The sequence below is a fragment of the Suncus etruscus genome, chromosome 16, assembly GCF_024139225.1.
Source record: "Suncus etruscus isolate mSunEtr1 chromosome 16, mSunEtr1.pri.cur, whole genome shotgun sequence".
In the NCBI taxonomy this organism is placed as follows: domain Eukaryota; kingdom Metazoa; phylum Chordata; class Mammalia; order Eulipotyphla; family Soricidae; genus Suncus; species Suncus etruscus.
Genome location: NC_064863.1, coordinates 84,606,638 through 84,678,726, shown reverse-complemented (window position 1 = coordinate 84,678,726; position 72,089 = coordinate 84,606,638). Strand labels below are relative to the sequence as shown.

Here is a 72,089-nt window from a genome sequence, read left to right as displayed (position 1 = left end):
TTTGTCAAATATGAGTTGACCGCATATTTGTCGGAATATATCTGGATATTCTGTTATAACCCACTGGTCTGAGACTCTGTCTTTGTTCCAGTACCATGCTGTTTTGATGACTACAGTTTTATAATAAAGCTTCAAGTTAGGTAAAGAAATGCCACCTGGTTTCTTGCTTTTCAGTGTTAATTTGGCTAACCTAAGTCATTTTGGTTTCAGATGAACTTTATAATTGATTGTTATAATTCTTTAAAAATGATACCTGAATTTGGATAGGAATTGCATTGAATCTATATAGTAATTTAGGTAAGATAGTCCTTTTTGATTATGGTTAATCTTCCTATCCAGAGCAGGGGATGTTCTTCCATTTCCTTAGATCTTCTTCAATTTATTTCTGAAGTGTTTTGAAGTTTTCATGGTATAGGTCTTTCATTTCTCTGTCAGGTTGATTCCTAGCTTTCTCTCCTTTCCCTATCTTCATCTCCCTCTTTCTCTCCTTCTCTCTCCCTCCCTATCCTTCTCTTCCTCTCTCTTTCTTTCACCCTCTCTTCCTCCCTCCCTCTCTCCTCCTCTCTCTCCCACTCCCTGTCATTCCTTTCTCTCTCCCTCTTTCTCCCTCCCTGTCCCTTTCCTCCTCTCTCTCCTTCCCCTCTCTCCTTCCTCTCTCTTTCCCTCTCCCTTTTCTCCCTCCCTGTCCCTCTCCTCCTCCTCTCTCTCCTTCCCTCTCTCCTCCCTCTCTCTCCCTCTCCCTGTCACTCACTTCTCTTTCTCCCTCTCCCTACCTCTCCCTCCTTCTCCCTCTCCTCCTCCTCTCTCTTCTTTCCTCTCTCTTCTCCCTCTCTCTCCCTCTTACTTCTTTCAAAAAAAGAAAAAAAGAGAGAAAAAGGTTGATTCCTAGGTACTTGATATTTTGAATATTTATTTTTTTTATTTAAACACCTTGATTACATACATGATTGTTTTTGGGTTTCAGTCATGTAAAGAACACCACCCATCACCAGTGCAACATTCCCATCACCAATGTCCAAGTCTCCCTCCTACCCACCCAACCCCCGCCTGTACTCTAAACAGGCTCTCCATTTCCCTCATACATTCTCATTATAAGGAAAATTCAAAATGTAGTTATTTCTCTAACTAATCTCATCACTCTTTGTGGTGAGCTTCCTATGGTGAGCTGGAACATCCAGCTCTTTTCACTTTTGTGTCTGGAAATTATTATTGCAAGAATGTCTTTCATTTCTCTTAAAACCCATAGATGAGTGAGACCATTCTGCGTTTTTCTCTCTCTCTCTGACTTATTTCACTCAGCATAATAGATTCCATATACATCCATGTATAGGAAAATTTCATGACTTCATCTCTCCTGACAGCTGCATAATATTCCATTGTGTATATGTACCACAGTTTCTTTAGCCATTCATCTGTTGAAGGGCATCTTGGTTGTTTCCAGAGTCTTGCTATGGTAAATAGTGCTGCAATGAATATAGGTGTAAGGAAGGGGTTTTTGTACTGTATTTTTGTGTTCCTAGGGTATATTCCTAGGAGTGGTATAGCTGGATCATATGGGAGCTCGATTTCCAGTTTTTGAAGGAATCTCCATATCGCTTTCCATAAGGGTTGAACTAGACGGCATTCCCACCAGCAGTGGATAAGAGTTCCTTTCTCTCCACATCCCCGCCAACACTGTTTGTTCTCATTCTTTGTGATGTGTGCCATTCTCTGTGGTGTGAGGTGGTATCTCATCGTTGTTTTGATTTGCATCTCTCTGATGATTAGTGATGTGGAGCATTTTTTCATGTGTCTTTTGGCCATTTGTATTTCTTCTTTGTCAAAGTGTCTGTTCATTTCTTCTCCCCATTTTTTGATGGGATTAGATGTTTTTTTCTTGTAAAGTTCTGTCAGTGCCTTGTATATTTTGGAGATTAGCCCCTTATCTGATGGGTATTGGGTGAATAGTTTCTCCCACTCAGTGGGTGGCTCTTGTATCCTGGGCACTATTTCCTTTGAGGTGCAGAAACTTCTCAGCTTAATATATTCCCATCTGTTAATCTCTGCTTTCACTTGCTTGGAGAGTGCAGTTTCCTCCTTGAAGATGCCTGTAATGTCCTGGAGTGTCTTGCCTATGTGCTGTTCTATATATCTTATGGTTTTGGGGCTGATATCGAGGTCTTTAATCCATTTGGACTTTACCTTCGTGCATGATGATAGCTGGGGGTCTACGGTCAATTTTTTGCAAGTGGCTATCCAATTGTGCCAACACCACTTGTTGAAGAGGCTTTCCCTGCTCCATTTAGGGTTTCCTGCTCCTTTATCGAAAATTAGGTGGTTGTATGTCTGGGGAACATTTTCTGAGTATTCAAGTCTATTCCACTGGTCTGAGGGCCTGTCCTTATTCCAATACCATGCTGTTTTGATAACTATTGCTTTGTAGTACAGTTTAAAGTTGGGGAAAGTAATTCCTCCCATATTCTTTTTCCCAATGATTGCTTTAGCTATTCGAGGGTGTTTATTGTTCCAAATGAATTTCAAAAGTGCCTGATCCACTTCTTTGAAGAATGTCATGGGTATCTTTAGAGGGATAGCATTAAATCTGTATAATGCCTTGGGGAGTATTGCCATTTTGATGATGTTAATCCTGCCAATCCACGAGCAGGGTATGCGTTTCCATTTCCGCGTGTCCTCTCTTATTTCTTGGAGCAGAGTTTTATAGTTTTCTTTGTATAGGTCCTTCACATTTTTAGTCAAGTTGATTCCAAGATATTTGAGTTTGTGTGGCACTATTGTGAATGGGATTGTTTTCTTAATGTCCATTTCTTCCTTATTGCTATTGGTGTATAGAAAGGCCATTGATTTTTGTGTGTTAATTTTGTAGCCTGCCACCTTGCTATATGAGTCTATTGTTTCTAGAAGCTTTTTGGTGGAGTCTTTAGGGTTTTCTAAGTAGAGTATCATGTCATCTGCAAACAGTGAGAGCTTGACTTCTTCCTTTCCTATCTGAATTCCCTTGATATCTTTTTCTTGCCTAATCGCTATAGCCAGTACTTCCAGTGCTATGTTGAATAGGAGTGGTGAGAGAGGACAGCCTTTCTTGTACCAGAATTTAGAGGGAAGGCTTTTAGTTTTTCTCCGTTGAGGATAATATTTGCCATTGGCTTGTGGTAGATGGCTTCAACTAGATTGAGAAAGGTTCCTTCCATTCCCATCTTGCTGAGAGTTTTGATCAAGAATGGGTGTTGGACCTTATCAAATGCTTTCTCTGCATCTATTGATATGATCATGTGGTTTTTATTTTTCTTGTTATTGATGTTGTGTATGATGTTGATAGATTTACGGATGTTAAACCAGCCTTGCATTCCTGGGATGAAACCTACTTGATCGTAGTGGATGATCTTCTTAATGAGGCATTGAATCCTATTTGCCAGGATTTTGTTTAAGATCTTTGCATCGGCATTCATCAGCGATATTGGTCTGTAATTTTCTTTTTTTGTAGCATCTCTGTCTGGTTTAGGTATCAAGGTGATGTTGGCTTCATAAAAGCTATTTGGAAGTGTTTCCGTTTGTTCAATTTCATGAAAGAGTCTTGCCAGGATTGGTAGTAGTTCCTCTTGGAAAGTTTGAAAGAATTCATTAGTGAATCCATCTGGGCCTGGGCTTTTGTTTTTCGGCAGACCTTTGATTACCGTTTTGATTTCATCAATGGTGATGGGGGTGTTTAGATGTGCTACATCCTCTTCCTTCAACCGTGGAAGATTGTAAGAGTCCAAGAATTTATCCATTTCTTCCAGGTTCTCATTTTTAGTGGCGTAGAGTTTCTCAAAGTAGTTTCTGATTACCCTTTGAATCTCTGTCATATCAGTAGTGATCTCTCCTTTTTCATTCCTAATACGAGTTATCAAGTTTCTCTCTCTCTCTTTCTTTGTTAGGTTTGCCAGTGGTCTATCAATCTTGTTTATTTTTTCAAAGAACCAACTTCTGCTTTCGTTGATCTTTCGGATTGTTTTTTGGGTTTCCACTTCATTGATTTCTGCTCTCAGCTTTGTTATTTCCTTCTGTCTTCCTATTTTTGGGTCCTTTTGTTGAGCACTTTCTAGTTCTATTAGCTGTGTCATTAAGCTTCTCAGGTAAGCTCCTTCTTCCTTCCTGATGTGTGCTTGCAAAGCTATAAATTTTCCTCTCAGTACTGCTTTTGCTGTGTCCCATAAGTTCTGATAGTTTGTGTCTTTATTGTCATTTGTTTCCAGGAACCTTTTGATTTCCTCCTTGATTTCATCTCGGATCCACTGGTTATTGAGTATGAGGCTGTTTAACTTCCAGGTGTTAATGTTTTTCTTCTGAGTCCCTTTGGAATTCACAAATAATTTCAGAGCCTTGTGGTCAGCAAATGTAGTCTGCAAAATTTCTATCCTCTTGATATTATGGAGATATGTTTTATGTGCCAGCATGTAGTCTATCCTGGAGAATGTCCCATGTACGTTGGAGAAGAATGTGTATCCAGGTTTCTGGGGATGGAGTGTCCTATATATATCCACTAGGCCTCTTTCTTCCATTTCTCTCCTCAGGTCTAGTATATTCTTGTTGGGTTTCAGTCTGGTTGACCTATCCAGTGTTGACAAAGCCGTGTTAAGGTCCCCCACAATTATTGTGTTGTTATTGATATTATTTTTCAGATTTGTCAACAGTTGTATTAAATATTTTGCTGGCCCCTCATTTGGTGCATATATGTTTAGGAGAGTGAATTCTTCCTGCTCTATATACACCTTGATTAATATAAAATGTCCGTCTTTGTCCCTTACAACCTTCCTGAGTATAAATTTTGCATTATCTGATATTAGTATGGCCACTCCAGCTTTTTTATGGGTGTTGTTTGCTTGGATGATTTTTCTCCAGCCTTTTATTTTGAGTCTATGTTTGTTCTGACTATTCAGGTGTGTTTCTTGTAGGCAGCAGAAGGTTGGATTGAGTTTTTTGATCCATTTAGCCACTCTATGTCTCTTGACTGGTGCATTTAGACCATTGACGTTGAGAGAAAGAATTGTCCTGGGATTTAATGCCATCTTTATATCGAAATTTGGTGTCTTTTGGTTAGTCTTGTCTTAAATTAGGTCTTTCAGTTTTTCTCTTAAGACTGGTTTTGTGTCTGTAAACTTTCTGAGCTGCTTTTTGTCAGTGAAACCATGTATTCTTCCATCAAACCGGAAAGTGAGTTTTGCTGGGTATAGTATTCTGGGTGAAGCATTCATTTCATTCAGTCTTGTCACAATATCCCACCACTGCTTTCTGGCATTGAGTGTTTCTGGTGACAGGTCTGCTGTAAATCTCAAGGATGCTTGCTTGAATGTAATTTCCCCTTTTGATCTTGCTGTTTTTAGAATTCTGTCTCTATCTGTGGGATTTGTCATTGTGACTAGGATGTGTCTTGGGGTGGTTTTTCTGGGGTCTCTTTTGGTTGGTACTCTTCGAGCATGCAGGATTTGATCACCTATATTCTTTAGCTCTAGAAGTTTCTCTTTAATGATGTTCTTGACCATTGATTCTTCCTGGGAATTTTCTTCCTGGGTCTCTGGGACGCCAATGATTCTTAAGTTGTTTCTGTTGATCTTATCATAGACTTCTATTTTCGTCTGTTCCCATTCTTTGACTAATTTTTCCGTTGTCTGCTCATTTGCTTTAAGTTTTTTGTCCAATCTCTCCTGCTGTATGGAATTGTTATGTATCTCATCTTCCACAGCACCAAGTCTATTCTCAGCTTCTGATACCCTGTCCCAGAGCTTATCCATTTTGTCATTCACTTCGTTTACTGACTTTTTCAGTCCTGTTAGTTGACATGTTATTTCAGTTTGGAGTTTTGTCATTTCTGCCTTCATATTCTCTTGGTTCTTATTAGTGTTCTGTTCAACTCGATCCATGGTTTCTTGGAGTCTGTTGAGCACCTTCCATATTGCTAGTCTAAAGTCCTTATCTGAGAGGTTGATTAGTTGTTCAGTCATTATCTGGTCCTCAGAATTGTCATCTTCATTCTCTATGTCTGATGCTGGCCTGCGTTGTTTCCCCATTGTCACACTTGTATTGTGGGTTTTTCTACGTGTTGTGGTGGTATTCATTGTCTATATGATGTAGGCAGCTCACTCCTCTGGCTTCTCCCTTTCTGGATGGGCTGACTTGCCTCTAAGGGAGGGGAGTCCTCCGTGGATGAAGCCTCACACTGGGTCAAATCTTAGGCCCGAGCATGCAACAGAGAAGACAGTCCAGAGAGAAATGCTTGCTTCTCTGATATAGCACTGTTCTTATTGTGATTTTTTCTTATTGTTGCAATGGTGTTCTTTTCTTAGAAGGAGCGCACGGCCGCGTAGCGAAGCGGAGCGGCCGTGCTCTGATGGAGCCTCTTTTGCCCCACTCCCAAGAGTTTCACACAAGAGGACAGTAGACAGATATTTACAGTTCACACTCACAGTTGGGCCCCTTGCGCAGGCTTAGATTCGTGTCTTTTCCCCGCCTGATGTCCCAAGCAGGGAATCCAGCTTCTGCAGCAGTCTGCCGGCCGGTTTTTATGTTCTGAAGTCCCGCCCTGGAAATGGCCTCCAGGATAGGGAGAGCAGATTTCTGGAGCTCTTTTGCCCCACTCCCAAGAGTTTCACACAAGAGGACAGTAGACAGATATTTACAGTTCACACTCACAGTTGGGCCCCTCTGCGCAGGCTTAGATTCGTGTCTTTTCCCCGCCTGATGTCCCAAGCAGGGAATCCAGCTTCTGCAGCAGTCTGCCGGCCGGTTTTTATGTTCTGAAGTCCCGCCCTGGAAATGGCCTCCAGGATAGGGAGAGCAGATTTCTGGAGCTCTTTTGCCCCACTCCCAAGAGTTTCACACAAGAGGACAGTAGACAGATATTTACAGTTCACACTCACAGTTGGGCCCCTTGCGCAGGCTTAGATTCGTGTCTTTTCCCCGCCTGATGTCCCAAGCAGGGAATCCAGCTTCTGCAGCAGTCTGCCGGCCGGTTTTTATGTTCTGAAGTCCCGCCCTGGAAATGGCCTCCAGGATAGGGAGAGCAGATTTCTGGAGCTCTTTTGCCCCACTCCCAAGAGTTTCACACAAGAGGACAGTAGACAGATATTTACAGTTCACACTCACAGTTGGGCCCCTCTGCGCAGGCTTAGATTCGTGTCTTTTCCCCGCCTGATGTCCCAAGCAGGGAATCCAGCTTCTGCAGCAGTCTGCCGGCCGGTTTTTATGTTCTGAAGTCCCGCCCTGGAAATGGCCTCCAGGATAGGGTGAGCAGATTTCTGGAGCTCTTTTGCCCCACTCCCAAGAGTTTCACACAAGAGGACAGTAGACAGATATTTACAGTTCACACTCACAGTTGGGCCCCTCTGCGCAGGCTTAGATTCGTGTCTTTTCCCCGCCTGATGTCCCAAGCAGGGAATCCAGCTTCTGCAGCAGTCTGCCGGCCGGTTTTTATGTTCTGAAGTCCCGCCCTGGAAATGGCCTCCAGGATAGGGTGAGCAGATTTCTGGAGCTCTTTTGCCCCACTCCCAAGAGTTTCACACAAGAGGACAGTAGACAGATATTTACAGTTCACACTCACAGTTGGGCCCCTCTGCGCAGGCTTAGATTCGTGTCTTTTCCCCGCCTGATGTCCCAAGCAGGGAATCCAGCTTCTGCAGCAGTCTGCCGGCCGGTTTTTATGTTCTGAAGTCCCGCCCTGGAAATGGCCTCCAGGATAGGGAGAGCAGATTTCTGGAGCTCTTTTACCCCACTCCCAAGAGTTTCACACAAGAGGACAGTAGACAGATATTTACAGTTCACACTCACAGTTGGGCCCCTCTGCGCAGGCTTAGATTCGTGGTACTTGATATTTTTAGATTTTATTTTAAATGGGATCAACTTAATCTCTTTCTGCTCTACTTCATTATTTGTATAGAGGAATGCTATATCTTTTGTATATTGATTTTGTAGCTAGCCAGTTTGCTGTAATGGCTTATTTTTTGAGAGGAATTTTTTCCTGTGAACTCTTTAGGGGTTTCTATGTATTTCATCATATCATCTACAAAAAAGAGATAGCTTGACTTTCTTTTTTCCTATCTAGATTCCCTGGATTTTCTTCTCTTGTCTGATCGCTATTGCTAGGACTTCGAAAACTAGGCTGAATAAGAGTGGAGAAAGAGGGAAGCCTTGCCTACTTCCTGACCTTAGTGAAAATGTTTTCAATTTTTCACCATTAAAGATAATGTTGACTGTGGGTTTTTTTTTATAGGTAGCTGCAACTCTCTTCAGGAAGGTTCCTTCTCACCCTATTTTGCTGTGTTTTTATTATAAATGTGTTTTGGATTTTGTCAAATGCCTTCTCTATGTCGATTGATATAATCAAGTGATTTTTGTATTTCTTCCTGTTGATGTGATGTATGGTGCTGATTGATTTGTGTATGTTGAACCATCCTTGCATCTCTGGGATGAAACTCACTTGGTCATAGTGTATAATCTTTTTGATGTATTATAGGATTCGGTTTGCTAAGATTTTGTTGAGGATTTTTCATCTATGTTCATTAGTGAGATTGGTCTGTAGTTTTCTCTCTTGATGGTGTCTTTGCCATCTTTGGGATTGATTGTGATAGTTGCTTCACAGAAGGAGTTAGGAAGGATTCTTCCTCTTTTCAATATTTTGAAAGAGCCTGAGGATCAGTGGTTGTAATTCTTCTCAAAGTGTTTGAGAAAAGTCACTGTAAAACCATTTGGACCTGGACTTTCATTCTTGAGGAGTTTCTTAATTATTGTCTCAATTTCCTTAGATGTGATCAGTTTTCTACATCCTACTTATTGCGTTTTGAAAGGAGATATTTTTGCAGAAATCTATCGGTTTCTTCAGAGTTCTCTAGCCTGAGTACAGTCGTTCATAATACTCCCTCATGATGGCTGTCTTCCTCGGTTTCTGTTGTAATCTCTCCCCTTTCATTTGTGATCCTATTTACTTGGTGAGTCTTGCCAGCGGTTTGTATCTTATTTATTTTTTCAAAAAACCAACTCTTTGTCTCATTAATGATTTGTATTGTTTTCTTTGTTTCTATGTCTTTTTTTCCTGCTCTGATTTTTATTATTTCTCTTCTGACTTTATGGGTTCCTTTGCTGCTGTTTTTCCAGATCCACAAGGTGAACTTGTAGAATGTTGACTTTGTCATTTTCCTCTTTCCTTAAATAGGCCTATATTGCTATGAGTTTCCCCCTTTAATACTGCTTTTGCTGTGTCCCACAGATTTTAACAATTTGTTTCTTCATTGTCATTTGCCTCAAGGAATATGTGTGTGTGTATACATAAATGTGTGTTTTAAACATATTCTTACTAAAGCATGCCATCTGGTCTCTGAGGAAGTAGCTTTAGGTTAGTGAGTTCAAAAGTGGGATAGTCCAAGTGAATTTGTTAACAAGAAATTCTAAATAAGGAGAATCTGGGGAGGAGTAAGTAGTGAGAAAAATGTATAAAGGCTTGAGGTAAGAAAGAGATGAGGAAGTTAGTAAACACTATTGTAATGTCATAAATATAAATATTTATTTTATAATATATATCAATTTTATGTTACTATAAATTAATATAAATGTAAATAATGTAATTTAAATATGAATTGTCATTCATAGTTTGGCCATATTATTTATAAAGATCTTCCTTACTTATTTTACTTGACTTCTTATTTTATTTTTATTTTTTTGGTTTTTGGGTCACACCCTGCTGTGCTCAGGGGTTACACCTGCCTCCATGCTCAGAAATTGCTCCTGTCAGGCTCAAGGTACAATGTGGGATGCTGGGATTTGAGCCACCATCCTTTTGCATGCAAGGAAAACGCTCTACCTCCATGCTATCTCTCTGGATCCTTTACCTGCTTTCTTATCTCTATGGCTCATTTACTTGCCTTCTTTTTTTTAATTTTTAATTATAAGAACAATGATGCAAAGAAAGAGGACAAGGTAATGTTACAGTGGAATGACAATCGCCCATAAACAGAGTTCTCAGAAGAAATCCCCATGCTGATGCCTAAATTTTGAACTTACAGTCAAAGAACATTAAGAAAAATAAAACAGAACCCATGTACAATTACTTTGTCTACAATTCCCCAGATTGTAGTACATTATAACATTTCTTAGCAGTACACAAAGCAATCTAAAGCCATGAAATTTATGTGACTCCTTGGACATTGAAGGCATAGTAATGCATATTAGTTTAAGTTAACATTAAAAGTTTAAGTGGTTTTTTTAAGGTTTAGAGTCAAAGGAGCACAGTAAAAGCGGTGTTAGAGTGGCAAATATTGTTTGCATAGGCCCACCAAAATATGGGGACATGGAAATGAAAAGCCTTGGCTTAAATACAAGGAGACCCTGCCCCTGATGTTTCCTGGCATAAGACCAACTCTAGGATCCAGGCAAACTAGTTTGTTCAATCCAAGTCATTGTCTGTAGTGCCAATACAGTTTTATTTTTTCAAACAGTCTCTTTTGTTGGCATCAGGTTTCTGTATTAAAGATCCTGGAATCTGCATATCCTACATTAAAGTCAGGCTGGTGTGGAGCATTCTCTAGTTTCACCTCACAATTAAAGGGAAATGCAGAAAGCCCAGTTCAGTAAGCAGGTCGTTGTTATTAAGTCTTCTCAGTGTTAAGGAAAGTCACTTTTTAGTAGGTCGATGTCAGAGCAGTGGTAGGGTCTTCCCTGGTAGAGGATTGCTTTCAGGTGATGTTATAGACAACCTTGGATGTTTTGTAGATGGCTTCTCTAGATCAGGGGTGAATGGAGAACGCCCATTCTTCTGAGGCCTGTGCCAGGTCATTATGTCAATGTTCTGGGCATAAGGTTTTATTGCACTACAAGATTTGTGTGTTCCCATCTTTGCTAGATAAGAACTTATTTGTATGTATAGTATTTTTCCATTTTAATGTGCCTTTGCAAACAAGAAATAAAGCCAGGTGGCGTTATCGGTGATATGGGGGCATAAGAACACGCCCAACAATACCTGTGACTTGGTTCAAACATAAGCATTAAACAGAGGACTCTTTCACCAAATTCCTATTGAACAGTTCACAAAAAGAGGAAAAAATAAAAAATGGAGAAAATCGTCACTGTATAAGAAAATATTCAGCAAGAGCTACAGCTGTCAAAGAAAACATACATAAAATGTTGAAAAGGCATACGTATCCATTTTATGCCTTTTGAAATAGTTGGTGGCAGTGTTAACTCCAGTGCACCACTTTGGTCTGTGACTGAGGACTCTGCAGTACTGAAGGTAAAAAGGGTAAATGTGGAGTAATGATAGTAGGGGGTGAGAGAGTTAACGAAAAAATGAGTTTTTGTAGGGTTGTGCAAAAGGGCAGATAACAAAATGGACATTCTGCATACACAAAAACATAATTCAAGGATAGGGAGTACTATTAATGTATATATGTTTTAAATATATAGACTGGTAAGAAATTACCAGTGACTGCTTTAGTGCAACCAAGCAGCTCATAGCACCCACAAGTTAAGCCTAGGATAACCTTCAAGCTCCTCCATGGCACCCACTCACTGGCTTGCCCAGGCATGTGGCCCAGGGGAAGCCCTGGAGATCCTGAGCAAGGCGGTAGAGGGGTGCTGGGGTCACCCAAGAGGCCTTTGGCATGGTGGAGGCTTGCCGAACCCCATGCTGGAAGAGACTCCCGGCTCCCAGAAGGAAAAAGGTGTTACACCCCACTCAGGAAGGACACACACATCAGAGTGTTGCACTCCTGAAAAAGAATTATTTGCCAAAAAGGCCAGCTTAGAGCAGTCAAAATCAGTTGAGCCTTTGCGTGGATTGTTTGGCCATAATTCTAAAACGTGGCTGTTACTATCTCTCTCTTTATCTTTGACCATTATTGGAAATCAGGTTTCTATAATTCTTTCTAACAAAGAAGCACAGTACAAATTCCGCCAAAAGTCTCCCACTGACCAGCTGTCTATGATCTCTGCTACCTTGGCACCAAGATCATGTTTTTCCCAAAATTTAGCTCATAGTAAAGCAATTTTCAGTTTTCCCCAAAACTCTAAAACATTTCTCTTTCTTCCCACTTTCCTGAAAATTACCTGGTTTCTCCTGCTTACCCAAAACAAAGCAAACCCACAACAAAACTTCTTTTCACCTTCAGTATCGGTTCTTTAATATGCAGATTTTTGCCATACCTCCCACTTTCTTTGATCTCCAAAATTACACCCTGCATTCCAAAGCTCAACCCTTAAAAGTTACCCAGCTCAATAAATACATTTGTCTTCGTCTTTCTAGACGCAAGTCCCCAGGCATTCTGTGTGGTCTCATTCATTTCATATTTCATAATTCATTATTCCATATTCGCCTCTTCATGCTCCCGCCTGACTCTCAGTGGGAAAATGAACTCACTAAGGTTATGCTTAGGAACTTTTTATCTCATCAGAAGAAAACAGTCCACAGCAAAAAGGTCCTTCAAGAGTTGGGAGGCCGGAAGTTCAAAACCCCACCCAACCCTCCCTAAGGAGCCGAGTGGGGAATGGGGAAAGCCTAGGGGAACCTTCAAGCTCCTCCAAGGAACCCACCTCACTGGCTTGCCCAGACATGTGGCCCAGGGGAAGCCCTGGAGATCTGGAGACTTGCCTTCTTATTGTAGCTCTGTGACATTGTTATTTTCCTCTATTATTGATAGAACATACACTGTAAATGAGTTCTTAAAGAAAGTGAACATATGATGGTTGTTTATTGAGGATGTCAAACATTTCCCCTTTATTAATTTATGCTAATTTACTTACTTATTCTTAAATCTTAAGTTTAGAAGAGGGCATGCATACTAAAAGGTCTTGTAGTTGTTTGAATTTAGCCACCTTTTAAAGTTTGAGAAAAGGAAAAGCTTGTGAGCTGAAGTGAACATTGAAAAAAACTAACACAAAAAATAAGGTTTATGACAAATAAAAGTCAGTTAAGTGAACTTTGTACTGTGTATTGCAGTAGGTTATCACTTTGAAATTAGAATGGTTTGTTTTAGGCACTACTGAACATTTTCATGAAGGAATTTTAGAGCCTAAAACTAACTGTTTTATATTTTCTACTGTGGGAAAATGACTATCATTGGGTTTATAAGTTAAATTATCAGGACAGAGAATATGGGTTGGAAACATAACTAAGTCAGTAAAACAGACAAAATTGAGACCATTTAAAAGCTTTTCAGATGCACTTTAGACATTTTTAGAAGGCAGTGTTAACACGGGAGTAAAATAGGCAGAGAACAGACAAGTTGAGGTAATAGAAGCAATTAGACATTTCAATCTTTCTGCTTTCCTATTAAATAGAGACCAAAAGAGTGATATCTTCAATAGCTTGGAGGAACAGACCTGTATTCTTCCCCTCAAGGAGATTGCAAGTTATTTTCTGAGGGTTAGTACAGGATTATCACCAAGATTAGCTGTTGCAAAAAAAAAGGCTTGCAAGGGATCACAGAAATGCCAATTTTTTCTTCAATATTTTTCCTTATTGAAAAATTTTCTTATTAAAAATTGTTGCAAAGTATAAAATGTGATCACTAAAAGAACACTGCCCTTCCTCTATGGGGCAGCTGAATAGTAATATGCCAGCACTCTCAGACACCTTCACTCAAATCAGAGTGAAACCAAGCAGAAAACAATTTTCTCTGTCAGAATCACCTATGGGACACTTCTCTCAAAGAAACTCAAATTAAAACAATAACTCAAATGTGACATTTATGGAAAAAGCATACAATAGAAAATTAGAACTTTCTGAAACAACAAACCTCCAAGTTATATATGTATACATTTTAAGAGAATATAGCCCTTTGAAAAAAATGTAACTTTTTACAGTAATGTTTGCCCTTCCAAAAATAATAAAAATCATCCAACAGTAAAGTTAAACTGGTCTTAAGTGACCATAACTGTTATGTTGTTGTGTACAAAAGTATTCATCTTCATTGAAATTTTAACTTTAAAATCTTTTTCTAGTTGTGCTTAAGAGACCCCTGATCATGGGGCTCTAGGAACTATATATATTACTGGAGATTGAGCCCAGGGTGGCTGCATACAAGGCAAGTATCTTATTTACTACTGTACTAGCTCTCTGGCTCCTCAACTTTTAAAATCTAAAAGGATGCTATTAATTTCCATTAAGGGAGAGGGTGGGATTTTGGATCACATAGAGTGGTACCCACAGGTTTCTTTTATTCTTCTTTTGGTGTTTGAGCCACACAGGGCAATGCTCAGGAGTTACTCCTGGCTATGTGCTCAGAGATTGCTCCTGGCTTAGAGGACCAAATGGGAGGCCGGGGATCGAACCCAGATTCGTCCTGGGCCAGTCATTTGCAAGGCAAATGACCTACCACTGCACTATCATTCCTGGAGGGTATTTCTATTTCTGATTTTGGGGGTCACTCCTGATAGCACATAAGGAACCAGGCATTGCCAGGGATGGAACCTGGTCTTTTGCTTGCAATGTTTGCACCATCCTTTAACCTATGTCTACACTGATGCTATTAAAATGACACTTTTAGCAGAAGTAATTTCAGACTAACTCAATAGTAGATTCAAACATGTTGCTAAGTCATTTTCATTTTTTCCATGAAAACAAATTCCTATTGGGTTTTTCCACTTTGGAAAAGCTTATGTTCTTACGTGAACAAATATTTCTTTCGGGGGTTTGGTTTTGTTTTTAAAATGTATTGATTGGTTGGTTTGGGGGCCATCACCCAGCTGCGCTCAGAGGATACTCCTGGAAGGCTCAGGGGACCATAAAGGATGCCAGGAATCAAACCCGGGTCCCTCCTGGGTCAGCCTCATGCAAGGCAAATGCCATACTGCTGTGCTATCTCTCTGATGCCTGAACACATATTCCTTTCTTTCTTCTATTTCTCTACTTCAAATTACTTTCAAGAAACTATTTTGCTTCACTTAAGAAAGGGGGGGGGAGAAAATAAATAGTTTTTTAGCAGCATATTATTTTAAGTGAAGAAAATCCTGTTGATTTGACAATGCTTCACATGTGTACAGTTCAATTTTAACAAACTATTCTGGCATTATTGAAAATATTCATCAAACATAGAAGACGATTCATCTTCATATTCCTTTGGTTCTTTGAATTCCAAGTCTTCTTCATACTGAATGGCAAAATCAATATGCTGTAATACAAATTCATGCTTTCTTCACCCGACTGATCATAAGACAAAATCCAAATCATGCTATAATCATCAATCAGCCCACAGATGGCATTAGTCTGTTTTTTTGAACTTTTTGCCTCTGAAGTCACTTGTAGAATCGTCTAATACAGTATACATGTCTGGATCTAGAAACTTCTCAATTTCCTTTTTAGCTTTTTTACTCAGCAAATCCATTTTTGTCATGATGTTAACTTGTGGAATTTCAAGAGATACCATAGCACTCATGTCTGCCAAGATGCCAGAAATAAACTTGAATGAATCCACCATGAACTGAGAATCAACAAGGAAAAGTCCACAGACTCGGAACTCCCACTGTTCCAGCTGCTGAACCAGCTGCTTTATCACAGGCAGGTGAGTATACAATTCAATCTGACCTGGACAGTCAAAAAGGATGTAGTCATCCTCTACATGACCAAGACAATTCTCGAGCCAGTCGAAGTTGTTGGCAAAGTACTACATGCAAAATACCAATCCTCCATTGGGACCAAACCGCAGAAATCATACTCCATCACATCGTCCACCTCGATCAGTTCTCAGATGTCTTACATGTGGACAACCCAGGTTCAGTTTGGTATCTATGTAGTCCAAGCCCTGCCAGGAGAAGTCCCTAAGCAGAGACACAAGTGCACAGATGAGTGTAACCTACTTCATACCTCTATATATATACATTTTATATTCAATATTACCTAAAGTAAATCAAAGATTTTATAGCCATTTAATATAGACATCATCACATCCAAACTGTTTATGATACTCATCCCCCTTTTATGAAATCAATATTTGAGAGAAAATAACTAATGCTTAAAATATTTTTAATCTTATTCATTTTAAATAAAAAGACAAGATGAAATATATACATTGGATCTACCAAATTTTTCTGGCTTCATATTTATGCTTTTCAATAGTTTAATTTCTATTTCTATATTACTTTGTAAAGTTTGTTTTATTTTAATTAATGTTAAATGTATAAGTATTTTAGTTGATTTAAATTTATCTAAGTCTTAGAAATATAACTAAACTCTCCATAATGAATTCTTTTGTACTAAGTATGGAGTAAGCTGTGAAAGAGTGTCCAAGAAGAAAAGAGCAGGTTTTTCTCTTTACAAATTCAGTATTAGAAAGGAAGAAATATAAGTTAAAAATACAAGTAAAAGGGACAAGAATGGTGGCGCAAGTAATAGGGCATCTGCTTTGCATGTGCTAACCTAGATGGACCGTGGTTCAATCCCCCGGTATCTCGTATGGTTCCCAAATTCAGGAGCAATTTCTGAGCATCACCAGGTGTGGCCCCAAAACCAAAAAAGAAAATTAAAAATTACCAATGTCTACCTACACTAAATGTACTGTTATGAAATGGTGAGTATAGATGTTCCAAATTTTCTTATCTATTCATCTGTTTTCTGGCAATTGGATTGTGTCCAATTTATTATTGTGAACTTGGATTGTTTCCAGTTCTCTATCACTCTACTAGTGAATAGTGCTGCAATGAATATAGGAATGCAGAGACCTTTTCTACATTGTGCTTTGGAGCACACATATTTCTAAAAGTAGTGTTGTTGGATCATATGAAAGTTAAATTTCTAGTGTTTTGAGAAATATCCATATTGTTTTGTAAAAAGGCTGGACAAATCTACATTCCCACAGCAGTGAATGAGTGAGAGACCCTTTCCCTCCACATCTACACTAGCACTAGTTCTTCTTGTTCTTTGTAATATGTGCCAGTCTTTGTGGTGTAAGAAAATACCTCATTGTTATTTTGATTTGCATCTTCCTGGTAATTAATGATGTGGATCATAAATTTTATACATTTATGTCTTGTATTTGCACATTAGAGTCTTTGAATATATTAAATTCAACTTTTATGTACAACAACCATTAGAGATATTGTAGATGAAAACTTAAATCAGCCAAGAAGATAGTAAATAGATAATAGTCCAAAGTGACAAATTTAGAATACACATTTCATACATTTTTCATAGTTTCTGTTTCTTCCATATTAGAAGATAATGTTAAATGGTGTATGTAGGGGCCAAAGCAATAGTATAGTGGTAGGTTATTTGCCGTGAATGCAGCTGACTTGTTATGAACTGAGTTTAATCCCTGACATACCATATGTTCTCAAGTCTGCCAGGAGTGATTTCTGAGTACAGACCCAGGCGTAACTCCTGAGCACCACCCGGTATAGCCCCAAACCAAAAATAAATAAATGGTGTATGTAGAGTTGAACAGAAGATAATAAAGAAAATGCTTGGTCAAATATTTAATGGAATAAATATAAAGAATATGGAACATTCTTAATCCCCCTCTCTCTGTAAAGATGCTAACAGGAGGTCATTTGAAGCTATTGTGTTTTGAGAAGAGTACATATGTCAAGGAAGAGCCTAATTTACTAATAGGGTGAAATAGATGTAAAACTGAAAAAGTTTAGATAATTGAATTCTTAACCTCTTTCTATAACTGACTAATGGACAAAGACAATGTGTCCTATATGCCCAGTGGAATAATAAACAATAAGAAATAAAAAATATACAATTTTTAGCAAACTGATAGACCTAGAGATATTTATAGTAAGTAAAATATATCATAGGAAGAATAATGTATGATTTAATTTATACAGACTACAACAAGGAAAATAAATTATCTTAAGATAAGCTTTAAATCTGAAAGATAAAACTAGTACCTCAACATAAAGATAGTTGAAATAAAGGTAGGTGAATAAAGCAAATGCTAAATTCATTTGGGGAGAAATGCTAGTGAGAATTAAATGTAGCCAAAGGTAGCATATACAGATACTAATTTATAATGATATATAGCTATACTTACTTAATACACTAATTATGTGTTATTTCTATAATAATTTACGTATGAACAAACATTTATTGGATTGTTATATACTGATTACCCAAGCAGTATCATTGCATTAATATAATATCAAATATTGTTTCTATGTGCCTAAACTGTCAATTTTAACTTAACTTTTCTTTTGAAATTCATGCCTTCATATCTGCACTTCTCTTAGTAAATATATTATAGTCCATATTTTGAATAATATAAAATATTCAGAATATTTTGAATAAATATATTTTTGAATTTCATTCAAGTGGTGAGATTACCATAAACAGTACTTTAATAACATTTATTTTAAGAAAAGATTAACATAAGATTTAATGTTATATATAACAAGCCATATTCAGTGATAGTATAATTTTTACATTAAACAAAAATTTAAGACTTTTTAAGTCCATATTTATAGAACTAGTATCTATTTGCAGTTCTCAGTAAAATATTTGCATATATATTTGTAATATCTGTCGGTGGATTACTATGTTGAAAGTTCCTGAAAATCATAGTTGAAAGGAAATACCTTAATTTGCATTCTGTTGTAAGAGATAAAATATATTTGAAAGGTTTTTGTCATATCTCATTTTAAAAGGAATATTTAAAAGTGAATGACCCCACACATTTAATATACCTAAAAACAATTCTGAATGTGCCAGAATCCTTAGCTTTTTATAATAAATAACATTTTATTTATTATAAATGTCTTAAAATGATTTATTAGATTCCATTTTCTTCCTGAAGACCAGGGATGGCTAACAAGTTCAACACAAAGAGCCAAAATTTTAGACTGTGAGAGACAGAGAGCCACACCACGCAGTGACCTGCCAAAAGAGACAAACACTCACACAAAAGCATATAATTTTAACAATAATCTATTAAACACATACTGCATTTTGCCATTTTGAGTGAGGGTATAAATCCTGCAGTGATGGTGAGGTTGTGCTGCGTCCTCCACATAAGAACTAACGGCGGCAAGATGTGACACAAAATATGACACACGGAAAGAAAACAAAACAAAATGAAACAAAACATGTGACACACTGGTCCCCCGCTCACTTGCCCGTGTAGTTGTTTCCGAGGGATGGGAGATGGGATGACGCAGCCTGGGGGCAGGACTACACGCTCGGAGATCTCTCCTCAGAGGTCCCTCCCCAGAAGCAGCAGAACAAAATTCAAACTTGGCAAAGAGCCACAGTATACAAAATAATATACAATATATACAAATATACAAATAATTATATACAAATAGTATACAAATAATATACAAAGAGCCGCATTCATTTTGGCCCTGAGTGTGTGCTGCTCAAGAGCTGCGTGTTCGCCACCCCTGCTGTTTTCTAACAGTTTTCTAACTTTTTATCCCATAGAAAATTCTTGAAACAATTTTATTTTTAGATATTTAGAAGAGCAGTGTAATTTAACTAAAATTGTAATCTCACAACCAAATTAAACTTTTCATTCCCCATACATTGGAAATAAATGGGGCTAAACATCATGCATTACAAAAAGCTATCTCATTTGTATTTTATTTTTATCTCTCCTGTCTTTCTCATTTAGATAAAAAATTATGGCAAGAAATTAAAGGAAAAGGTAACACACTGCTGATATTTGGTAGCTATTTACCATTTACAGACAAATTCGAGGAGTTTTTCTTGTTTTATCTCCTCATTGTATGGGTTCAGTCAGTTGCTTTCTAGGACTGCACCATCGTTATTTCCTGTTTTAAAAATAATTTTTATTGTGACCAATGTAAATTACAAGTCTTTCACATTATAATTAAGGGACATGGTGACAGTGAAATAGGGGAATTCCCATCACCGGTGTTGTCCTCCCTCCACCTCTGTTCCCAACATGCATCATATGACTCCCCCTTTTGCCCCTGGAGTGCTAGTGTAACAGGTTCCCTTTGTGTATAGCTTGTTGTAGATTGGGAGTCTTGATTCTGTTGTCGTTGACTTCGGGTTTGGTGTTTAGATATGATCATATTTTATTTTGACTCAAATTAAAGTGACTGCTCTGTTATCATCCACTTTCCCAACCCCCCTCGGTTTATGAGGCAGAACAAGATGACTCAAGTTCTGTGGTTCTGTTGGAAACAAACAAAACTAAAAAAACAACCAACAATGGCAAAAAAAACTCAACAGCAACAGGAAAACAAAACAAAACAACAATAATAAGAAAGAAAAAAAAGAATAAAGGGAAAGAAAAAATGAAAAAAAAAAACAGGAGGAGGTCCCCCCTTTTTTATAGGCACAATAAGCATTGGGAATATTAGAAAGGGAATTTCATTGGCCTAAGAGATACATACAGGGTTTCTCCAGTCCTGAAGCATACTGTCATTGTAACAACTACAGACTCCAGACATGCTCATTATCAAACCCCAAAGTCTTTTTTATGATGCAAGGAAACATTCTGCTCAATTATGGCTGACAAAACAGTTCTCTTTTATTAGAGATCGTGGTATTTGCACAGATCCTAGGATGAAATCTAGGACAGAGTCTTTCTTTGTAGTTATAGAAGCTCTGTTTCATCACAGTTGTTGTAGTCATTTTTCTGTAATTAGTGATCTTGGTTTCTGCACAGATCCTAGAACGAAGCCTATTATAGAATCTTATGACTCCAGAAGTTCTGTTCAGTCATGGTTGTCAAAGTTATACCTCTGGAATTAGAAACTTTGGGTTTTGTAAAATCCTAGACTGGAGTCTTACTGATTGTTCCCAGGAAGAGTTCTTCTCAGTCATGGTTGTCAAAGTCAGTCTTCTATAATTAGTGATCTTGATTTTTGTACATATCAAAGGATTGAATATCTTCTGATTTCATGTTACTATTAGGTGATGAGGTAGGACAACCTGCTCTTAGATCAAATTGTTGCTGTTTCCTCATTGTCAGGATATCATATCAACCTGGTGCAAATTGGTGCCAGAATGGTATTAAGAACTCCCAAGGGAGGAGGTTGATTTTTTGCTAGAAAAAAATTAAATAAAAAAGATCACTGGGAAAATCTGGCCCCACAAAATAATACCAAAATTATAAGCACATATCCCCCATTTTCTGTTTTTTATTTTAACTTGGAGATGAAGAAAAAAATAATAAAATATGGACCACAATTAAAATTGTGAAATGTACTAGTTTTATTCTTATTTTGTTAGTGATTTTAATGAAAAACATGCACAAAATAAAATAAATAACAATAAAATTAAACCTCTAAATATATTAGAGTCTTTTCTATAAGAAAAAGATACTTTATGGATTATGAGTTTTGTGTATGTTGTTTTTATTGTATGTTTTTTCTAGGGACACAATCGGCAATGCTAAGGGTTTATTCCTATATCTGCTCAGTGATCTCTCCTGGCATGTTTTAGCATGATATGAGGTGATGGGTTTTAAATCCAGGTGAGCTTTGTGCAAGGCAAATACCGTATGCTGTGATATCTCTCCAAATGTTTATGAGGTTTTTAATAATTGTATAGTCTTCTATGATTGGGAAAACTAATGACATCTAATTGACTGGATATAGATAGAAACATTTTTAAGATTCTCACAAAGTGAAATCCTGTGTCCTCCACACTAATTTTTGCCCCACCCCTCCACACTAATATTTTAAACATTCTACTTGACACACTCTTGATAAATGAAATGAATAAGATATGTCTACAAATAGACATTTGGGGGGAGTGTTGGGGGGAGTTATATCACACCTGGCAGTACTCAAGGGTTATTCCTGGCTCTGTGTTCAGAAATCGCTCCTGGCAGGTTAGTGGACCATATGAGATGCTAGGGATTGAATCCGAGTCTGTCCACATCACCTGTGCACTATCATTGTGTTACTGCTCCAGCTCCCCTTATAATACACATCAAGTTTTTTAATTTAAGAAATAAGCTTTCACTATATAAAATTATTATAAGGGCCAAACAACTTCTATCATCTAAAAAAGTTCAGTATAGTATAACTTGTCAGAAGTTTCACCTACAAATTGTAGAAATAGAGACACTTATATGTAGTTAGAGGGCTCTGAAATGCTCTGTCTTTAATAAGTTCTTGAATAAAAACAGATCTCATGTATATGTCACAATTTATAAAGCAAACAGTTAATTGTTAATTTTGGTAGATGACAATTGTGCCTATTTCTGCTAGAACTTGTTTTATGTATTTTGTTGTGCTTTGTATATTGTTCTATAATCTGCTAAACTATCTACTCTATAGTCAGTGACTATAAAATATATTTTGATTTACTGCTTTTTAATGATTACATGGACTGTTACGTTAAAAGTAATATTTAGAGTGAAACCAAAATGTTATTATCAACTATTACCCATCAGAGCCAAACATTTAGTTAAGATATGAACTGAATTGTTAGTATTGTGGTTGGGTGCTTTCTTTGCATCCTATTAATATGGTTTTAATCCCCCAAACCTACTCCTTAGACAGTCAGGAGTAGACTGTGAGCACTTCTGGGCGTTCCACCACCTGAAAAGGTGAATATGGTTAGCTAGAAATAGTAATATTCTCTATATTTTAAATTTTTATTATATTTTAGATATCACAGTGGTAGCAAATTATGTCATTAAGGAACATGTTACCTATAACACCGATTCTATGATCTTTTGATTTTAAGATAAAATTAAGTGGGAAAGCCTATTTGAAGGTATAAACTGATAACTTAAAGGGTTTTTGAAAAAAATACATTTCCTTGTTCTTGACCTTCTATTTACCTAACACAGGTAAATGTTAATACCAGTTCCCATACTGAACCTCAAAAATTTTAGAGGTTCATTTTATATATCTAAATATATAATCAGATCACTTATTTCTCTCAGTTCCTTCCTCTGGCAAAGTTTTTTGAATTAGTGCTTGTGATTTTTATCCTTTTACATTTTCTCTACTGTCAGTAAGGCAGTCACATTTGAATGGAATTCATTTCCATTAAGAGTCAGGGACAAATGACTCCCATGGCTATATACTTAGGATTAATTTGGCTACTCATTACCCCATTACTAGCAGTTAATTAATTCTGCTATTCTTGTGAAAAGTAATATTTCTAGGAGTGAGCTTAGTAAGTAAAACTGAAAAGGGAAGTCAACAACTAGGTATACCAGCCTCCACTGCTGTAGCTCATGAAACTTAAAGGTAAGGTTGTGTAACCAGAATTCTGTAATTTTCTATGCTTATACCTGCTGTTTGTATCTAATTCTTTTTGTACTAAAAAGGAAGTTTATACCAACCCTAAGCTCATGTGATAACTTGTACTGTCTCAGCGGATGTTATGCCCTTATAAAAAACTTGTATTTCCTCGGCGGATGTTATGCCTTTATAAGAAAATAATCTCTACCCCTTCTCCCCCTCACCTCTTCTTATGGTATATAAGGATGAACAAAGAAAGCTACGTGATCCGTTTGCCTCTGTTCGATTCTGAATGAACACTAGACCCTGGCTGGCCAGAATAAAAACCCACTTGAGCTTTTGCCTGAGTAACTGTCATCATTTCTCTGCATTGGAGCAGCATCTGGACTACCGAACCTTACATTTTTGAATAGCCAGCCAGAAGTCCTTGATATGTCCGAAGTGGAGTGGTGAACCAATGACTCAGTGGGTTTTAAGCAGTGTGTCTTGTGTTGTTGTTCGTGATTTGATGTGTATTAAAAATAGCAGTGTGTCTTGTATTGTTAGTCATGATTTGATGTGTGTTTTGGAAATAGAAATAGGGGAATGGTAGTGTGACTGAAGACTTGAGAGTCCCCACTCGATGTGGATTCAGGGTGGCAGTGAACTGACGTGTTCAAAAACTATGGGTCACGTCCCTGGAGGCACCCCAGGAGTTTGATTTTGCCGCAGCGGGAAGACCTTCAGGGCTGTCATGGTGAACCCTATTTCTTTTATTTGATGTGTGTTGGAAATAAAAATATGCAAATGGTAGTGTGACTGAGGACTTGAGAGTCTCCACTCGACGTGGATTCCAGGTGGTAGTGAACTGACGGGTTCAAAAATGATAGGTCACGACCTACGGGGTTAACATTTAGATAGGGTGTTCACCTTGCATGTGACCTTCCTGGATTCAATCCTGGGTATCCCATGTGGTCCCACAAGCTTTACCAGTATTAGTTCCTGCGTGCAGAGCCAGGAGTAAACCCTAAGCACCACTGAGTATGACACCAACAATCATCCATATCAGTCTCTCTGGTTCTACTTTACCAAGTGACATTGATTAGTATTAAAATTACTCTTCTACTTTTCTATAATTAAACATATATTCTAAATAAATGAAGATGTTTTTTCTGTATGCAGTCTTAATTTCAAATATTATAAGATTCAGGATAAGATCAAAGTACACTACTGCAGAAATTGGAAACTATGTACAGAACTTAACAGAATAAGACAGCATGAATGCTGACAAGAAAATGGTGTGCTGAATGGATTCTGGTAAAGGAATAAATTGGGCTGGAAAGGGAAGATTCCTTAAATCACAATGCCTGCCACCAGGGAAGTCAGAGCTGTTTTTGTTCTACAGTATAGGGTTTCTATGTTCCTTTTCATTACACCCCTAGCTGAGATGCCATTAAATCAATATCACTCAAGTTCCTGGCCAGACAAACTCCAATAACAAAAAGTTCCAAATTAAGAATCAAGTTTCTCCTAAAGTTGTTCCTAAAAGTTTAGAGTACCATAAACAGTGCTGGAGCAGGAACCAAGGTCAGCCTCATGCTCACCCCTGTACGATCTCTAAAAATTCAAGTTATTGAAGTTCTTAATTGTAATAAATAAGTGAAATAATACAAAGGTTCATAATAGTGCTGGAAGATCTAGCTAAAATTTTCATACTCAAGAGCAGTGAGAGAGTTCATTGTTTATTAATCACATTACCAGAAACCTGTGACTTAATCAAATTACTGCTTATTTGCCTGGTATGAGTCATACTCCCTCATAACTATGGATAAATTTATTTTCTTATTCAAAATGGGATTTGAACAACTGTTACAATTTAATTATATTGGAGGTAGAATCTTCCCAAATCCTATGAACTGGTAAGAGTATAACTAAACTCAGAGTGCCCAAAATGTGTGTAGCCTCACATAAATTCCTATAACATAAGTTAAATAGATAATACTGACATGTGACTGCATGAGCCTTCAAGAATCTGTGAGAATCAGGTAAGACATTGAACCAAGGTATACATTGTAAGACTGAAACTCAAACATTAAAACCTTTGTAATAACGCTGTTTAAATAAGAGGGAAGAATGAATAACCTCCAATAATTATACATTCTTTCTGGTTTTCAGTTGCCTGATCTAGGATTTTCTTGGAGTTAAGTATGAAAAAATTCTAAGCAAAAATCAGTTTTTAATAATTCACACAAAATTTTATGATGGTGAAAAATGTGGGGAATTTTCAGGGTATGCTCTGAGACAGTGTGGGGAAAGGAAAGGGATATTCTGGTGAAGGGAGCAGAATGGATGTTGTGTGCATAAAAAACTATACTTAACAGTACATTTTAAAACAGTTTATTTATAAAACAGTGTTATAAATAATTTTTATTATGATCAACTTGAATTACAAGTCTTTTATAGTAATAAAAAATAAGTACAAAAAAGAATTTTTCAAAGTAATGAGGGAAGTCACATCAGTGGCACCCAGGTGAGGGTCAGAATTTGAGGTGGGGATACAGAGCTCTGGAACCTGTGTTTCAGAGAAAACACAGGCTGTGGTGGCAGAGTCTGAACTTTTGGGATCCAGAAGCCACATCAGTGGTGCCCAGATGAGGGAAAGAATTCGATGCAAGGAACTTGTTCTGTGGAACCCACATCCCAGAATCAACAAAGGCCACAGTGGCAGAATCTGTGCTTTGGGGAACTAGAAGCCAAGTCAGAGATTTATAGGAAGAGGACAGAATTCGTGACAAAGAGAAAATGGAATGCAGATACTCCACTCCACTCAGTTTTTGTGCACTCCTCCTAGTCAAGACATGACAGCATGGGACAGAGAAATTATCTTATTACAAACACTACAATGGGGGTTTTCTTGTTTAAGGCAGGCCTCAACCATGCTTAGAGAATAAAGATGGTAAGCTTGTATGACTGAAAAAGTACCACCACCTTTTTTAGCTACTCAAATAAGGACTTTAGGAAAGAAATGTGAAGGATGTTCATAGAACTCAAAGAAAGCACAGACTGAACTGAATGGGCACAAATAAGAATCAAGGAGATCTAATAGAAGTAAGAAAACTTTAAACTGATATAACAGGGCTAAAATACTATGTAGGTAAAATTAAAACCTCACAAGAAAGCCTATCAAACAGACTAACAGTGGCTGATTATAGAATCAGTGAGCTGGAAGATGAAATGCATAGTAATTACATACCAATGAAGAGATTAGAAAAGAGTCTCAAATCATCTATTAGACAATGGGAAAAATCCTCAAAGAATGTCAACATAAAAATAGAATTATTTGACAAACTCAGCAGAAACAACATAAAATCATTGGAGTCCCAGAGACACAGGGAAAAAAAAACCCTCTTGAAGTATCAACAATCAAGGACATCATTGCAGAGAAACTCCCAGAGTTAAAGAGTGCATGCAACCAAATCCTACATGCCACAATGATAAGCCCCATAGATAGGGATGGAATACTGAAAGCAGAAAGATTAAAAAGAAAAATTATATTCAAAGGAGCATTCTTAAGATTTACCACAGACATGTCACAAGAAACCCTCAAGGCCCTAAAACAGTGATGGGATATACAGACAAAACTCAACAAAAATAATTCATTGCTAGTGCCCAGACCCTCCCCTGATTTGGGACCACTCTTCTCCCCTCAGGACCCTTTCTGTTGGTCCAGTGAGCATGCAGACCTGGGCCCCTGGACCTTTCACTGGTCTGGAACCACCCTTCCCCCCTCAGAACTCCTTCAGTCGGCTGGGTGAGCAAGCAGATTTGAGTCCTCCCACTTCCTCTGCTGGACCAAGAATCGCACACATCTTGACCTGGGACCTTTAAGCAGGGTTGAGACAGCCAGGCCCCCTCTCCAGGATCACAATCTGTACAAACGCACGAGATAGTCTAATTTGCAACACATAGGTCCAGTCATCTCAGACCTAAAACTCAATTTTCTCAGATAATCCCACAATCCATAAAACAAAATAACAAAACACTGAAGCAGTTTGTAATATCCCCATCATACTTAGACAAGCCATCTGGCTAAGGAAAAATAAACTCCAAATCAAATATACCTTTAAGCATTGTATTAGAATAAAATCAGTACAGCAGTCTACTTTATTAAACAACCAGAAAACTCAACATTTAAAACCATATATGCAAAAAAATAATGGGTAAACGAAGGAAGAAACTAGCACCTGGGGAAATGGAGAGAAATCCTATCAAGTTTCCAAGTCTGCCAAGACACATGAGCCCAATAGATGAAGACCTAAAAGCAGCAATGAATGTCCTAGTAAGGGAAATCAAGGAATCACTAGTCTGAAAGATTAAGAAATCCATAGATGAGGGCCCAGAGAGATAGCACAGTGGTGTTTGCCTTGAAAGCAGCCGATCCAGGACCAAAGGTGGTTGGTTTGAATCCTGGTGTCCCATATGATCCCCGTGCCTGCCAGGAGCTATTTCTGAGCAGACAGCCAGGAGTAACCCCTGAGCAATGCTGGGTGTGGCCCCCCCCCCAAAAAAAAACCAAAAAAGAGAAATCCATAGATGAACAATTCAACTAACTAAAAGAAGAACTTTTACAGAAGATAAAGGAATCCATACAATCGGAATTAGGGGCACTAAAAACCGTGTTAGCAAGCCATAATAGTAGAATTACACAGTTAGAATAATGCATAGAGAAACTTGAGGAAAAACTACAAAACAATGATGACAAAGAAGTCAATAAGTAAGAAAGATACAAAACATTGGAGGAAAAAGTTAGGTACCTAATGAACAAATATAAAAGAAATAATCTCCAAATTTTAGGAATACCAGAGGGGAGAATAAAGGAAAAGGAGAAGTAGTGAAGGAAATAATAGCAGAAAAATTTCACACCCTCTGGAAAGAAAAACATACAAATCCAGGAGGCAAAAAGAGTCCCCAATAAAATAAACCCTAACAGAACAACACCAAGATATATGATAATCCAACTGACAGAAAACAAAGAGAAATATGAATTCTTTAAAGCAATAAGAAAGAGAAAAATCCTTAAGTACAATGGAAGGGACATAAGAATCAAACAAATAGGAGTATTGAAACAATTCAAGCAAGAAGACAGTGAACTGACATATTTTAGCTACTGAATGAAAGAAACTTCCAACCTAGGGTACACTACCCAACAAAACTCTCAACCATATGGGAAGGAGAACTAAAAATATTCTTAGACAAAAAAGAACTCACACTATTTGTGCTAGCCAAACCATCTCTAAATGAACTTCTCAAAGATGTTCTACATAATCCAAACCCCGATAGTAACAACAAGCACTTTACTCAATACACTAGCACAACAACACTCTCTGGCAGTAATCTCCTTAGCTGCCTAAATCCTCTTATTAAAAGACACAGAGTAGAGGGACGGATCAGAAAACAAAAAGCAGACATCTGTTACGTCCAAGAAACACATCTTAAAGAACAGGACAGTCACAGTGTTATAATTAAAGGATGGAAATTGATTATTCAAGCCAATGAAAACAATAAAAAGCAGCTATTCTTATATCAGACCAAATTACATTCAACCTCAAGAAAGTGCTTAGAGACAAAGAAGGTCACTACTTACTGATAAGGGAACATTAGACTAAGAAGAACTAACCCTGATCAATATCTATGAGCTGACTGTAGAGCCAGCAAAATATGTACGGCATATGCTCACAAATCTAGAGAAACATATGAAGGAAATGTGACTGTAAGAGGAGATTTCAATATTCCACTATGACAACTAGACAGAGTCATCAGGCAGAAAACTATCAAAGACATAAGATCCATAAATGAAAAATTAGGAGAAATGGACTTAACATACTATACAGGGTTCTCCACTCCAAGAAAACAGAATATACATTCTTCTCAAATTCACATCTAACCTTCTCTAGAATATATCATGCCTTAGGATATAAATCTAACTTGCACAAAGTCACAAATCTAAGGATTATTAGAAGCACCCCGTCAGACCATTATGCAACAGAGATTAAGATGGATTGTTTAAAGAAACTATAGAGAAAGTTCAAATCTGGAGATTAAACAACATGCTACTCAACAACAGCTGGATCAAAGAGGAAATCAAGAAAGAAAATAAAAGATTCCTTGAGAGGAATGATAATGAAGAGACAAATTGTCAAAATCTGTGAGACATAGTAAAATCAATAATTAGGTGGGAAACTCTTAGTAATACAGGCCTATGTCATGAAAGAAAAAAAGGACAAAATCAGCAGTTTAAAAGGATACCTTAAAGAACTGGAAAACAACACCAATAACAAAATATCCAAACACTGCCAGAAGAAAAGAAATAGTAAAAACCAGGGCAGAAATAAGTAACATAGAAACAAAGAAAACAATACAAAAATCAGTGAGACCAAGAGTTGGTTTTCCGAAAGAATAAACAAAATAGACAAACAGCTGGCAAGACTCACAAAAAGGGAGGGCACGCAAATAAACAGGATCACAAATAATAGGGGAGAAATTACAACAGAACCCCAAGAAATCCAAGACATCATTAGGGCATACTATGAACAACTCTACTCATTTAGGGTAAAGAACCCTGAAGAAACCAATGGATTATTGCAAATATATCATCTTCCAAGACTAACTAAGGAAGATGTAGTAAGCCTAAATAGTCCAATAAAATTTGAGAAAATTGAAATAGTAATTAAGAAACTTCGAGAACAAAAGTCCAGGCCAAGATGGCTTTACAGGTAAATTATATAAAACAGTACAAGAAGAATTACAACCACTGATCCTCAGGCTCTCCCCAAATATTGAAAAGACAGGAATCCTTCCTACTTCGTTTATGAGGTATCACATTCATTCCCAAAGATGGCAAAGACACTTCCAAGAAGGAAAACTATAGACCGATCTCACTAGTGAACATAGATGCAAAAATCCTCAACAAAATCTTAGCAAACTAAATCCAACAACACATCAAAAAGATTTTACTCTATGACTAAGTGGGTTTTATCCCAGGGATGCAAGGATGGTTCAACACATGCAAATCAATTAACATCATACATCACATCAACAAGAAGAAAGACAAAAAACACGATCATGTCAATCGACTCAGGCATTTAGCAAAGTCCAACACCCATTCATGCTGAAAACACTCAGCAAAATAGGGTTAGAAGAATCTTCCTGAAGATAGTTACAGCTATCTATGAAAAGCCCAGAACCAACATTATCCTTAACGGTGAAAAAAATTAAAAAACACACGGGGCCAGGAAGGTGGCACTAAAGGTAAGGTGTCTGCCTTGCAAGTGCTAGTGTAGGATGGTTCTATCCCCCAGCATCCCATATGGTTCCCCCAAGCCAGGGGCAATTTCTGATCGCATATCCAGGAGAAACCCCTGAGCATCAAACGGGTGTGGCCCAAAAACCAAAAAAAAAAAAAAAAAAAAAAACCTAAAGATTGGAACTATGCAAGGCTGCCCACTTACTCCATTCTTATTCAACATAGTTTTAGAAGTACTACCAGTAGCTATCATACAAGAGAAGAGAAATCAAGGAATCCAGATAGCGAAAGATGAAGTCAAACTATTTCTTTTTGCAGAAGATATGATAAAATACATAGAAAACCCCAAGTGATACACTGTAAAACTCCTAGAAACAATAAGCCAATATAGCAAAGAGGCTGACTACAAAATCAATACACAAAAGACAATAGCATTCCTTACATTCGTTACAAGTAACCAAGTAGCAGAGAAAGACATTAAGGAGTCGATCCCATTTAAAATAGTGTCTAAAAATATCAAGTACATGGGAATAAACCCATGGGAATCAAGAGAATTGAAAGACATATAACATGAAAACTCTAAAATGCTCCAGAAAGAAATTAAAGAGGACCTAGGAAAATGGAAGAACATCCCCTGCTCATGGGTAGGAAAAATCAAAATAATCAAAATGAGTGTCTTACCTAAATTACTATATAGATTCAATGCAATTCTTATTTAAATTTTGACGCCATTTTTAAGGATCTAGAGCAATTGATTATAAAGTTTATCTGGAACCACAAAAAACCTAGGTTAGCCAAATCCTTACAAAATAGACCATCTTTGCATTCCTGGAATAAACCCTTCTTGATGAGGATTTGGATATTTGTAAAGATTATGTTAAGGATCTTTGCATCTACCTTTATCAGGACTATTATTTTGTAGTTTTCTTTATTTGCAGCATCTCTGTATGGTTTTGGTATCAAGGTAATATTAGATTCATAAAAACATCTGGGAGTATTTCTGTTTCTTCACTTTCATGAAAGAACCTGAATAAGAAGGGATTTTTGTATTGTATTTTTGTGTTCCTAGGGTATATTCCTAGGAGTGGTATAGCTGGGTCTTATGGGAGCTCAATTTTCAGTTTTTGAAGGAATCTCCATATTGCTTTCCATAAAGGTTGAACTAGACGGCATTCCCACCAGCAGTGGATAGGAGTTCCTTTCTCTCCACATCCCTGCCAACACTGTTTGTTCTCATTCTTTGTGATGTGTGCCAATCTCTGGGGTGTGAGGTTGTACCTCATATGGAGATTCCTCCAAAAACTGGAAATAGAGCTCCCATGTGATCCAGCTATACCACTCCTAGGAATATACCCTAGGAACACAAAAATACAATAAAAAATCCCTTCCTTACACCTATATTCATCGCAGTACTATTTACCATAGCAAGACTCTGGAAACAACCAAGATGCCCTTCAACAGATGAAAGGCTAAAGAAACTGTGGTACATATACACAATGGAATATTATGCAGCTGTCAGGAGAGATGAAGTCATGAAATTTTCCTATACATGGATGTACACGGAATCTATTATGCTGAGTGAAATAAGTCAGAGAGAGAGAGAGAAAAACGCAGAATGGTCTCACTCATCTATGGGTTTTAAGAAAAATGAAAGACATTCTTGCAATAATAATTTTAAGACACAAAAGAGAAAAGAGCTGGAAGTTCCAGCTCACCTCAGGAAGCTCACCACAAAGAGTGATGAGTTTAGTTAGAGAAATAACTACATTCTGAACTGTCCTAATAATGAGAATGTATGAGTGAAATGGAAAGCCTGTGTAGAGTACAGGCGGGGGTTGGGTGGGGAGGAGGGAGATTTGGGACATTGGTGATGGGAATGTTGCACTGGTGATGGGTGGTGTTCTTTACATGACTGAAACCCAAACGCAATAATGTATGTAATCAAGGTGTTTAAATAAGATAAAATATATTTAAAAAGAATTTATCCATTTCTTCCAGGTTCTCATATGTCGTGGCATAGAGTTTCTCAAAGTAGTCTCTGTTTACCCTTTGAATCTCTGCAATATCTTTCGTGATCTCCCCCTTTTTATTCCTGATAAGGGTTATCAATTTTCTCTTTGTGAGTTTTGCCAATATTTTATCAATCTTGTTCAGTTTTTCAAAGAACAAACTTCTGCTTTCATTGATCTTTGAATTGTTTTTTGGGTTTCTACTTTATTGATTTCTGCTCTAAATTTTGTTATTTCTTTCTGTCTCCCTATTTTTGGTTCCTTTTGTTGATAATTTTATAATTTTATAAGCTGTGTCATTAAGCTCTTGAGGTATGCTCCTTCTTCTCTTCTGATGTTTGCTTACAAAGGTATACATTTTTCTCTCAGTACAGCTTTTTTTGTGTCTCATGTAATATGATAATTTGTTTCTTCATTGTAATTTGTTTTCAGGAAAGTTTTAATTTCTTCTTTGATTTCATCAATGGACTCACATCCACTGATTGTTCAGTAGTAAGCTGTTTAATTTTCAGGTGTTAAAGTTTATCTTATGTGTACCTTAGTATTTCACATCTAATTCCAAAGACATTTAGTCATCAAAAGTAGCCTGCAATATTTCTATCTTCTTGATTTTAGCAAGTATGTTTTATGTGACAGCATGTGGTCTAATCTGGAGATTATGTTGGAGAAGAATATGTATCCAGGTTTCTGGAGATAGAGTGTCTTATATATCTACTAGGTCTCTTTATTCCATTTCTATTTTCAGGGCTAGTCTATTTTATTTGGGTTTTAGTCTGGTTGACCTATCAAGTTTACAGGGCTGTGTTGAGTCTTCCATAATTAATTTGTTATTATTGGCGTCTTCTTTCAAATTTGTCAATAAATGTATTAGAAATTTTTCTGGTCTCACCTTGAGTGTGTATATGTTTAGTAGTGTGATTTTTTTCCTGTTGCTCATTTCCCTTTATTAGTAGGAAGTGTCCATATTTGTCCCTTATAGCTTTTCTGAGTCTAAAGTTTGTGTTGTTTGATATTAATATGACCACCAGTTTTTCAGGTTGTTGTTCTTTAGATGATTTTCCTCCAGCCTTTCATTTGAGTCTGTTTGTTCTGACAATTCTGTGTATCTCTTTTAGGCAGCAGAAGGTTGGGTTCATCTTTTTTATCCATTTTGCCACTCTGTGTCTCTTAACTGGTGCATTTATTCCATTGACATTGAGGGATATGATTGTCATAAAATTTAATGTCATCTTTGTTTATGTTTGGTGTGTCTTTTGGTCTGTCTTGTCTTAAAGTAGACTTTCAGTTTTTCCTTTAAGACTGGTATTGCATCTGTGAAGTTTCTGAGCTGTTGCTTATCTGTGAAGCTATGTATCCTTCCTTCAAATCTGAATGTGAATCTAGTTGGGTGCAGTAGTCTAGGTGAAGCCTTCATTTCATTAAGTCTTGTCACAATATCCCACAATTTTCTTCTTGCCTTGAGAGTTTCTTGTGACCTGTCTGCTGTAAGTCTTAAGGATGCTCCTTTGAATGTAATTTCTCTTTTTGATCTTGAAGATTCAGTAGTCTATCTTTATCTGTGGGTATCGTCATTGTAACTAAGATGTGTCTTGGGGTGTTTTTCTTCAAGTCTCTCCTAGCTGGTACTCTTCAGGCATGCAGGATTTGATTGTATGCAGTCTTAACTATGAGAGTTTCTCTGTGATAATCTCTTTGACTGTTGATTGTTCCTGGGGATCTCTTTCTGGGCCCCTGTGACTTCAATGATTCTTTTTTTTTTTATTAATATATATATATATATTTTTTGGTTTTTGGGCCACACCCGGTGACGCTCAGGGGTTACTCCTGGCTATGCGCTCAGAAGTCGCTCCTGGCTTGGGGGACCATATGGGACGCCGGGGGATCGAACCGCGGTCCGTCTCCTAGGCTAGCGCAGGTAAGGCAGGCACCTTACCTCCAGCGCCACCGCCCAGCCCCGCTTCAATGATTCTTATGTTGTTTCTGTTAAGTTTATCAAAGACTTCTCATCTATTCACATTCCTTGAGTACTATTTCCAATGTACTACCTTGTTTTTCAGATCTGTTATTTTAGTTTAGAGTTTTCTGATTTCTTTTCGGCTAGAGCTATGTTTTCTTTGATTTCTGTGAGGATCCTTCATATTTCTTTTCTAAACTCCTTATCTCAGTGGTTAATTAGATGGTTGTTATTTTTTGGGTCACCAGAGCTATCTTCATTCTCTGTGCATGCTGTTTGCCTGTGAAGTTTTCTCATTGTCATGCTTGCAGTGTGATTTTTTTTTCTGCATGTTTTGGTGGGGTTCTTAAGTTAGAAAGAGTGCAACAGAAAATTGAAGCAGAGTGATTGTGCTCTTCTGGAGCCTCTAGGAGAGCGATTTTGCTGGGCTCTTCTGGGCCCACTCAGAAGAGGTCCAGGGAAAGAACAGTAGAAAAACATGCATGGGCGACACGCAGAGTCTCTCCCAATTAGGAATCACACAGAAGGGCCAGATTCCCCCCGCCATACTTCACAGACAAAGGAATCATCCTTTCCACAAGTTATTTTTGATAGCTGGCTTTCATTCAGGGACCCAGTCTTCCTTGAAATTTGACCTGAGCAAATCTTGGAGAGTGATTTTGCTGGGCCATTCTTGGCCCACTCAGGAGAGGATCAGGAGAAGAACAGTAGAGTAACATGCACAGGCGACATGCACAGATTCTCCCAATTGGGAATCACACAGCAGGACCAGATTCCTCTAGTTTTATTTCACAGACAAATGAATCTGCCTTTCTGCAAGTTACCATTGATAACCGGTCTTTCTTGGTTTCTTGACCTGCACAACTCTAGGAGAGCAATTTTGCTGGGCCCTTCTCAGCCCACTCAGGAGAGGTTCAGGTAAAAACAGTACAGAAACATGCACAGGTGACACGCAAAGACTTTCCCCATTGAGAATCACACATCAGGGTGAGATTCCTCCCGCCTGACTTCATAGTCAAAGGGATCTGCCTTTCTGCAAGTTACCACTGATAGCCAGTTTTCAGTCCTGGACCCAATCTTTCTTCGCTTTTGGCTTGGGCAACTAGGAGAGAGATCACTCAGAGAGGATCAGGAGAAGAACAGTAATGAAACATGTACAGACAACACGCAGATTCTCTCTCAATTGGGAATTACACAGCAGGGTCAGTTCCCCCAGCCTAACTTCACAAACAAAGGGATCTGCTTTTCTGCAAGTTACTGTTGGTAGCCAGTTTTAACTCAGGGACCCAGTCTTCCTTGGCTTCTTGGCCTGAGCAACTCTAGGAGAGAGATTTTGCTGGGCCCTTCACGGCCCACTCAGGAGAGGTTCAGGAGAAGAAGAGTAGAGAAACATGCTGAGTCCACACACAGAGTCTCTCCCAATTATGAACCACACAGCAGGGCCAGATTTCTCCTGCAGAACTTCACAAACAAAGGGATCTGCCTTTCTTCAAGTTACCGCTGATAGTTGGTTTTAACTCATGGACCCAATCTTTCTTCGCTTTTGTCCTGAGCAACACTCACTAGGAGAGCGATATTGCTGGGCCCTTCTCGGCCACCCAGCAGAGGTTCAGTAGAAGACCAGTAGATTAACATGCATAGGTGACATGCACAGTCTCTCCCATTTGGGAATCACACAGCAGGGCCAGATTCGTCCCTCCTGACTTCACAGACAAAGGGCTCTTCCTTTCTGCAAGTTACCATGATAGCTGGTTTTCACTCAGGGACTCAGTCGTCCTTGGCTTCTTGGCCTGGGCAATTCTAGGAGAGCAATTTTGCTGGGCCCTTCTTGGGCCAGTCAGGGGAGGATCAGGAGAAGAACTATAGAGAAACAAGCACAGGCAACACGCACAGTCTCTCCCAATTGTGAATCACACAGCAGGGCCAGATTCCTCCCGCTTGACTTTTCAGACAAAGGGATCTGCCTTTCTGTAAGTTAGTGCTAATAGCCAGTTTTCACTCAGAGACCAAGTATTCCTTGGCTTCTTGGCCTTGGCAACTCTGGGAGAGTGATATTGCTGCACCTTTCTTGGCCCACTCATGAGAGGATCAGTAGAAGAACATTAGAGAAACATGCACAGGCAACACATACACTCCCAATTGGGAATCACACAGCAGAGCCAGATTTTTTTCACCTGACTTCACAGTCAATGGGATCTGCCTTTCTTCAAGTTACAACTGATAGTGGGTTTTTACTCATGGAACCAATCTTTCTTTGATTTTGGCTTGGGAAACTCCAGGAAAGAGATTTTTCTTGGCCCTTCTTGGCCCACTCAGGAGAGGATCAGGAGAAGAACAGTAGTGAATAACGCACAGGTGACACAACGATTATCTCTAATTGGGAATTACATAGCAGGGCCAGTTCCTCTCACCTAACTTCACAGACAAAGGGATCTACCTTTCTGCAAGTTACTGCTGATAGTGGGTTATTACTCATGGATCCAATATTTCTTTGCTTTTGGCTTGGGAAACTCTAGGAGAGTGATTTTTCTATGCCCTTCTTGGCCCACTCAGGAGTGTATCAGGAGAAGAACAGTAGTGAATCAAGCACAGGTGACACAACAATTCTCTCTCAATTGGAAATTACACAGCAGAGTCAGTTTCTCCCACCTAACTTCACAGACAAAGGGATCTGCCTTTCTGCAAGTTACCACTGATAGCCAGTTTTCACTCAGGGACCCAGTCTCCTTGGCTTCTTTGCCTGGGCAACTCTAGTAGAGCCATTTTGCTGGGCTATTCTTGGCCCACTCAGGAGGGGTTCAGGAGAAGAATAGTGAAGAAACAAGCATAGGCGATGCACACAGTCTCTCCCAATTGGGAATAACACAGCATGGCCAGAAAATTCCAGCCTTACTTCACAGACAAAGGGATCTGCCATTCTGCATGTTACTGCTGATAGCCAGTTTTCATCAGGGACCTAGTCTATGTTGGCTTTCTGGTTGGGCAACTCTAGGAGAGTGATTTTGCTGGGCCCTGCTCGGCCCTCAAAGAGATGTTCAGGAGAAGAACAGTAGAGAAACATGCACAGGTGATATGCACAGTATGTATATCAGGAAATCACACAGCAGGGCCAGTTCCTCCTTTCTAACACAGAAAAATGGTTCTGCCTTTCTGAAAGTCATTGCTGATAGCTGGTTTTCACTTAGACCCAGTCTTCTTTGGTTTTGGCCTGGGCAACTCTAGCAGAACCAATTTTCTGGGCTCTTCTCAGCCCACTCAGGAGAGGTTCAGGAGAAGAACTGTAAAGAAACATGCACAAATGACATGCAGAATCTCTCCCAATTGGAAATCATACAGCCGGGCCAGTTCCTCCTGCCTAACTTCACCGACAAAAAGATCTGCCTTTCTGCAAGTTACTGCGGATAGTCTGTTTTCACTCAGGGACCTGGTCATCCTTGGCTTTTGGTCTGGGCAACTCTAGGAGAGCAATTTTGCTGGGCCCTTCTCAGTCCACTCTGGAGAGGTTTAGGAGAAGAACAGTAGAGAAACACATAGCCGACTTGCACAGTCTCCCCCATTTGGGAATAACAAAGCAGGGCCAGATTCCTCCCACTTGACTTCACAGACAAAGGGATCTGCCTTTCTGCAAGTTACCATGATAGCTGGTTTTCACTCAGGGACCCAGACTTGGCTTTTTGACCTGGGCAATTCTATGAGAATAATTTTGCTGGGCCATTCTTGGGCCACTCAGGAGAGGATCAGGAGAAGAACTGTAAAGAAACATGAACAGGCGACACACATAGTCTCTCCCACATCAGGGCCAGATTCCTCCTGCCTAACTTCACAGATAAAGGGATCTGCCTTTCTGCAAGTTAGTACTGATTGCCAGTTTTAACTCAGGGCCCCAGTCTTTTTGGCTTATTCTGGGCAACTCTAGGAGAGTGATTTTGATGGGCATTTCTCTGCCCATTCAGGAGATATTCAGGAGAAATACAGTAGAGAAACACGCACAGGCAACATGCAGTCTCTCCCAATTGGGAATCACACAGCTGGACAGATTTGTCCCTCCTGATTTCAGAGACAATGGTATCTGCCTTTCTGAAAGTTACTGCTGATAGTAGGTTTGCAGTCATGGATTCAATGTTTCTTCACTTTTGGCCTGAGTAACACTAGAAGAGCTATTTTGCTAGGCCCTTCTCTGCCCATTCAGGAGAGGTCCAGAATAACAACAGGAAAGAAAAATGAACAATGACCCACACAGTCTCTCAAAATTGGGACTCACACAGCAGGGCCTGTTTCTCCCACCTGACTTCACAGACAAAGGGATCTGCCTTTCTGCAACTTACCACTGATACTAGGTTTTCACTCAAAGACCCAGTCTTCCTTGGCTTTTGTCCTGGGCAACTCTAGGAGAGCTATTTTGCTGGGCCATTCTCAGCCCACCTGAGATGTTCAGGAGAAGAAGAGTAGAGAAACATGCACAGATGACACGCAGAGTTTCTACCAATAGGAAATCACACTGCAGGGGCAGTTCCTCCCGCCTAAATTCACAGACAAAGGGAACTGCCTTTCTGCAAGTTACCGCTGATAGCCGCTTTTCACTCTTGGGCCCAGTCTTCCTTGGCTTTTGGCCTAAGCAACTCTAGGAGACCGATTATACTGGGCCCTTCTCAGCCCACTCATGAGAGGTTCAGGAGAAGAACAGTAGAGAAAAATGCACAATGACACTCACAGTTTCTCCAAATTAGGAATCATACAGCAGGGCCAGATTCCTCCTAACTTCACAGACAAAAGGGATCTGCCTTTCTGCAAATTACTGTTGATAGCCAGTTTTCACTCAGTGACCCAGGCTTTTTTGGCTTTTTGCCTGGGCAACTCTAGGAGAGCAATTTTTCTGGGATCTTCTCGGCCCATTCAGGGGAGTTTCAGTAGAAGAACAGTTGAGAATCAAGCACAAGCGACACGCACAGTCTCTTTAATTGGGAATCACATAGCAGGGACAGATACCTCCAGCCTGACTTCACAGACAAAGGGATTGCCTTTCTGCAATTACCACTGATGAAAAAAAAAGATTTTTTTAAAATATCTTTAACACATAGATTACAAATATGATTGTAGTTTTGTTTCCATCATGTAAAGAACACCCCCCTTCACCAGTGCTACATTCTCACCACCAATGTCCCAAAACCCCACCCCTGCTTGTAATGAAAAAATATTTAGATTTTACTTTTACTAGTTGAAATATTATTTAATATATCTTTTCTAATCTCTAGCTGATTACTTTCTAAATATTGCTTTCTAAAAAATTCTACTTATGCACACAGCTTTTACAGTAAATGGCACTTATATATTATTCATTTTATCTTTGCCCACAGTGTCAGTTTTGTGCAAAATAATTTCTCTTTTATGTCATGGATCAGTATGACAAATTTAATTACATTGATATATTTACTATGCTATAATTGCCACAAAAACATTGTACAAAAAACATCACTGCTCTTATCTATATCTGGCAAGAAGCTACAACTTAAGTTTTTTTATATATGTGTGTCAAAATATATATATACAGAAATATAAAAACTATTCACTTAGAACTCAAATCATAAAATGACCTTAAAATTGAAATACCTTCTCTTGTGGATAATTATATTAGCAGCCTATAAATTTTTTTTTAAATTTTCTGATGTGTTAATGTTTAAAGTTCCCTCATTATAATCTTATAATTGATAAATCACTTATCAATTTTAATTATAGTCACTAATTTATTAGGTAATTTTTTAAATTTTTATTGTGATTGAAGTTCATTACACAGAATTACTTACGGTACATAGTGACAATTAATTAAGGGCATTCCCACCACCAATGTTGTCCTTCCTCCATTCCTGTTCCCGGCATGTCTCTCAGATATCCCTCCTTTACCCCTCCCCAGAATACTACTGTAACTGGTCTCCACTTTACAGCTTGTAGGTTGGGTATCTATTCTGTTTGGTATTCTAGTCTGGTCATTTTTTATTTACACTACATGTTCATATGACTGGTCCTGGTATCATCCTTTCCCCCCTCAATTTATGAGGCTTAATGATTCAAGTTATGCTATTCTGTTGGAGATAAAAAGGTTAAGAAAAAGAGAAGAAAAAATTTGGTATCAACTACTTAAAAAAAGAAATGAAATGAAAAAAAAATCACCGAATAATATCCACAAGAGTGGGGAAAGAAAGAAAGAGTGGAAGAAAAAAGAGAAGAAAAATAATATGAAAAACAGACAAAAAAAAAACAAAAAACAAAAAACAAATCCAGAAAAAGGAATGCTGGAGTGGCAGGGTTTGGTGTTACCCCACTTTTTTTTATAGGCACAGTAAGTATTAGGGAAGAAAGGAAATTTTCATGGCCTAAGAAATTCAGGGTTTCTCTACTCTTGAAGCATATTGTCATGGGAACAACCACTAGCTCCATACCTTCTCATTGCCATATCCCAGGTTTTTTTTTTTTTTGTGGTGTCAGGAAACTTTCCTCTCAGTTGTGAATGAGAAAATAAGGCCACTCTAGCAAGCAATCTTGGTATTTGCACAGGTCCTAGGACAAAGCCTAGGATAGAGTCTTTAAGGTTCTAGAGGTTCTGTTCCAACATTGTTGGTGTGTTCAGTTTTTTGTATCATGTGCTCCATGTTTTTGCTAGTTCCCTAGGCCAAAGTCTAGTAAATTATGGTTACAAAGGTTCTGCTCAGTCTCTGTTGTCAAAATTGGGCCTCTGTTCTAAGAAATCTTGATTTTTGTAAGAGACCTGGGCTATGGCCTAGGGTAGGGTTTTCCTTAAAGATCTCAAGGTAAGTTCTGCCCAGTCATGGTTGTCAAAGTCAGTTTTCTGTAGTTAGTGCTCTTATTTTTCATAGTTCAAAGGACAATACATCTTCTGATTTCCACTTAGTGTTAGGTGATGTGATAGGACCTCCTGGTCTTAGGTCAAGTTGTCATTTCCTCGCTGTCCTCAATGTCATATTAACACTGGCACAAGTATATCTCCCAATGGAGCTTAGTTCCTGGCACTGATGCAGGGGGTTGTTTCAGTTTTACGTCTGGTATCTGGGGTTTGAGAATGAACCAGCACTGTCCAATCTCATGGAGACTGAGTTGTATCCACATGACATATGTCCAGGATGGGAGGCACCCTTGTGTAAAAAGTGTGAGTTCTTATCCTTAGAAGATAAGATCTTGTGTCTGAGTCCATGATTTTCCCTTATTTACTGTGCCTATACAAAAACGTATGGTGTCCTTTTGTATTGTTGGTGCTATTCTGGGTAAGGATGACAGACTATACATACAGTATATGTGGTGTGGTCTGAGCTTTTATCCGAGGCAAGACGTTTTCTTGGTTTTTGTACCAAGCAGCACCAAAACTGGTGAGGATAAAGAAAATATGCATATATAAAAACAGAGCAAATAGATAAAACTGAGATAAAAAAGGTAAATTGAGAAAAAAAGAAAAATGGTATTTGAAAAAAAAAGTGATGGGGGAGGCTATCTGTATGTTTAGGAATACATATCTTAAGATGCATTATTATAAAGGTATTAAGCTTACATAGGCAATATAGGCCTCCCAACTAGGTCTTCTGAGATATTCTTGTGGGGAGTTAGAGCCAAGGCACTTTTTCATATCACAGACTTTGGTCTAGAGTTTAAGATATGATTTGCGGGGGCCGGTGAGCTGGCGCTAGAGGTAAGGTGTCTGCCTTGCAAGCGCTAGACAAGGAAGGACCGGAATCCCATATGGTCCCCCCAAGCCAGGGGCAATTTCTGAGCTCTTAGCCAGGAGTAACCCCTGAGCATCAAACAGGTGTGGCCTGAAAAACAAAAACAAAACAAAGAAACAAAACAAAATAAAAGATATAATTTGCAGCATTTCAGAGTCCTGTAATGTCCTTGAACTGGGAGTTTTGCTGCGGCTGATTCTGGTATCATGCTTCAATCCACGATTTGATGGGGGTGAGAGGGGTCAAGCTTGAGTCAGCAGGTATGTTGGTTGTGGTTTCTTGCTGAGACATGAGATGGGGGATCAAGAGGGTGTCTTTCATAGAGGAGCTGGATGGTGGTTTGTTGGGGAAGGAGGTCCGTCTTGGTGCCTAACAAGTTAAGAACAGTGCAAGACAGGCAGAACTCCTGGTATGTGGGGTCTCTGAGCCCAGCTCTCGCCTCTGCAGTCTTATTAGATAATTTTTTTAAACTGCAATTATTTATATTATTTTATTTAGTTTTTACTGAAACTTTTTTTAGACTTCTCATAACATTTTAAATAACCATGCACTTAAATAAATTCACAATTTACAAAATTATACTCTGAGCCAATGAATTATGATCCTGTTCTTTAAGGTATTTGTCAACATTGAAGCATTGCTATTTTTAATGAATCTAAGAGAATCAGAGGTTTGAAAATAATTAAGCATGTTCAATTAAAGAGAGTACTTTCCAGTCTATTGATAAGTTGACTGAAAAAGCATTGACTTTTCAAAATAAATAGCTTAATTTTTTTTTGGTTTTGGGCCACACCTGACGATGCTCAGGGTTACTCCTGGCTATGTTCTAAGAAATTGCTGCTGGCTTGGGGGGGCCATATGGGACGCTGGGGATCTAACCAAGATCTGCCCTGGGTCAGTCTCATGCAAGGCAAACACTCTATCACTGGGCTATTGTTCTGGCCTCTGAAGTATTTTTTTTTTACATTTTTTAGTTTTGCTTATTTAAAACTACACAATAAAAGACATGCTAGCAACTATAAGAGGAATATTGTAGTCGATTCTACCAAAGTCACCTTTACTTATTAAATTTAAAATAAACAAAAATATTAAGACAGGATTTGTTGGGTTAATTGTACATTTTTCCCAATCAATTGCATGTATTTTATTTTTAGCTTTTTTTTTTGCTCTACAGAAAATAGTTAATTTGATATACTCCTCTTTATTTTTGTTTTTATTTATTCCTTTTTTATTGCCTTTTATTTGCCCTTTTCAGTAAAATAATATTATTGAAACAACTTTGAGATTACAAGTGTTAAGTTTAAGATCATCCTGCCTCTATATCAAAGTATTTGAAAGAATATGATCTGTTTTAAAGTTCTGAATCACTTTGAATTAACTTCCTTGCATGGAATAAAATAAGATTCTAGCATCATATTTTTATGCTTGGTGATCCAATTTTCTCAAGAATATTTGTCAAAGAGGATATCTTTACTACTCTTCATGTACCCAGTTTGCTATTTTGTTCTCAGAGCAATTAATTTTTTAAACTCTTACCCTTATTTCATGGCCATGCCTCTTTTGTATTGGGATAATACCCAATTTCTTTTTTTTTACTTTATTTAAAAAAAAATCTATCACATAGTTGACATTGGTGACCATACAACACTTTTCCCCCAGCTAATTGAAAGTAAATTCATTGAAAAATTAGAAAAAATGATGAAGGAAGAGAAGAAAAAAAGTGAAAAAGAAAAAGTAGAGTAGCAAACATATTTATGAAAATTATTATTCTCCAATGAAGTAATTAATACAATGGCAGAGGTTTAGACAGCTCTTGTTCGCTGTTTATTTTGTTAATTGGTTTGTTCCTATAGGGAAGATATCTAAAACAAATAAAATTGTCCAGAAATTCAAAGCACTATTACTGATACTGATACTTTTAGGGACAGGTACTCTACTTCTAGGCTTCCTTGAAAAAGAAAGATACAGGGGGTGGGGCTTGTTTCTACAAAAATTTCTGGTGTATCAACCCAAAGACTGGTGAAGCTGAAAGGAATAAAAGAGGTATAATGAGACAAGGCCTTTGGGAAAAATGATGATTCTTTGTGAAGGAGGCAGTAGGTGTGGTTTCAGTAAGGTGGGAGCTTTGCCTGCCCTTTTCTCCCTAGATTGCCAGCTTTCTGATACATGTGCCAGGTGCCAGTCTAACTATGAACTTTCATAATTTAGTTTGCATCTCATTTGAGAAAAGTGTGACTCTATGGATCTGGTCTGGTTTGAACATAGCAACTGTGTCTGTGGGCATGGTTATGGATGCTGGTCTTCACCTCTCCCAAAAGGGAAAAATTATTAGGAGGGTGCTTGCACTAGATTCATAAAGCCCACACTAACGTACTTAAAGTTTGATCTGATTTGTGTCCTCAAAAGGAAACATAAAGGGGTAATAGGGCAGTAACATTAGGAAAATGGTTATTTGAATGATGGAGGAAACAGGCATGGCTTCGGCAGGGTATGGTGTTGGCCTGCCCTCTCCTTTCTAGATGGCCAGATATCTATGTGCTGCATGGGCTGGAATCCAAGTTCTTTCATGCGTTGGTTTACATATCTTTTGAAAAAAGTGTGTATCACTGTGTATTGCTGGGTCAAATATGGAGGATGCATTTTTGAGTTACAGCTGCCAGATTTACAAGAAGGAGGAAGATATTGAGGGAGGGTACTCAGACTTACTCCTGCCCCCCCCCCAAAAAAAAAAAAAAAAACAACTGGTGATATCAGTCCCCAAACCAGCATACAGGAAGTTTGGTGTGATTGGTGCTCCTGAGCAAAATTATTGTTGATGAGGCAAGGCCATCAGAAATATGGTGGTTATGGGGAATGGAGCAGCAGGCATGAATTTGACAGGGCATAGGTTTGGCCCTTATCTCATCCTAAAATGGCCAACTGTCTGATGCATGGTTTGGTGTTTTCATGACCTTTCATGACTTGATTAACTTTTCATTAGTGAAAAGCAAGTTTATGGATCTGGCCTGGTTTAAATATCTTTTTATTTCTTGCTTTTATGTAATCTTTATAATCGACTTATAAATCGTTGAAGATTATTATCTAAAATTTAATGGTATTGCTTTAAATTTACATAAGGATTTAAGAAGTATGGTAATTTTGACAAAATTAATTTTTTATCCATACACAGTATATATTATTTTATATTTCGTATATTTCTGTCTCTTTGTTAAGTTTTAAGTTAGTTTTTAAAGTATAATTCTTTATGTATTTTGGTAATTTAATTACTAGATGTTGATTTGAGATACTACACTGAATGTACTGAACTCTTTCATCTCTTTTTCTTTAATAATTGTATATATATATAATTGTATATATTGTAGCTGACTGTATTGTTCTTTTGGTTTCTTGCTTCTAGGAATTTTCTTGTAGAATCTTTATAGTCATCAAAGTAAAACATTATGTCTTCTGAACTTAATCCTTATGAAGTTAATTTGACTTAGTTTGACTTTATTTTCTTAAAATAAAGCACAGACATCTTTGCTCTTTAATGATCTTGGAGGGAATGTTTTAGCTTTTAACCATTTAGAAAGACAGTTGCTGTATTTGCTATAGAACTTAATGGCTCTCATTAAGATGGTGGATTTCTCCCATTTCTATTATTTTGAGAGTATTTTATGAGTAGATGCTGGGTCTTTTGAAAGAATTTACTGCATTATTTAATATGACAATTTAATTTTATTTGTGATTTTATTTATGTAATAAATTTCTGTGGTTGAAACATACTTGCACCCTAGAAATGACTTCCATTTATCATGAGATATGATTTTTGACAGGTTAGATTCATTTATTTTACAATATTTTAGGAATTTTTGTATTGATGTTCATCAGGGAGATTGGTTTTAAATTTTCATTTCTAATAGTATGTCTCGCTCCGTTTGAATATTAGTGTATTTTTAGATTCTTAGAAACTTTTAGGAAAGTTTTTAGTTTTAAATATTTTGAAGAGCTTAAGCAAGTGCTAAGGCTTGAAAGACTTTCTAGGAAACCCATCTGTGCAAGTGTTTTTTCTTGAGGAAAATCCTAATTACTGTATAAATATTCTTCTTGTACTATTTATATACAATATATAATATAATACATATATTATACACAATATATATTACATTAATATTATATTCTTTATTGTGTCCTTCTAGCTTAGCTTTAACAGATTATATGGTTTTAAATATACGTTCACTTCTTCTGGTTTCTCTAACCTCAAAGTAGGAATTGTTCATAGTAACTTTCCATATCTTGACTTACTGAAGTGTTTGTTATAATTTCTTAACTTTCATTGCTGATGTAATTTATTTCTGAGCCTTCAGCTACTGTGTCTGTGGTCCCAAAAAGCAAGTAGATAAAAATAAAAATGAAGTAAACAAATAATAAGCTCCTGTTTTCATTGATTTATGCTTTTATATCTTAATTTTATTCTTGATATTATGAGCTATGTGTTTTTATTTTATTGATTTGAGAGTTAACGCTTTTATATTGAAGGTCTTATTGCTATGAATTTCACCCTTAACACAACTTTTCTTGTATTCTATAGAGTTTAACCATTTCTTTCTTAATTCTTATTCATTTCAATGAATGTTTTATTTTTTCCCTTGAATTCTTCAATCCACATGTTATTTATTGGCATTTTGTTCAGCTTAAAGATGTTGCAGGGAGGTAAATGGGAGGAAAAGTGAGACTCTGATTCAATTTCCCATTTCCCATATGGTCTCCCGAGTCTGCCAGGAGTACAGTAGTAACACCTGAGCACCTCCGGTCTGACCAAAAAGATTGTGAAAATCTTATCAGTGAGAGAAAAGCAAAAGGCCTTTCAGGTTTGAGTAAAATCTAGGTCTGAGTTCCTTTTTTCCAGAGAATAATTTCTCTCTTTAGTCTGAGTCCATGGCTCTCTAAGAAATTGGTGGGTCTAATCACCTAATAAGGGCAGCACAAATGGATACTGTAAAACTTGACAGCTGCCTTATCAAACTGCTGGTTGTGAACATCCATGCTGCCCAGTAGCTCATAGTAAACACTCACCAGTCCTAAATCTCCCAGATCTGTATGTCAGGTGAGAAAAAAAAAAAAATTCCTTCTCAAATTTCTTATTTTGTTCCCACTTTGAAAAAGTCATCCTTGAGGACTTCAAGGGAAATTTCTCCTGTGCCTGTCTGTGTTTCTTGAATACCTGAAGGTCTCCTCATGGGCCTAGGGAGCGCACCGCAAAAAACCTGCATTTTGAAGCTGCCCAGTGAGTAAAGTCTGGCTGTGGGGGTCACCATCCAATAAGCTGAGCTCTCTGGCCTAAGAAGCCTCCGCCCTGCTGTGAGTTTGATTACTCTGAAGACTTCAAGGGAAATTTCTCCTGTGCCTGTCTGTGTTTCTTGAATACCTGAAGATCTCCTCAGAGGCCTAGGGAGTGCACCCCCAAAAAACTGACAACTAAAGGCAGCAGAAGAGAGTGGCCACTCTGCTTCACTTTGCAGCTGTGCAACTTTCTAACCAATGAACCCCACCACAACACGCAGGAAAAACCACACTACAAGCGTCACAATAGGGAAACCTCACAGGCAAACACGATGCACAGAGAATGAAGACAATAGCTCAGATGACCTAATAAATTCCAACCACCTGATTAACCTCTTGGAGAAGGAACTTAAAATAGCAATATAGAAGATGTTTGTAGAACTCAAAGAAAGCATAGATCGATCTGAACAGAACACAAAGAAGAAAAAAGAAAACTCCAAACTGAAATAAAAGATCTGAAAAACATGGTAGCTCAACTGAAAACCTCAATGGATGGCCTTGCCAGCAGGGTAACAGCAGCTGAGGAGAGAATCAGAGTACTGGAAGATGAGATGCAGAAAAACTCAACACTGCAAAAGAAATTGGAAAAGAATCTTAAGACAAACAAACAGGCAATGGAAAAAGTACTCAAGGAATGCGAAGAGATGAAAATAGAAGTCTTTGATAAACTCAACAGAAACAATATAAGAATCATTGGAGTCACAGAGACCCAGGTAGGAGATCTCCAGGAAGAATGAACTGTCAACGGCATCATCAAATAGATACTCCCAGAGTTAAAGACTACATGCAATCAAATCCTGCATGCCCGAAGAGTACCAGCTAAAAGAGTCCCAAAGAAAAACACCCCAAGACACATCCTCATTACAATGACAAATTTCACAGATAGAGATAGAATACTGAAAGCATCAAGATCAAAAAGGGAAATTACATTCAAAGGAGCATCCTTAAGAATAACAGCAGACATGTCACAAGAAACTCTCAAGGCCAGAAGACAGTGGTGGGATATTGTGACAAGACTGAATGAAATGAATGCCGCACCGAGAATACTATACCCAGCCCGACTCACGTTCAGGTTTGAAGGAAAAATACATAGCTTCATGGATAAACAGCTCAGAAACTTCACAGATGAAAAACTAGCCTTAAAGGAAAAACTGACAGGTCTACTTTAAGACATGAGAGACCAACAAACACAAAGATGACATTAACACCTATGACAATTATGTCCCTCAATGTCAATGGACTAAATTCACCAATTAAAAGACACAGAGTGTCAAAATGGGTCAAAAGATGAATCTAACCTTCTGCTACGTACAAGAAACACATCTGCATAGTCAGAACAAACATAGACTCAAAATCAAAGGCTGAAGGAAAATCATCCAAGCAAACAACACCCTCAAAAAAGCTGGAGTGGCCATATTAATATCTGATGACACCAACTTTATACTCAGAAAAGTGGTAAGGGACAAAGATGGACACTATGGACTAATCAAGGGATATGTGCAACAGAAAGAAATCAGACTATTAAACATATATGCACCCAATGAGAGACCAGCAAATTATCTTATACAGTTACTGACAAATCTGAAAGAAGAAAACAATAATAACACAATAATTGTGGGAGACCTCAACACTGCCCTATCAACACTTGATAGGTCAACCAGACTGAAACCCAACAAAAATATACTAGCCCTGAAAAGAGTAATGGAAGAAAGAGTACTAGTAGATATATATAGGACACTACATCCCAAAAAGCCTGGATACACATTCTTCTCCAATGTACATGGGTCATTCTCCAGGATAGACTACATGCTGACACATAAAACATACCTCCATAAAATCAAGAGAATAGAAATATTGCAGGCTACCTTTGCTGACCACAAAGCTCTGAAATTAGATGTGAAATACACACAGAAGAAAAACTATAACAATTGGAAATTAAACACCCTGCTACTGAACAACAAGTGGGTCTGAGATGAAATCAAACAGGATATCAAAACTTTCCTGAAAACAATTGATAATAAAGACACAAATTACCTGAATGTATGGGACACAGAAAAGCAGTCCTGGAGAAAAATTTATAGCTCTACAAGCTCACATCAGAAATGAAGAAGGAGCATACCTGTATAACTTAATGATGCAGCTCAAAAAATTAGAAAATGACTAACAAAAGGAAACAAAAATAGGGAGACAGAAGAAAATAACAAAGCTGAAAGCAGAAATCAATGAAGTGGAAAACCAAAACACAATCATCAAGAAGATCATACACTACAGCCAAGTAGGTTTTATCCCAGGAATGCAAGGCTGCATCCGTAAATCTATCAACATCACACACAACATCAAAAACAAGAAAAATAAAAAGAACATGATCATATCAATAGATGCAGAGAAAGCATTAAAGAAGGTCCAAAACCCATTCTTGATCAAAACTTTCAGCAAGATGGGAATGAAAGGAACCTTTATCAATCTAGTTGAAGCCATCTACCACAAGCTAATGGCAAATATTATCCTCAATGGAGAAAAATTAAAAGCCTTTCCTCTAAATTCTGGTACAAGACAAGGCTATCTGCTCTCACCACTCCTCTTCAACATAGTTCTGGAAGTGTTTGCTATAGCGATCCGGCAAGAAAAAGATGTCAAGGGAATCCAGATAGGAAAGTAAGAAGTCAAGCTCTCATTGTTTGCAGATGACTTGATACTTTACTTAGAAAACCATAAAGATTCTACCAGAAAGCTTGTAGAAATAATAGACTCATATAGCAAGGTGGCAGGCTACAAAATTAACACACAGAAATCAATGGTCTTTCTATACACCAATAATGATAGGGAAGAGGAGGAAATCAAGAAGGCAATCCCATTCATATTAGTGCCACACAAACTCAAATACCTTGGAGTCAACTTAACCAAAGATGTGAAGGACCTATACAAAGAAAAATAAAAAGCCCTGCTCCAAGAAATAAAAGAGGACACATGGAAATGGAAACACATTCCCTGCTCATGGATTGGCAGGATTAACATCGTTAAAATGGCAATACTCCCCAAAGCATTATACATATTTAATGCAATCCCCATAAAAATACCCATGACATTCTTCAAAACAGTGGATCAAACATTTATGAAGTTCATCAGGAACAATAAATGCCCTCAAATAGCTAAAGCACTACTAAGGCAAAGGAAAATGGGAGGCATTACTTTCCCCAAATTTAAACTGTACTACAAAGCAATAGTTATCAAAACATCATGGTATTAGAATAAAGACAGACCCTCAGATCAGTGGAATAGGCTTGAGTTCTCAGACAATGTTCCCCAGACATACGATTACCTAATTTTTGACAAGGGAGAAAAAAATTCTACGTGGAGCAGGGAAAACCTCTTCAACAAGTGGTGCTGGCAGAACTGGTTAGCCACTTGCAAAAAAGTGAACATAGACCCCCAGTTAACATCATGTACGAAGGTAAAATGCAAATGGACTAAAGACCTTGATATCAGACCTGATACCATAAGGTATATAGAACAACACATAGGTAAAACACTCCATGACATTGAGACTAAAGGCATCTTTAAGGAGGAAACTGCACTTTCCAAACAAGTGGAAGCAGAGATCAACAGACAGGAATACATCAGCTGAGAAGCTTCTGCACCTCAAAAGAAATAGTGCCCAGGATAGAAGAGCCACCCACCCAGTGGGAGAAACTATTCACCCAACACCCATCATATAAGGGGCTAATCTCCAAAATATACAGGGCACTGACATAACTTTACAAGAAAAAAACATCTAATCCCATCAAAAAATGGGGAGAAGAAATAAACAGACGCTTTGATAAAAAAGAAATACAAATGGCCAAAAGGCACATGAAAAAATGCTCCTCATCACTAATCATCAGAGAGATGCAAATCAAAACAACAATTAGATACCATCTCACACCACAGATATTGGCATACATCACAAAGAATGAGAACAATCAGTGCTGGCGGGATTGTAGAGAGAAAGGAACTCTTATCCACTGCTGGTGGGAATGCCGTCTAGTCCAACCTCTATGGAAAGCTATACGGAGATTCCTCCAAAATCTGGAAATTGAGCTCCCATTTGACCAAGCTATTCCACTCCTAGTGATATACCCTCTAAACACAAGAATACAACACAAAAATCCCTTCCTCACACCTATATTTATTGCAGCACTATTCACAATAGCCAGGCTCTGGAAACAACCAAGATGCCCTTCAACAGACGAATGTCTAAAGAAATTGTGGTACATATAAACAATGGAATATTATGCAGCCATCAGGAGAGATGAAGTTATGAAATTTTCCTATACATGGATGTACATGGAATCTATCATGCTGAGTGAAATAAGTCAGAGGGAGAGAGAGAGATGCAGAGTAGTATCACTCATCTACGGGTTTTAAGAAAAATAAAAGTCATTTTTACAACAATCCTCAGAGACAATGAGAGGAGGGCTGGAATTTCCAGCTCACTTCATGAAGCTCACCAGAAAGAGTGGTGAGTGCAGTTATAGAAATAACTACACAGAGAACTACCATAATCATGTGAATGAATGAGGGAACTGGAAAGCCTGTCTGGAGTACAGGTGGGGGTGGGGTGGGATGGAAGGAGATTTGGGACATTGGTGGTGGGAATGTTGCACTGGTGAAGGGGGTGTTCTTTACATGACTGAAACCTAATAACAATCATATATGTAATCAAGATGTTTAAATAAAAATATATTTTATATGTATATGTATATATATTTATATGTATAGATATGTCATACCTGGCAGTAATCAGGGTTTACCCTTGATTCTGTGCTTAAGGATCACTCCTGACAAGAGACCATGTGGGATACTTGGGATTAAACCTGGGTTGGCTAGGTGCAGGGCAAATGCCCTAATGCTGTGCTATTTCTCCAGTTCTGGTTTCATTTTTATTTATTTTCTTCATTCTAATATGTGTATATCTTACTAAACTTGCAATATGGGTTTCCATAATAGCAAATTATGTTATTTTCTTTGTTTATTTGGGTCACACCCATGGTAAAAAAAGAAAAAGTCATCCTGGAAATATCCATTAGAATATAGCTATTAAAGTTTTATATCTTCTTCTTATGGTTAATTTCTACATTAAGTGCATTTTGGTTTATATTCATAAATTTATCTGTTGGAGTTATGTCCTTGTATATGACATATCCTGGATAAGAATGTGCACTGGAGAAGAATGTTTTTCGGTATGTTTATGAATGGTGTATATATATATATGTATATATATTTTTTTTATGGACATCTTTATTAATGGCATATATCCATTAATACCAATTTTTTAAAGTTCTCACTCAGGGCTCTTGTGTTTTTATGATATTATATGGTTGATCTTTTTAGTGGAAAAAGAAAAGTTTGAAATCATCCAATACTACAGTGTTTCTCTTAATGTGTTTCTTTAAATGTATGAGCAGAAGATTACACTTTATTGATCTTTTATTTGTATTTATTTATATGTTAATAAAAGTTAACACTTCTTAATCTATTGTTCACTTAACAAAAATAGTGTGCTTTTGGGCTAAATTAAAAATTAATTATACCTGATATTTCTGTGTGCGAGACAGAGTGATACTTAGCATGCCATACATAGTGTCAGAAATAAAATTCTATTTTGTTGCATGAAAGAAAAGAACTTTAATTCTTGTACTATCTGTCTGGCCACAAAAATAATTTTAAATTGCTACATCACCCTCCCCTGTAAAAAGACCCTGAGACCAAGATAGACACCAAGTTTGAAAAGACCCTACTTGAGGGAGGATTTTTTCCAAAGCAGTCTACTATTGCAGGAACTTTTCCAAAGTACCTTGTATTTACAGAAAGGGCCCATGAAAAGTAGCACCTGTAAGAAAGGATGCTTGAGAAATAACTTGTACTCAAAGGCATTAAGGCCCTAAAAAACCTTAGTTGCCTGTCCTGAGGCATTCAGAAATAAAGGGGAATGTAGCATAAAAATTGAGACATAACTTTAGCCGACATTTTCAAGATTACTCAGATTAACATTTGCATGGGTCAAATATTCTTTATCTAGTACTATAGAATATTTATTACTCACTTTTCTTAGAGCTTCTCTTAAAGATTATTCAGATATATAAACATACCTTATTAGGAACATTTGCATAGTTTCAAGTATTCTCTATTTAATCTTACAGAATAATTATTACTCTAATGTAGCTATGCTGTTAGCCTAGTTGCAGTCATATTAAGGATTAATATTTCAGGCCCCAGTTTAGAATGCATGAACTGGAATAAGGCCAAAATAGCACCAGTCAGTGGGAAATTTATTTTGCTAGCTAAAAACCTGAAATAGGAAAAACAGCTTAGAGTGAAACTGCCTTGTGTCAGAATATGCCTTGAACAATTTGCCCCTGTGCCTCTTTGGTAAATTAGTTTTGTCTAAAAATTATGTATTGCCAAGATATTGAGTAAAAGTATTTCACCTTTTCTTTGAACAAACTGAACAGAGCTTGAACCCAACTTGACTCTGACCTCTGTCTCCCACAGCCAACTCTGTGCACCCACTTTTCTAGGAACCCCGGATGATTCCTTACTGTTGGGACTAATCAATCCATGACATTAAATAATGTGATCCCTTCTAAGTATTTAAATATCTTTATTCCTTTTAATAATTATGTTCGATACTTTGATTCAAATACTCTAAATCTTCCAGGAGATGTTATAAATATTCAGTTCAAGAACTAAATGATCATGAAAATGATCATGAAGCACTAAATGATCATGACTTTCCAGTCAAATTACAGGATAAATTACAGGATTTAATTATTCTGCTTCATTATATAACAATAGAATTTAAATAAAACCTTAAAATACATTGCATATATACACATATATTTAAGGAAAATAATTTTTTTATTTTTATTTTCCATGCTATCTCTCTAGCCCCCAGGAAAATGAAAATTTTTAAATAATTCACTTGTTTACAATTAGAAATTTCATGTATTAAGAAACAATTAACTTCAAATTTTCTATACTTAGAAAGACAATTTTTAATTTTAAAACTTAAAATTTTATGCAATTATTTATAATACTGTTAATAGTAGGTTTCATGCATTAAGCATTCCACCACCACACCAGCCAAAAGTGTCTGCTTCCCTCCTCTATTACCCAGTGTCTCCCATTATCAATCCCCTTCCCTGCTGTGATAAACTTTCCACTGAAGACTAGTTCTCAGTTTCTGTTGCCTTTGGAAATATTTTATTTATCGCTATATCTTTATACTGAACATATGAGAGAGATAATTTGTATTGTCCCTTCTCTTCTGAATAGCCTCACTCAGCTTGATACTCTTCAGATCCATCCATGAAGCAGCAAATAAAACAACGGGATTTGACACCTGTCCAGAGAGGCTGGTCCTAAATTGAGAGTCTAAGCTCATTCTTAATTACATGCATTTATAAAATCATACTGTTAATATAGACATATGTTTCTAAATTTTGCTCCTAAGATTATTATATATGTGAATAAATGCAGGGAATTTTACCTCCTCTTGTTAAAACAAACAAACAAAAAACTAACATTAGCCAAATGGGGAGCCAGTCTACAGTAAAAAGACTAACTTTAAAAAGTAGAGAAATTTGATTTTCGGCCTGATTTCACCCTTGGTGCAGCTCATCAGCCAGCCTGCCTTCCTGTGAACTTTCCGGGGAGTCTGCCTTCCCGTGAGCCTTCCGTGAAGGTGAGTCGACACACCCAGAAAGGGAGGAGCCACTGAACTTCGCTGGATCTCAGATGCCAGCACCCTTCTGCCTCTCTACTCTGCTGTCCTGCATTTTTGGCCTGATTTCATCCTGGGTGCAGCCCATCTGCCAGCCTGCCTTCCTGTGAGCCTTCCGTGGAGGTGAGTCGACACGCCCAGAAAGGGAAAAGCCAGAGGAGCACGGTTGCTCCGCTCCCCTTCGCGACGGTGCACAGCATTTAGCCAATGAATACAATCACAACACGTAGAAAAACACGCAGTACTAGTGTGACAATGGGGAAACAACATGGGCCAGTGCCAGACATAGAGAATGAAGATGGCAACTCTGATGACTTGAACATGATCAACCACCTAGTCAGTCTCTCAGATAAGGAGTTTAGAGTTGCAATATGGAACATGTTCAAAGAACTCAAACAAAGTACAGAAGAGAAAACTAAAAAGAATCAGGAGAATATGAAGATAGAAATGAGAAAACTCCAAACGGAAATTTCAGATCAAATAACAGGTCTGAGAAACTCAGTAGATGAATTGAAGAAAAACATGTTTGAGATTTCCCACAGGTTAACAGCAGCTGAGGATAGAATCAGTACACTGGAAGATGAGATACATAACAATTACATACAGCAGAAGAAATTGGAAAAAAGCCTCAAAGCAAATGATCAAACAATGGAAAAATTACTCAAAGAATGGGAACAGATGAAAATAGAAGTCTATGATAAGCTCAACAGAAACAACTTAAGAATCATTGGAGTCCCAGAGACTCAGGAAGAAAATCTCCGGGAAGAATGAACAGTCAGAAACATCATTAAAGAGAAACTACCAGAGATAATGAATACATGTGATCAAATCCTGCATGCCCGAAGAGTGCCAACTAAAAGAGACCCCAGAAAAAACACCCCAAGACACATCCTAGTCACAATGACGAATCCCATAGATAGAGACAGAATTCTGAAAGCAGCAAGATCGAAAAGAGAAATTACATTTAAGGGAACATCCTTGAGATTTACTGCAGACCTGTCACCAGAAACACTCAAGGCCAGAAGGCAGTGGTGGGACATAGTGACAAAACTCAATGAAATAAATGCTTCGCCTAGAATACTGCACCCAGCAAAACTCACTTTTAGGTTTGAAGGAACAATACATAGTTTCACAGACAAACAACAGCTCAAAAACTTCACAGACTCAAAACCATTCTTAAAAGAAAAACTGAACGGCATACTTTAAGACAAGGCTTACCAACAGACACACCAAACTTTAATATAAAGATGGCACTAACTCCCAGGACAATTCTTTCTCTCAATGTCAATGGACTAAATGCACCAGTTAAGAGACACAGAGTGGCTAAATGGATCAAAAAACTCAATCCAACCTTCTGCTGCCTACAAGAAACGCACCTGAATAGTCAGAACAAACATAAACTCAAAATAAAAGGCTGGAGGAAAATCATCCAAGCAAACAACACCCAAAAAAAAGCAGGAGTGGCCATATTAATATCAGATGATGCAAACTTTATACTTAGGAAAGTAGTAAGGGACAAAGATGGACATTTTGTATTAATCAAGGGATATGTACAGCAGGAAGAAATCACCCTCCTAAACATATATGCACCGAATGAGGGGCCAGCAAAATATTTAATACAACTGTTGACAAATCTGAAAAATAATATCAATAACAACATAATAATTGTGGGAGACCTCAACACGGCATTGTCAACACTAGACAGGTCAACCAGACTGAAACCCAACAAGAATATACTAGACCTGAGGAGAGAAGTGGAAGTAAGAGGCCTAGTAGATATATACAGGACACTCCACCCCCAGAAGCCTGGATACACATTTTTCTCTAATGTACATGGGACATTCTCTAGGATAGACTACATGTTAGCACACAAAACATATCTCCATAATATCAAGAGGATAGAAATTTTGCAGGCTGCCTTTGCTGACCACAAAGCCCTGAAATTATATATAAACTACAAAGGGACACAGAAGAAAAAATTTAACACCTGGAAGTTAAATAGCCTCATACTGAATAATCAGTGGGTCCGAGATAAAATCAAAGAGGAAATCAAAACCTTCCTGAAAACAAATGACAATGGAGACACAATTTATCAGAACCTATGGGACACAGCAAAAGCAGTACTGAGAGGAAAATTTATAGCTTTGCAAGCACACATCAGGAAAGAAGAAGGGGCATACCTGAATAGCTTAATGACGCAGCTCATAGAATTAGAAAGTGCTCAACAAAAGGATCCAAAAATAGGGAGGCAGAAGGAAATAACAAAGCTGAGAGCAGAAATCAATGAAGTGGAAACCAGAAAAACCATCCAAAAGATCAACGAAAGCAGAAGTTGGTTCTTTGAAAAAATAAACAAGATTGATAGACCACTGGCAAAACTAACAAAGAAAGAAAGAGAGAGAAACTTGATAACTCATATTAGGAATGAAAAAGGAGAGATCACTACTGATATGGTAGAGATTCAAAGGGTAATCAGAAACTACTTTGAGAAACTCTATGCCACTAAAAATGAAAACCTGGAAGAAATGGATAAATTTTTGGAATCTTATAATCTTCCACGATTGAATGAAGAGGATGTAGCATATCTAAACACAGCCATTACTATTGAGGAAATTAAGAAAGTAATCAAATGTCTGCCCAAAAACAAAAGCCCAGGCCCAGATGGATTTACTAATGAATTCTTTCAAACCTTTCAAGAGGAACTACTACCAATCCTGGCAAGACTCTTTCATGAAATTGAAAAAACAGGAAAACTTCCAAATAGCTTTTATGAAGCCAACATTACCTTGATACCTAAACCAGACAGAGATGCTACGAAAAAAGAAAATTACAGACCAAAAAGTAGAGAAATTTAATATAATGAAATTCTAGACAGTAATACTTTGAGCAAATTATTTGTGAATTGTTTCATTAAATATCATTTTATCACAGATATATTGTTCCCTAAAATATTTTGTGGATGAACATCCTGAAAAGTTTTTCCCAAATTCTACATTTATTCAACATCAATTTTTGTCTCTATTCTCTATTTAATTATGTTTCTTATTTTATGGTGGAATTCTACATAACACACATATAAATTTTGCTATTTATATTTACTCTGACCATATATTGACATATGTATATGCTTTATTTCTTAAAATAGCTTATTAATATCTTCATAAAATTTTTCACTAATACTATTGAAAACCTTTCAATTATTTGGTTAAAATGATGAATATGAAAAAGATAATAAAAACACTTAAATACATATTCATGTATTTATAAAGTAGCATTTGTGGTTGGATAAAGTATGATCCCATATAGTAACTTATTAATGATATGCTTCAATTTAATGTGTTGTGATTTGTAAAGATGCTACGTAATGAATTTAGTGATTATAATAGCTATTTTTATATCTTGAAGCTATCTTACGTTTAAATATCTTCTAAACCCACAAAGTGTTTTGCAGCCATGAATATAATTTAATCTTAAAATAGGCCACGTCTTATATTAGAACACAAAAAATGTTCGTCTATCATCTATGAGCTATCATTAATCATCCATCATTCAATTGAAATGTTGATTGTTGTTGCATCTTGTAAATTTCCCTAATTATAACTACAAAAAAATAACAATTAACTCAGCAAACAAATGCTATGGGACCAAATAGAACAAGCAAGTAAGCATACGTGAATTATGAAATATGAGTGTGAAAATAAGGGGATTTAAATAAGCACCTCTTATTCAGCTATAAAAGGGAGAGCACCCCTTATTCAGCTATAAAAGGGAGAAGGAGAAAGATGCCTCTGTGATAATTATTAAAGTTGGGCGGTTATTATTCCCAGGGTAGTCTTCCATGAAAGACTGTTTGGTTTGCTTCCTCAAGTGGAAAGTTAAGTGTGAATTAAAAAATATCACGCTGAGCTTAAGCAGTGTTTTCCTCTTTGCTAAAAAGCAGCATTGGATAGAGGGCAATATGTCATTGATTTTAAAGCTTCAATGCATTTTTATACCTTATGGTGAATAATAACAAGTAGCTTAATATTATTTACATTGAAAACTTTATGAATAATGTTAATAGAGTATTCACACTGTTGTCCTCAAACTTGACATAATGCTGCCACCAATACTTAATCTTTTAATTAACACTAAAACAAGGTTTTTTAAAGAAATTAACAAAATTTCAAGGAAAATTTTATATGTATAAAACTTTTGTTCTTATGCCAATTTATTTTTAAGTATTAATAATATAGGTATGGTTTATAGTACTTTAGATATATGAAAGATTTTATGGTAGTAAAATGTTCATGACAAGTGATATTCTTATGATAAACTTAACAAGTTAGAATGCATTAGAAAATGAACAATTAATAAGCATCTGGGTAATGAGGGTAAAAAGGTAATAAGAATATGTATGCCATACTTATATAAATTGATGTCTGTTATATATATGTATATATATTCTGTAAACACAATTTACAGCCATAGGATGATTACATGAAAGTTTTCACTGATGACCAATATTCAAGTATGACCAATATAAGAGTAAGGTTAATGCCTATTAAGTTTCTGGAATCACAGAATATACTGTTATAGTTTAGTTTTGGAATGATTTAAATATTTATTTAAAGTATATAAAATATAAATGACATTTGTTAAGGTGAGCTTTATTGTAAGTGACAAATATATGAAGAAAGATATATGAAACAAATGACACCTAAAATGTAAGGGAATAAGAAGCAGAGTGGGAGAGAAAATAATGCGGCTCTTTAAAATAACTAATATGCATTAAATACCAAGGACTTTATGCTTTATTTCAAACCCTTATAAGGCATAGCACATCACTAAAAGTTAAGTAATATCTTTATTTTTTCAGAGTAATAAAAAATAATCATAAAGGAACTCATCTCATGCAATCGCATAAAACATAAAAGAAATAATCCAAACTCAGATATTTCAGAATTCAGTTGACTATAGTAATTAGTAATATGGTAGTAATAATTCAGCATATTTTCCCTAGCACTTTATACATTGACAAATAAAAAAATAAATTAATGTCAAAACAATAAAATTGTAGTTTTATTATTTTTAGACCAGGAGAATAATATTTAAATAGCATTCTTTATTAGAATTTTAAAAATTCAGGAAAGAATATGAAAACGAAAGATTAAGTTCGCATAGAACATGAATCAGCTTGCTCTGCTTCATAACTTGAGGGGGGAAATGGATGGTACGAGGGACAAGCAGTCTCTTAATGGAGATAAAAATGGATATAAAAAATGATAGCCTTGAATACCTAACCCAAAGTCAATGACAATAGAATCAAGAGACCAAAACTACACAAACTATATACAAAAGGGATTTATTACACTAGCAGTCCAAGGGGCTAAAGGTGGATACAGGGGAAGCATGCTAGGAACAGTGCTGCAGAGGGAGATCAACACTGGTGGTGGAAATTGCCCTAATTCACTGTCACTGTATACCTTAAATATAACTGTGAAAAACTTATTATTCACATAGGTCTCAATAAAAACTATTTTAAAAAATTAAGGTTAGTAGAAAAAGACAAAAGTACTGACATACTCCTGGCTTTGTGCTAAGAAATTGCTCCTGAAAGTCTTGGGGGATCATTGACAAAATAATGTTTGAGCACATATCTAAATCACAGAATATGTTACCTCCACATGAACTGAATTAATATTTATTTATATGAGCCAGTGTGATAGTATAGTGGGTATTGTGCTTGCCTTGCACATACTCAACCAAAGTTCTATCCTCTCACCACATGGCCAGGGGTGACATCCCAGCACAGAAGCAGAAATAAGTCCTGAGTACCAAAAAACAAAAAAGAAGTGTTTTGATAATGGTAAATACTAGTGTCTTTTAAAATTAAAAAAAAATAAAGTGATATTCCATGTAACCTCTGTAACTTCTCTAAAGAAAGGGAAAGGTCTTTAAAAATACAATATTTTGCTTCCGCCCCTCCTGGTAAGCAAGCACCTGGGTGCTCAGACCCTCACCTGGACTGGGACCACCCTTCCACCCTCAGAACCCCTCCCGCCCACCCGGAAAGAAAACACACCTAGGTACCCCGACCTCAGCTGGTCTGAGACCATCCATCACCCCTCAGGACCCCTTCCGCCCAACCAGTAAGCAAGCACACCAGGGTGCCCGGATTCTCAGCTGGTCTGGGACCAACCTTCCACACTCAGGACCCAATTCACCCCTCCGTAAATAAGTGCACCTGGGCACCCGGACTCCCCACTGGTCTGGACCGCCCATCCCCCCTCAGGACCCCTTCTGCCTGCCGGTAAACCCACTAACCTGGGTGACAGGACCTTTGGCTGGTCTGAGACTATGCCCCCTGCAGCACCTCCTCTGCCAGGCCAGTAAGCATGGGGACCTGAGTGCCTGGAAATTTGGGCTGGTTTGAGACTGCCCTTCCACCCAGCTGGACCGCCTCCACACACTGGTAAGCACAAGCACCTGGGCGCTGTATCTTTGGGCACGTTTGAGACCTCGCACCCTCCATCTGCCACACCAGGAATCACACACACCTTGTCCTGGGACTTTGGGGCAGGATTGAGACAGCCAGCCCCACTCCCCAGGACCACTATCTGTGCAAATGCACAAGATAGTCTAAGTTGGGGCTGGCGAGGTGGTGCTAGAGGTAAGGTGTCTGTCTTGCAAGCGCTAGCCAAGGAAGGACCATGATTCAATCCCCCGGCATCCCATATGGTCCCCCCAAGCCAGGGACAGTTTCTGAGCACTTAGCCAGGAGTAACCCCTGAGCATCAAATGAGTGTGGCCTGAAAAACAAAACAAAACAAAACAAGATAGTCTAACTTGCAACACATAGGTCCAGTAATCTCAGACCTAAGACTCAATTTCCTCAGATAATCCCACAGTCCATAAAACAGGATAGCAAAACACTGAAGCAGTTTATATTCTCCCAATCATACTTAGACAAGCCATCTGCTAAGGAAATAAAAACTCTAAATCAAATATACCTTCAAGCACCTCTAATACAGCAGGTCCATTTTATTAAACAACCAGAAAACTCAACATTCAAAACCACCAGATGCAAAGAAATATGGGTAAACTAAGGAAGATACAAGCAGCTGGAGAAATGAAGAGAAATCCTATCAAGTTTCCAAGTCCCCTAAAAATGCATGAGCTCAAAAGTTGAGGACCTAAAAGCAGCAATGAATGCCCTAGCAAGGGAAATCAAGGAATCACTAGCTAGTGAGGTTAAGAAATCCATAGATGAACAGTTCAACCAACTAAAAGAACTTTTACAGAAGATAAAAGAATCCATACAATTGGAATTAAGGAAAACAAAAAAAACATGTTAGGAAACCATAATCAGAATTCCATGGTTATTAAGTAAAATTACATAGTTAGAATAATGCATAGAGAAACTTGAGGAAAAACTACAAAACAACGATGACAAAGAAGTCAATAAGAGATAAACATTGATGGAAAAAGTTAAGTATCTAATAAACAAAGATAAAAAGAAATAACAGCCCAATTGTAGGAATACCAGAAGGGGAGGATAAAGGGAAAGGAGAACAAGTGGTGAAGAAAATAATAGAGAATTTTCTCACCCTCTGGAAAGAAAAACCCATAAAATCCAGGAGGCAAAAAGAGTCTCTAATAAATAGATCCTAACAGACATATGGTAATCCAACTGGCAAAATAACAAAGAGAAAGATGAATTCTTTAAAGCAATAAGGGAGAGAAAAATCCTCAAATACAAAGAAAGGGACATACAAATCAAACTAGATCTCCCATTCGAAACAATTCAAGCAAGAAGACAGTGCAGTGACATATTTAAACTACTGAATGAAAGAAACTTCCAACCTAGGTTACACTACCCAGCAAAACTCTCATTCATATGGGAAGGAGAACTAAAACATTCTTAGATAAAAATGAACTCACAGTATTTGTACTAACCAAACCATCTCTAAATGAACTTCTCAAAGGTGTTCTACACAATCTAACGGCCCAATTGTAACAACAGCCACTCTACCCAATACAATAGCACAACAACCCTCTCTGGTGGTTATCTCCTTAAATGTCAATGGGCTAAATTTCCCTATTAAAAGACCTGAAGTATAGGGATGGATCAGAAAACAAAAACCAAACACCTGCTGTCTCTAAGAAACACACCCAAAAGAACAGGAGAGGCACAGGCTTAGAATTGAAGGATAAAAATAGATTATTCAAGCCAATGGAAAAAAAAGCCGGGACAACCATTCTTATATCAGACCAAATTGCATTCAAACTCAAGAAAGTGCTTGATACCAAGAGGGTCTCTACTTACTTATCAGGGGGAACATTAGACCCAGAAGAACTATCCCTGATCAATATCTATGCACTGACTGTAGAGTCAACAAAATATGTTAGGCATTTGCTCACAAATCTAGAGAAACATATGGAAGGAAATGTGATAGTAGTAGATTTCAATACTCCATTATCACTGCTAGACAGATCCACCATGCAAAAAACTAGCAAAGAGATAAGAGCCTTAAATGAGAAATTGAGGAAATGGGACTAACGGACCTATACAGGGCTCTCCACCACAATAAAGCAGAATATACATTCTTCTTAAGTGCACATCGAACATTCTCTAGTATATGCCATACTTTAGGATACAAATCTAACTTGCACAAAGTTACAAACATAAGGATTATTAGAAACACCCATCAGATCATTATGCAACAAAGATCAAAAAAGGATTGTACAAAGAAACTATGAAGAAAATCCATCTGGATTAAACAACATGCTACTCAACAACAGCTGGATCAAAGAGGAAATCAGGAAAAAATAAAAGGATTCCTAGAGACGAATGATAATGAAGAGACAAATTTTCAAGATCTGTGAGACATAGCAAAAGCACTAATTAGGGGGAAACTCAGAGCAATACAGGCCTATACCAGCAGAGAGGTAAAGGACAAAAGCAACATTTTACAAGGACACCTTAAGGAGCTGTAAAAATTACAACAAAGAAACAGAAACATAACCAGAAAGAAAAGATTAATAAAAACGAGGGTAGAAATAAACAACAAAGAAAACAATACAAAAAATTAATGAGACCAGGAGTTGGTTTTATGAAAGAATAAAAAAGATAGACAAACTGTTGGCAAGACTCATAAAAAATAGAAGGGAAAACACCCAAATAAATAGAATCACAAATTAAAGGGGAGAGATTACAACAGAAACCCAAGAAATCCAAGACATCATGAGGGTATACTATGAACAAGTGTACTCAGTGAGACTAGAAAACCCAGAAGAAACGGACAGATTTCTGCAAAAATACCATCTTCCAAGATTGAATAAGAAGGACATAGAAAGCCTAAAGTGTCCAATCACATCTGAAAAAAATTGAAACAGTAATTAAGAAACAGTAGTCCAGGTCCAGATGGTTTTGCAGGTAAATTCTATCAAACATTTCGAGAAGAATTACAACCATTGATCCTCAGGCTCTTCCAAAATATTGAAAAGACAGGAATCCTCCCTAACTCCTTTTATGAGGCAAAAATCACACTCATTCTCAAAGATGGCAAAGACACTGCCAAGAAAAAAAACTACAGACCAATCTCACTAATGAACATAGATGCAAAAATCTTTAAGAAAATTTTAGCAAATTGAATCTAACAATACATCAAAAAATTATGCACTATGACCAAGTGGGTTTTATCCCAGGGATGCAAGGATGGTTAACCATACACAAATCAGTCAACATAATACATCACATCAACAAGAAGAAAGACAAAAACCACATGATCATATCAATCAGTGCAGAGAATGCATTTGACAAAATCCAACAGCGATTCATGTTGAAAACGCTCAGGAAAATAGGATTGGAAGAAACCTTTCTGAATATAGTTTCAGCTACTTATGGAAAGTTCACAGCCAACATTATACTTAATGGTGAAAAACTAAAAACATTTCTATTAAGGTCAGAAACTTGGCAAGGCTGCCCACTTTCTCCACTCATTCAACATAGTTTTAGAAGTACTAGCAATAGTTATCACACAAGAGAAGGAAATTCAAAGAATCCAGATAAAGAAAGATGAAGTCAAACTATCTCATTTTGCAGAATATATGATGATCTTCATAAAAAAAAAAAAACCCTAAAGAGTCCAGAGCAACACTCCTAGAAACAATAAGCCAATACAGCAAAGTGGCTGGCTACAAAATCAATACACAAAAGACAAGAGCATTCTTCTATACAAATAACAAAGTAGAGGAGAATGACATTAAGGAGTTGATCTTATTTAAAATAGTATCTAAGCATGTAAAGTACCTGAGAATCAAGCTGACATGATAAGTAAAAGGCCTATACCATGAAAATTTCAAAACGCTCCAGAAAGAAATTCAAGAAGACCTAAGGAAATGAAAGAACATTCCTTGATCTTGGATAGGAAGAATCAACATAACCAACATGATTATCTTATCTATATTAGTACATAGATTCAAAGCAATTCCTATACAAATTCAGATGCCATTTTTTAAGGAACTAGAATAATCAATTATAAAGTTCATCTGGAACCACAAAAACCTAGGTTAGCCAAATCCATACTGAAAAACAAGAAGCTGAGTGGCATTTCTTTTCCTAACCTAAAACTTTATTATAAAGCTGTAGTCATCAAAACAGCATGGTACTGGAACAAAGACAGAGTATCAGACAAGTGTGTTAGAAGAGAATAACCAGAGATATACCCATAAATATATGGTAAACTGATATTTGACAATGGATCCAAGATCCTGAAGTGAAACAAAGACAGTATCTTCAACAAATGGTGTTAAAACAACTGGATAACCACCTAGAATAAACAAAAGATTGATCTATATCTCACTCCTACACAAAAATCAACTCAAAATTGATTAAAGACATGGGAATCAGACCTGAATCTATAAAGTTCTTTGAGGGCAAAGTAGGTAGGACACTAGAAGACTTATACCTCAAAAAAATTTCTGATGATGTAATGCAATGGCAAGAGTAATAACATCAAATGTAAACAATTGGGATTACATGAAACTAAAGAGTCTTTATGGCAAAAGAATCACTGGCTTCAACTAAAAGACAGCTAACAGAATGGGAAAATTTTTCACACTTGACACAGAAGTTAAAGGATTGATATCTAGGATATACAAAGCTCTCAGAAAGGTGAGCCCTACAAAACCCAACAAAGCCATAGAAAAATGGGGAGAAGAATAGAAACTTTTCCAAGGAAGACTGACAAATGGCCAAGAAACACGTGAAAACATGTTCACCATCACCCATCATTTGAGAAATTCAAATTAAGACAACATCAAGGTAGCACCTAACACCAGTGAGGATGGCACACATCAAAAATAATGGGTCTATTCCTGTTGGCGAGGATGTGGTAGGAAAGGGACTTTCTTCCACTGCTGGTGGGCATGCTACCTTGTCCAAACCCTATGGAAATCAGTATGAAGGGTACTTAATAAACTCAGAATTGATCTGACATATGATCCATCAATCACAGTTCTGGGTATCAACCCCCAAGATTAAAGAATATTAATTTGAAAGTATGTATGCACTCCACTATTCATTGCAGCACTCAGCACAATAGCCAAGAACTGGAACCAACCTAGATGCCCAACAATGTATGAATTGTTCATGAAGATATTTACACACAATGGAATACTACATAGCAGTTAGAAAGGATACAAGCATTTTGCATCAACATATATGGATCTCCAAAATATTATGTTAAACAAAGTAAACCAGAAGATGAAGAATAAATATAGAATTAGACCACTTCTTTGAGGTATTCAGAACATATATCACATTTACATATAGTAATCCATGAACAAATTCAAGGGTCAAAAGGGTAAAATCTCCAAACACCATAGATGCCAGCATATAACATGGTGAAGTGTTCAAATGAAGTGGAAGGGTGGCAACACACAGATGGGAATACCCATTATAACCTAAAGAATCTAGCAATGACAGAAGCAACAGTTTTTGACTGAAGGGGTATGCAATCAATCTCTACCCACAAAGGTCTATAATAATTTCCTAATGTATTTTTCCACAGAACCAGGTGCATAATATGATTGGAAGCATGGTCTCTAGCTGCAGTGAGTACTAACAATATGGTTTAAAGCCCTTAATTTTACCAAGTATAAAATAACACTTTAGCTTCTTTGTCTACAGGGGGCCTTGGAAACAAAGGGTTGACACCTTAATCTTAAACCTTAGTGATCAATTATACTGGATACTATATACAGTGCTCATATGCCAATGTCTTGATAAAAATGCTCAAATTAAACCACTTCCTTTTGTTTATATCTTCAGTTAGGAACCAAAGCATATGATCATTCAGACCACTGGAACTGTCAATGGCGCACCACAGACGTGTGCCACAGGTCCCACTCATCGATTACATTTTTGTAAATCACTATGTCCTTTTTTTCCTTTTTTTCACTTTTCTTTTTTCTTCCCTCTACTTTTTCCCTCTGTCCTTTACTCTTTTTCATCAAGTCAATCCATTGCACCATATTTACTTATTCTTCTTTTCTTTTTTCTCTTATCTCTTGTTTCCCCTTTCTTTCTATCCTAAGACATATATTAAACAATTATTTATCTTTTATTAACTCAATCATAGTTTAAGAGCTCAGACCCATCCAATGAATGTCAGGCCTTCAACGACAACCTCATAAACCTGTGTTTATGTGGGCATGAGTTTGTAGACAGTGGACTCCTCTCTGATTGCCAAACCTAAATTATAAACAAGTCATGCCTAAATTGTATATAGCCCCTCTTATGTATCACCCCTGTCCCCCGCTTCAGATATCTTTTTAGCCTCTCAATCCCCAATACTGATCCATTATCCTTTCTTATTATACCCTCTTAACCCTCATTTATAAACCTAGCAGCTACCGGGACCAACCTCCTGCTCCAATAAACCAGCACCAAGCTCCCAAACCAAAAGGACACCCCCTCAGCCCCATGTCACATGCTTTGTCAAGAAATTACATCCAATACACCTGTTGATTCATGCTTCATAGCCCTTCTTCCTACACTCCTAATCATAGACTGTTGCATGCCACTGACTCAGCCCCAGAAGAACCCCAGTCCAAGGACACTTCCCTCATGTTTACAAATATTTTCCAAACTCAACAAGACACAATGTGTGATGAAAAAATGCCCTGGATTCCATCCACCACAAGAATATCTCAAAAGACTCAATGGGGAAGCCTATATTTTGTTTATGTGTTTAACATCTCTAAAATAATACCTCTTAGGCTGTTTATTTCCAAAATTAAGTCAGCCTCATAAACAGCATTTTTCTTTAATGCCTTTTTAAAATGTATTTTCATTTATTTCTTCTTTATATATCTCTATATATAGATATAATTTTTCTTCTCTCTTTCTCCAACCTCACCTGTTTGATTCTGCTTGGTAGGAAAACCTACAAGAGAAGTCTTGCCTGGGATAAAAGCTCAGGTCAAAACCAGGGCACAGAGATTGTGTAGACTATCATTCTTACCTCCAAATCAACCAGCAATATAATATGTCGCCATAACATATATAAATAAAAGGTAATATTATGCACAAAACAAGCTCTTATCTATTAGGAATAAGCATCTATATTTTTTAAAATGCAGGGTCGCCACCCACCATAAGTATATATCATGCAGATCCAACTTAGACTCCACATGATTGGACAACGACTGTTCAACCCAGACCCCCAGATCCCAAACGTGGAACTGACACAGGTCACAGAAACAACACCAGGAACCAAACTTCTCTGGGGAAAACTCTGAATTCCCCCAACTTGCACCAATTTTAACATGACATCCTGACATGAGGAAATGGCAACAACTTGAGCTAAGAGAGGGCTGCCCCATCTCAGCACTTAACGGAATGATGCAACCAGGAGACATGTCATTTTTTGCCCTAAGCAAAAACCCAAATCACTATCTACAGAAGACTGACTTTGACAAATATGGTCTGGATAGAACCTATCAAGGAACTAATGAGGAAGTTCTTAGCCTAGGCCTTGGCCTCGAATTTGTACAAAAACCAAGATCTCTAATTCCAGAGGTCTAACTTTGACAACTACAACTGAGCAGAACTTCTGGAATATGCTTAAGGACTATACCCTAGTCTCTGTCCTAAGTTCTAAAAAATAATCAAGATCACTAATTACAGAAGAATGATTACAACAACAGTGATGGAACAGAATTCCTAGAAACATCTCCTAGACTTCACCCCATGAACTCCGCAAACAACAAGATCTCTAGCAACACATCTAAGTGGAAAGTTTCCTGAAACCATAAAAGACCTTGGGGTGTGTAAATGAGTGGGCATGGAACCTATAGTTGTTTCCATGGCAGTATGCTTTACAGGCGGTGAAACCCTGTATCTCGTAGGCCAAGGATTTCCCGCTGTAATTTCCCCAATATTTATCATGTTTATACAAAAACAAACAAAATAATAATAAAAAGAAACACAACGCTTTTTTTTACTTTTACATAGATGCATTTTATTTTCATTGGATATATATTGCTGATATATTCACAAATCACAAAAAGAACAATTTTTAAACTGACTTATGAAACACTGACCAATAGAGTAATTCACAGAACATAGGAATTTTTGTTTTATATAAATAGGATACCCCAGAATAAACTTAGTAATCAATGGTCTTCAAACCTTGGTGTTTCTAGACCTTTCTTCCACTCTATTGTTTTTATATAGATTTCTTAAAAATTTGAAGCTAATCCCCCCTTCCATTTCTTTTTTTATAATTACTTAGAATTTTCTCTTTTTATTTATAATAACTTTATTTAAGCATCTTGATTACAAATATGATTGTTATTAGGTTTCCGTCATGTAAATAACACCCCCCCCTTCACCAGTGCAACATTCCCACCACCAATGTCCCAAATCTTCCTCCATCCCACCCCACCCCCACCTGTACTCTAGACAGGCTTTCCAGTTCCCTCATTCATTCACATCGTTATGGTAGTTCTCGGTGTAGTTATTTCTATAACTGCACTCACCGCTCTTTGTGGTGAGCTTCATGAAGTGAGCTGGAAGTTCCAGCTGTCCTCTCATTGTCTCTGAGGATTGTTGCAAAAATGGCTTTTATTTTTCTTAAAACCATTAGATGAGTTAGACTATTCTGTGTCTCTCTCTCCCTCTGATTTATTTTACTCAGCATGACAGATTCCATGTACATCAAATGTATAAGAAAATTTCATGACTTCATCTCTCCTGATGGCTGCATAATATTCCATTGTGTATATGTACCACTTTTCTTTAGCCATTCATCTGTTGAAGGGCATCTTGGTTGTTTCCAGAGCCTCGCTATTGTGAATAGTGCTGCAATAAATATAGGTGGGAGGAAGGGGTTTTTGTATTTTATTTTTGTGTTCCTAGGAGTGGAATAGCTGGGTCGAATGGGAACTCAATTTCCAGTTTTTGGAGGAATCTCCATATCACTTTCCATAGAGGTTGAACTAGACGGCATTCCCACCAGCAGTGGATAAGAGTTCCTTTCTCTCTACATCCCTGCCAGCACTGATTGTTCTCATTCTTTGTGATGTGTGCCAATCTCTATGGTGTGAGATGGTATGTTATCATTGTTTTGATTTGCATCTCCCTGATGATTAGTGATGGGGAGCATTTTTTCATGTGCCTTTTGGCCATTTATATTTCTTTTTTATCAAAGCATCTGTTTATTTCTTCTCCCCATATTTTATGGGTTAAGATTTTTTTCTTGTAAAGTTCTGTCAGTGCCCTGTATATTTTGGAGATTAGCCCCTTATCTAATGTTTATTGGGTGAATAGTTTCTCCCACTCAGTGGGTAGCTCTTGTATCCTGGGCACTATTTCTTTTGAGGTGCAGAAGCTTCTCAGCTTAATGTATTCCCATCTGTTGATCTCTGCTTCCTCTTGTTTGGAAAGTGCAGTTACCTCCTTGAAGATGCCTTTAGTCTCAATGTAATGGAGTGTTTTACCGATATGTTGTCTATATACCTTATGGTATCCGGTCTGATATCAAATTCTTTAATCCATTTGGATTTTACCCTTGTACGTGGTGTTAACTGGGGGTCTATGTTCGCTTTTTTTGCAAGTGGCTAACCAGTTCTGCCAGCACCACTTGTTGAAGAGGTTTTCCCTGCTCCATTAGAATTTCTTGTTCCTTTGTTAAAAATTAGGTGATTGTGTCTCTGGGGAACATTCTCTGAGTAGTCAAGCCTATTCCACTGATCTGAGCATCAGTCTTTATTCCATTACCATGCTGTTTTGATAAGTATTGCTTTGTAGTACAGTTTAAAGATGGGGATAGTAATGCATCTCATATTCCTTTTCCCTAGGAGTGCTTTAGCTATTTGAGGGTGTCTATTGTTCCAGATGAACTTCAGATGTGTTTTATCCACTTCTTTGAAGAATGTCATAGGTGTCTTTAGAGGGATCACATTAAAACTTTATAATGCTTTGGGAAGTATTGCCATTTTAATGATGTTAATCCTGTCAATTCATGAGCAGGGTATGTGTTTACATTTCTGTGTTTTCTCTCTTATTTCTTAGAGCAGGGCTTTATAGTTTTCTTTGTATAGGTCCTTCACATCTTTGGTCAAGTTGAATCCAAGATATTTGAGTTTTTGTGGCCCTAATGTGAATGGGATTGCCTTCTTAATGTCCATCTCTTCCCTATCATTATTGGTGTATAAAAAGGCCATTGATATCTGTGTGTTAATTTTGTAGCCTGCCACCTTGATATATGCATTTATTGTTTCTAGAAGCTTTTTGGTAGAGTCTTTAGGGTTTTCTAAGTAGAGTATCATGTCATCTGCAAACAGTGATAGCTTGACTTCTTCCTTTCCTATCTGGATTCCCTTGATATTTTTTTCTTGCCTAATAGCTATA

The 72,089-nt window shown here is 37.4% G+C and overlaps 1 pseudogene; it reads right to left on the bottom strand.

Moving 5' to 3' along the window:
* Window positions 1-15,026: 15,026 nt before the first annotated feature.
* On the bottom strand, window positions 15,027-47,127 carry LOC126032230 (GPN-loop GTPase 3-like; annotated as a pseudogene).
* Window positions 47,128-72,089: the final 24,962 nt, after the last annotated feature.